The sequence below is a fragment of the Merops nubicus genome, unplaced genomic scaffold (genome assembly GCF_000691845.1).
Source record: "Merops nubicus isolate BGI_N331 unplaced genomic scaffold, ASM69184v1 scaffold46435, whole genome shotgun sequence".
Taxonomy (NCBI): domain Eukaryota; kingdom Metazoa; phylum Chordata; class Aves; order Coraciiformes; family Meropidae; genus Merops; species Merops nubicus.
The window spans coordinates 1-69,874 of NW_008612644.1; the positions used below are offsets into that span (position 1 = coordinate 1).

Here is a 69,874-nt window from a genome sequence, read left to right on the forward strand (position 1 = left end):
CAACCCCTATGATTCTATGTTTCTATGTTAGAGTAATAGTAATGCATCCCAATAAAAAGTGGAGTTTATACCCAGCAGGTTTAGAGCCGAGGACTTGTGACAGGAACTGTTGCTATGTGTAGACATAGATATAAGGGCAGACAAGTGTGTCCACTCACACAGTGTGCAGATGAGCTTCATTGCCCGCCATTTTGCTTAGTTTACTGCATCCACAATGCTATAGGAAAGATGAGGGGTTAAGCTTGTGATGAATTAGTCCTTCACCATATTTTGTATGCAGCTAGAGAAGCTGAAAAGGAAGACAGGAATGAGGCAGGGCAGGTATCAGAAAAAAGAAATGGAATTTTTGATGTCTCTCAGTGCTTGCTGCATGTGTTTCTATACAGCTTAAATATATGTACAGCAACTCTTTTTGCCTCTCTGCAGGTGCTGTACAAGTGCTACAAACTGAATTGAGAATAAATGGCTTTCTCTCATCTTTCTTTAGAATTATGGTTTTGATGTAGTCACTTCTGGTATAAGAAACCTTCATGTTTGACTCTATGGATGAAAAAAATGACAAGGCCTAAAAATGTCATGATTTATATACATAGTTTCATATGTAGAGAGGTATCTTTGTTGCTAACTTTCTAACAGTCTCTCTTCATTTTCTAGATATTCAAAATCAAGCAGTCTCCTATAAACTCCTGACTGTGTGCAGGCAGCTAGCAGTAGCCAGCTTCTGTCGTCTTTGATGAGGGTTAGCCACTGGTCATTTCGGTGCAGTAAGCTAGTGCTATACTACCATTAATCAGCAGTTTCCTTTCAATTAAGGATTATAGGATGGTTCAAGTTGGAAGGAACCTGAGAATGTGAAGGTTTGGAATCTTTCCAGAGAGGACTTCACCACCTCTCTGGGCAGCCTGTTCCAGAGCTCTGTCATCGTCACAGGAAAGAAGTTTTTCCATATTACATCTCATTTTAGAAAACTGTTCCATGTCTATATCTGGTGACTACAAATCTGTCAGTATTGATGACTTGGCAGGAGAGATTTTCTGTCTTCATGGACACAAATCCACACTGAAGCACTTCAGGAATGTTAGTACGCCCTGCTATTGTGTTCTGCTAAGTGCTTTGTAACTGCAGCTATTTGGTTTCTGAGTCAGAGGGTTACTCTGTGGCCTGCATTAAGTGCAGGAAGCTTGGCTGTGTGTGGAATTGCTCACGTAAATGAGCAGTAAGCTGTGGGAAATGCCTTTTTATGCTGCTCTTTGAATAGGTCTCCTGTCATTACTTGTTCTTTTAACTGCTGGTTTACTAGTGAGTTTGTTATTTAGTCATTGCATAAGATTTGTCTTGTAGCTTTGAACAAGGGTTATAGAAAAACAGATAAATGGCTTTTTATTCATGTTACCAAGAGTAGAGACGCTTTCTCAGGCAAGAAATTATGCTGCCCCCTAGACGTGATTAAAAACCCCTGGCTTTATATGGCTTGTAGCTGTTACTTGAAATAAGAAAAATCTGCATGGACAGCTTCTGTTGCTTCATCTACAAAACACAGGAAAAATCTTTTTACAGATGTAAAATCTACTTCCTCTTCCTCTCTTTCTTTCTTACCCTCTTGTCTTCCTGTCCTAGCACCTGTGTTCTGGGGTGATTCTGAGCCCCTGGCTTGTTTTAAATCACGTTGGATACAGTTTCAGCACACCTTGCATTCCACTTGTTTCACGGGGAGTATGCTGTATATTCTGGTCAAGTGTTCTAGATCATATTTTAAAGGAAAAAAAAAAGCTACTTCAATTTTTGTTCTCTGGAATTAAAAAGTTCTCTAGTGTTTTTTTATTTTTTTTTTCAGAAACTGTGATATGTGGTATTGAAAGAAAATAGTATATAAATGGTGATATAAATATTTTTCCAAAGAGTTGAGACACACATGAAGTTTAAGCAATAAGAAACCAGCTGAGTGGAAATGACTAAGAACCTTAGTGCACTGCCTGTGACTAGAGTGCTTCTGTTGTTTTATACAAATTTTATTCAGAAACAGAACCTTTGGAGCTACTTTTAGCTCCATTTCCTTCCCAGGTTATTTGCATAAACATAACAAATCTTTGAAGCATGTGCTCAGTATTATTCATGCTGCTGTGCTGTACTCTCGTCAATTATATAGCACTGTACAAACAAGTTGCCACTTCAATCACTCATAATGTATTAATTAGGAAAAAAAACCTTCTGTATCTTTTATTTCTAGATAGACAGCGCCTTCATGGAAATTAATTCAAATTTGTGCATCTTTCCAACATTTCCTATGAGCACTTCTATCTTAGAGAGTCCATGTACACATGAGATTGAGATGTAACTTGCTATTTGTATTAACTTTCTTAGGCTTAAATAAGGGTGAAAGCACACATAGCTCTCACTCTCAGGAGCTTGTTAGGAGTTTCATTAGTCTTTCCCGTGTCTGTGTTCTTTTATGTGTTCTTAGAAGGTATGTTTCAAAATTATGCGCATAGAACAATTGCTCCTTGTGTCTTATTTTCAGAAAGAATAGTTATAGTTATAGTGTTTTTATCACATAAAAATTCTGCCACTAAATAAAGCTTATTTCTGGATGCCTTGCGTGTTTAGTGGCTAATATGTCCTTAGGTGTTTTAGACAAGTCTAACTATCTTCAGAATTTAACCAAAACAAATAATTTACAAGAAGCAGGTTTTGTTTTGGTTTTTTTTTTTTTTTCATATATGAGAAATGCTGTTGACTTAAAAAAATATCACACAAGTTTGAGTATCCCTGAGGTATGATTAAGTTGGTTAGAAAATCAACAATTCCCTGTTGGAAGGGACGGCGAGTGTTAAAGCATATTGTGCTCACTGTTTGGAGGAGAGTTTATTTGTGAGTAATATTTGATTAATATCTCTTCTTAAGATAGTTTACTTTCTTTCAGAGTGCAGAGACATTCTGCTTCCTGTGATTACAAAAGAGTTGAAGGTATTACTGGAACAGAAGGATGATCAGCAGCTGCAAGTTCAAGAGAAGTATTACTGTGTTGAATTACTCAACAGCATCCTGGAGGTTCTGAGCTGTCAAGACCCTGTAAGTATTGATGATGATGTAGATGGTCCACGTTTGTTGTAAGCCTGAGCTGATTAGGTAGTAAATTATTGATAGTGATGAATTTAATATAAATTTTTAATACAAGTCAGTGGCAAATTGAACCTTTCTCCTATTTTTCATAAATTTAAGTGAAAGGGCTGTTGGGGTGTTAAAGGTGAAGGACTGAAATCGATGCCATTGTTATTTTTTTTCTCCGCAATTTTGTATTCTTTAAATAGGTGCTTTACATAATACTGTGATGATGTAGAGCAGTGAGGCTGGTGTGTTGTGTCCTAGCAGAGGTTTAGGCACTTTTAGTTATGAGTGGTAAAGTTCCATGGAATACATACAGAAAAGAATTAGAACATTATTGATACACCTGAAGGACAAGATGCTGTTCAGAGGGACCTGGACAAGAAGTGGTCCTATGTGAATCTAATGAGGTTCAGCAAGGCTGAGGGCAAGGCCCTGTACCTGGGTCAGAGCAACCCCCAGTACCAACAAACGCTGAGGATGAAGGGATTGAGAGCACTCCTGAGAAGGACTTGAGTGTACTGGTGGATGAAAAGATGGACAGCAGCTGACAATGTGTGCTCACAGCTCAGAAGCCAGTGGCATCCTGAGCTGCATCTGAAGCAGCATGGCCAGCAGGTTGAGCGATTCTGCCCCTCTGCTTCCTTCTGGTGAGACCTCACGTGGCTTACTGCATCTGGATCTGGAATCCTCAGCACAGGAAAGACATGGACCTGTTGGAGCAGGTCCAGAGTAGGCCACAAAAATGATTGGAGGGCTGGAACCCCTTTGGCTGGGAGGCCAGGCTGAGAGAGTTGGGCTTGTTCAGCCTGGAGAGGAGAAGGCTCCAGGGAGACATTCTTGTGGCCTTGCAGTGTCTGAAGGGGCCCTGTCAGAAAGATGTGAATGGTCTTTTTAGCAGGGTCTGTTATGACAGGACAAGAGGTGATGGTTTTAAAGAGGGCAGATTTATATTAGATAGAAGGAAGAAATTTATTAACAATGAGGGTTGTGAGATGCTGGCCCAGGTTGCCCAGAGAGGTGGTCGATGGCTATCCCTGAAAACATTCCAGGTCAGGTTGGACAGGGCTCTGAGCAACCTGCTCTTGTTGCATATATCCCTCCTCAAAGCAGGAAGGCTGGCCTAGATGATCTTTAAAGGTCCTTTCCAACTCAAGCCATCTGATGCTTCTATGATTATTGTAAGTATTCAGAAAAATTTAAAATTAAAAAAAATTAACAAGTGTTTATTTGAGGAAATTCCATATTTGAGAGGTTCGTAACTTTCAGGTTTGAACAGTTCTATGAATATGTTAGTGTACATATGCCTCAAGGATTAAAAAAAAAAAAAAAATTCAACAAATACTATAGATTTCAACTGGGACCATTTCTTTGGAAAACTACTTGGTTAGTGTGATGCTGCTGAGAACTCTTGAACAGGTCAGAAATTTTCCTTCTTGTGATGTTCTCCCATGATGCTGGACAAATGCCTAGCTGTATTGAAAATCCAATGCATTTTATCCCTGAGGAGAACCTTATCTGTAATATTGGGATTTGTTGTTGTTGCTGTTTTAGCCCAACCAGCAAGATGTGTTTAAACACAGCTGGAGACCAGAGGCGTAACAGGTGATTGTACTGATGGATTTCCAACATAGGAGAAAAGTCCCTTGGAGTCGGTTTGAATCCAGTGGTGGTATCAGCATGTAACAACCCCTCTGGAAGCAATTTATTCATGAGTATAAAAAACTTTTTAGAATAGCTGGGGCATATCAATCAAATTAGTTGCTTCTGTTGAGAAAAACACATACCCTGGCATGGCACGTGTTCTGGTAATAAAATTCATCAGAGACCACATGGGTGTTAAAATATATTAGAGTATGTGACATTAAATATGACTGCTTTTTAAACTACAGCAGCAAATGTGTGACTACCAGTAGTTTTTTCTTTCCTTGACAGAGAATCCATGGGTCATGGTTTCATTTTTTTAGTTATGTTAAACACTGATTCTGCATTAGTACTAAAAACATGCTTTTGAGATGACTCTATCCTTCAGACAAAAAGGAGGAATTATACCTGAAGGTTTGGAACACCTTCAGTACAGCAGTATCTAAGGCATCAGACAGTAGTTTGTCTTTAAGAGATGGTGCAGATTTCTCTTGAGTGCAACACACATTTATTTTTCAGCTGAAGTGAAAAATCTTGTCTCAAGGATATACAATTTTGCCTTGCAGTAGGAAATACTTCATGTTCCATACTTGTACAGGCAAATGGCAAAGGTGTTCGTTCTTATGATAGTAGTGTTTAACTGGACTCCTTCAGAACACCTTTATTCAGTGTTTTCTAGATATTGACACTTGGTTTGGTAATCAATCATGTTAGTTCATATGGGATTGCACCTGAACCTTAAGATTGCAATTTTCTTTCCTATACAATTACAATTTTATTTCCTATATCTCTTAGTGTCTTTCTTAGAAAGAATTTACCTGCTGGATGAAGAAACTTCAGGTGTTAGTGGCAAACTCACTTCACAATATTAATTATAAGCTTAATTCTGTCTTGAAATCACCAACACCTTGTCCATATCTCTTCTGTTTTTCCATTTCAATAGAGAAATCTGGTGTTGGGCTAGTATTTAAAACTTTCTGTAAACTTAACTTTAATATTCTTGCATTACATTTTTTCTGTCAAAATGACCAGAATATAAACAAAGGACAGAAAAGCAGCATCAGTAGTTGTTCCAATTTTGTGTGGTCAAAATCTATACTGTGAGGTGATCTTTGAAGTTATTAGAGAATTTTTGAAGAGTGTATTTGTCAAAGATATTGTGATAAAGATATTGTGTGTAAAATTTTGCTCTACTGTTTTGCCCTACGTTGTTTGGTGAGTGGGAACGTGAATCACGAGATCCTTGTGTTCAAACAATGTTCTCCTAAGCTTCTGTCAAGATGCTGGTTTCTGCAGGCAGCAAGTAAATTAAGAGCACTAGTTTCTGTTGAGGACATTGTTTTTATTAATAGACGTTTGTTATTAGGCTTTGGGGTGAGATGCTGACCTTTGGTTTTGAATTGCCTCTACAGCAAACAAATTTTGGCTGTAGATGACATTGTTTTGACTGAATCATGTCTATAATTAGCTACACAGCTTGAGACTGTGTCCTTTCAGCACCTGTGAAATAAAGTTAAAGCTCAGAACTGCAAATGAGTTGTTGATGAAGGTCATGGTGAAATCTCTGACTTTTTGTATCAGTTTTAATGAAGAATACTTCCCTTTTCTTCCTTTACTACTTTGTACCAATTAAACCAAGTAATTGGAAGCAGCTGTATTTTAAGCTGTTGATTATATTAACAAACAAGTCTAGAAGCACTTTGAAATTGTACAGTAGTTTGCAAAGCATATGCCTAACTTATGACACATCTCAAGACTTGAAGAACAGAGCATTTCAAAGGAATTTAGTCAGGGAAACTGCATGTTTTTAAAGCAAATTACTTTAAGTTCTGAAGACAATTTTCAGTCAGAGCAATTCACTGTTACAAACTGTATGCTTTAAAAATCATCTTAATCTTTTTTATGCTTTTTCTTTTTTTTTTTTTTTTTTAAATGTGTGTTAGAGGGAGAATGGTCTATTATGCAAGGTTCTAGAACTGAATGTTTAAGAGAGCAATCATACCAGATCTGCTTGGTATAGGGTTCATTTCCTTCAGGGTAGCCCGTGTGATGCTGTGTCATAGATTTGACCAAAACAGTGGCGATAACACACCAATGAAAATTTTAGTTGTTGCTGAGCAGTGCTTGCACAGTGCCAAGTCCTCCTTTGTTTCTCACTCTGCCCCATGCCAGGCAGTGGGCTCACATTGGGCAAAAGTTTGGGAGGGGAGGCAGCTGAGACAGCAGAAACAAATGAAGTGAAGAGCTATCTCCAAGTGGCTATCTCAAGTACAGGATGTGTAATATAGTTCTGAAGCAGCCATTCACTTAGTCAATGTTTGCCACTATCCAGGTGAGTACTTTATCAATATTCTGAAGTGCATGTTTGACTCCAAGAGAACAGAATTACTCTAATTTTTGTTCCAACCCTGTAGAATTTTAAATAGAACCTGAAAACTAACTAAAAGACTAACTGCTATTACCTGGCACAGATCTTTTTAAACAGAGTGAAATTTTGTTAGGTTTGGATCTTCTATTAACTCTGAGCAGACCATCTTCAATTGGTGATGTTCACTGATGTGTGCCATCCATCAATGAATCTGAAGGCATTTGAGTTCTGTGAGAGAACTCCTTAGTCCTGACCTCTATAGCACACGTGAGCTCAGATAGTTTCATGACTTGGTCACTTAGCAAATACTTTCAAACAGTGAGGACAAACATACGCTTCTGATGACCATATTCCATGAAACAGAATAGTACAATCTATGTTTTCCAGGGGAGCATTTTTCTATGGTACAAGTTGTTAATTTAGGTTTTGAAAAGTCTTTTGTTTAATCAAATGGACTGCAGCCAAACTGTAAGTTACCAGGTTGCACTAAAAAACATCATCCTTGTGAAGTGAAATATGATCTAAGAAAATGCACATTACAGGGGGTTGCTATACTGAGTTTTGAACCTTGAAATTGTTAGTTAAAATAAAAATTGAAATCTTATCTATAGGCAATGTGTGAAAAGACTTTGTTAAATTAGCCAGGTCAGTTTTTAATACTGGTTTCTTAGATAATCAGGAGGAAAGGTAGTCTCAGTTTCATAAAGAAACCATTTTAATTCATTTGCAAAGATCTCTTTGAAAATTCAAAGGCTTAGCAGACAATAACCTCTGCATACTTGAGCATGTTATATTTTTTCCCAGGAAAGGCGTGTTATGTGCTACTTGTGAATTCCAAATAGAGCTCATCTTTAATAATGGAGTCATGGCTGAGTATTAAAACCATTATACAAATGTTCTGAACTGTTACTAATAATGGTATAGCACATACTGAAATGTGGAAGGAAATGAAGTTAAATTATCAGAACCCTCATCTTTGAATTAAAAAAAAAGGGCAAATTAACGAACAAATGACTTCCCTGTGCGCAAGTGTGTAAAGTGCTACTACATAGTCTATAATTTTGGGCTGTTGATTTTTTTAAATATTAATTACAGTGGTAATAAATATTAAAAGAACAGCTATGGTTAATGAATATGTCTTGAGTTGTAACAGAGGCCAAATCATAGAATTCATAGCATATTTCTTGCAGCACTGCAGATAATTCCAGCTGAGATGCCAGTTTTTATCTCTACATCCAGTATGGTAGCTGCATGGACTGAGTTCTAGCCACAAAGCTTTTAAAGTGTTGCAGCTTTTACAGTTAGACATAGTGTCTTCCTTGGATTAAAAGAAAATACTCTGTAAACTACATGTTGTAAGTTGTAGTGCTTTTAGAGAGTATTGTCTAAAAGTGGCTATGCCAGGTAGCTTTCTGTATCTTCAAATGAATATTAAGTCTCAGGAAAAAAAAACAAATGAAAAAAAACCACCACAACAAAACACCAACACCCTCCTCCAAAAAAAAAAAACGCCAAACCTCTATACCATGTTTATTTAACTTGTTTATTTGTGGCTTCTTCTTTAATGATGTCTTTTCTGCCTTGGCAGTGTAGGATGTTTTGGTGTTGTCTGATGATTACACAACACAAGTGTACCACTACCTTCCTGTGGTTGGCTGTGGGCCACATTTATGCCCCCATGAATCTGTTGCTCGTGGCTTGGGTAGTTGACACTGGTCTGATACCACTGGTCAGCCAACTCCATTATGCAGGTGGCTCAGCTCTTCAAAGGCACACAGTTTTAGAAGCATGCTGCGGGACCTTATATTGGTGTGACCCCCAACAATGATGAACTTCATGTCTATCACTTTCAAGGAGTTTCTAGTTTATTTCTATAAGGAATTAATCTAGTTTATTTGCAACAAAACTAGTCAGAAGCAGTACAAGAGGAATGGAAATGATCAAGGGATTTCCCTGTAAGTTGGTCTGAACCAAATTGCTGTTATCAGCATAGCTGCATATATTTTTAAGGGGGTTGATTTATGCCTAAGGTATACATAATTGCTGTATTTTATTGTTGTGATTATGGGCAGGAAGTTATATAAAAAATGCAGTTTCTCAATTTGTGTGTTTTCCTAGTGACATAAGTAATGAAAAAGTCAGGGCCAGGGCTTATAATTGTATGTGTGTTGTAGTCTAGGTGGCTTCACTTCTTAACTGCTGTGTTAACTGATAGCTTGAGAAAATGATGTGTTATATGGCAAGTGGCTTGTCATGTGTCTTCTGCTGATGCTTTCTTTCAATAGTTGAGAATGTTCATTTGAAAGAAAACACTAAATTTTGACTGGCATCCCAATGCCCAAGGGTAATGTGTCCTACACTTTAAGGCAGAACTTGAAATTATTTAATAAATGCGAACTGCTTTTGGACAGATGTGCACAATCATAAAAATATATCTCTATAGTCAAATTTCAAGTAGAACATACAAAAAAGGCTTGAAAACAAAACAGAGAAGCTGTCTAGATCTCTGTTAGAAAACCAACATTCATCAAGAGTATACTCTGAAGATGTATCAAAAACTTATCGGGAGTATAGTTTATCTAAAACTAATTATTTCCTGAAAGCTACATTGCAGTAATGCAAGTCAATATGAAAAGAATTTGAGGAACAAATAGGATCCCTTTCAGAGAAACATGAAATCCTGCTGGAGAAAGCAAACATCTGTAGTAGGCAGATGGTTTTCACTGTGAAGCCACCAAACAATTCCATGTCTGTGTACTCGGTATTGCTGTGTCCACCCCTCTCTACAGTGCAAGCTGTGTTTGTTAAGTAGAGAATGTCTGAATTCTTGTCTTTGTCAGACTTGAATGTAAGATTTTTTTCAGGAGTTTTCATTAGTGTTTACAGTGGAAGAGTCAAATTTGAAAATGTGATGCCTTTTAGCTCCTGAGGACAGTGGATAAGGGATAGCTCTTTTAGGTGTTTTCTAGTCCAAGAAATTATGCTATTTCAAGCACACTGGTGGCATTTTTCTTTCCTATGGTTGGCTCAGCTTTTTTACAATCCTTTGTGCCTTCTTCACACTGTCAACATCTTTTTGCTTATTTTCCTTTCTCCAGCTTTTTGTGACATGCCATCCCTTGCTCTATTATACTCTGCCCCTTTTTCTCAGTTGCAAGCAGGGTGAGATAATTTTTGTAGTGTATGGTGAAACAGTACTGAAGACTCTGTCATGCAGTTAAATGCGTCTGTAAATGCGTGAGTACAGTCTTGGAAAGAGAAATACACAGGACACAGTCAAAGTGGCTTTTGTAGCCTCTTAGTCCACAAAAGAATTATCCTGTTCCACAAAGAATGTTTCAAGGAATGTCTTGCTTTCTAGCTGTAAAATAAAACACCTCGGAAGTGGAAAGCTTGTGAAGTTACTCTGGTGCCAAGGGCTGCCACTGTACCACAATCCAGTGGCAAGGCCATATTCTCCTTTCTCTACTGTGACGTCAGCTGTGCCAATATGTGCATTAGGAGGACTAAGGTAAACTACTTCTGCAACATAGAGGCCAAAAAATTCTGATTGGTCCTATTGGAGTCAAGTATCTTTCTGATTACAACTTTGCATAACCCTGAAGGGTTTGATTTACTGTGTGACAAAGCACAGTTATGTTACTGGAAGCAAGTGCAGTTTTATGTCAGAGGTTTTGCAGGTGACTTAAAAGAAGAATAAAGACAAAATTATAAGGTTAATTACCAAAGGTGTTATGGGGAGTGATGACTGTAGGTTTTTATTTTTAATTTCACTTTTACTTCCACTGCTTTTAAAATAAAAAGAGACACTGTACTGTATGGTTTTCATATTATTTGATTGCCATAAACCTTAAAGTTCACAGTATGCATATCAGGATGTGGAGGAGATGGAAGAGAAAATGGCTCTGTGAAATCACTCCAACAAAGGTGTCTTCTGTGCAGCAACAGTGAGGTGAAGTCTTTTTGTAAGCACAGAACTGCACCAGAGAGATTTAAATTAAAGAAAGAAACCACAAGCAAATTATTCTAATGAATACATTGTTCATTTATATAGCGTAGTAATTTCTGGAATGCTGCAACAGACGAAATCACTGAAGTTTGCATGTGTCAGTCGAATGACTCCATAGGAATAAATGGTAATAATAAATATATGGCTACAGATACAAGGAAGTTCTTTACTGCAAAGGCTGCTGGCCTTAACCAGGTTAATCAAAACAGGAGAAAGAAAGGAGATGATGTTGCATGTCTCAGAGGAAAAAGAGTCAGAAGAGGTTTCTCCTGGCATAGTATTGGAGCTCAGCCACCTAAAATACTGTTAGATCACCATGCCTTCTGTGACTGTAGTGTTCTTTCCATACTAGACGTGAATTTAAAGGGTTGTCCTGGCTGGTGTAAGCTTTTTTGTTGTTCATTTTTATTAGAAATTTCTTTAGACTTTCATGCTAGTTAGCAAAGTTGTCTGGTGATCAGAGTAAGGTTACTGGAATTGGTGAATATGAATTTATACCTCTCTGCTTAGTGTTTCAGAATAAGCAGTCAAATGTCCTTTTGCAGGCAACATGCTAGAGGTACTTATTTGATATGAGCTGGTGAATATTTGCCCTTGAGCTACCAAGATCAGTCAAAACTTGGTGCTGACAGGTGGTGGGTCTCTGGTGTAGTCTCAGTCAGCCAGATTGACTGGCACCTCAGCAGTGGGGACAAAGAGCAGACCATCTTCAGTTGGTGATTTCACAGAGCTGCAAAGTGAAATGGAGACCACTTTCTCCTGTAGTCATTAGATGCTTTGTGACTGCAAGCTGTGAATATTACCGAGCTCCCGAGCACCCCGAGGGCCATCAGCAGATGTGGGGAACTATGATAAAATTTGCTTCGGTTATCCATTACCACGGTGTTGCTTTTAAATTATAGTCCACTCATCTACTGGGTAAGCATGAGCCCCTGGAGTGAGGGATGGGAAGTGACTATTTGAAACAAATATCAGTTATTTGTAGTTAAGGCTAAAATTGGAATGCACCACTTGCAATTAGTATTCCACTGAAGTTGCTGGAACTAAGGAGCAGGGTGAGCAAGAAGCATTACTGGTGTTCTTTCAGTAGGGTGGTTATATTGTATTATGCAACTAGAACTGTCAAAATAGAAATAGTTGGTTTATTCCTTCTGTTAGAAGAGATATGGATTTAGTACCAAACCTGTTGTTTTTATTTACAGGCATCAACTTATCACCACATTCAAGAAATAATGATGCAGTTATTGCGCACAGTGAACAGAATTGTTATTACAATGGCACGAGATGATAACTTAATAGTAAGTACTATTTTAATTCATTTTTAATGCTTGGAGATTAGTTTTATCATAATCTTAAAAAAATGCAAATGAATTATTTGTGGAGTTGTTTGTGGACTTTTTTAGGTTTAAAATTAAAGGTCTAAAGCTTTACTCTCTTTTAATTCAACTATGCCACTGTCTTTTGAAGTGCAGTTGAGTACTGTGAGATTGGTGCATTCTTTAAAAAATCAAGCATTCAATCTAAATCGGTGTTTGCAAAAAGAATGTTTTACAAACCTGACAGAAGGGCACACTTTAAGACATTGAAAAGAGTGTTTCTACTAATCTAAAGTGGAAGTGTCTGAGTAAAACTAAAACGGAAAACCCCCTATTCTGAAGGGTTTATTTTCAGCTGGTAGATGCTCTGTTTCGCCCAGCTTTTCCACATGCTTTATTGTTTGGTGAGTTGGAGTTGCTATGGAACAGCTGCTGTTCCTCGTTCTCTTCTGGAGGCAGAAGATGCTGTGCTGTGCACACAGGGAAAATAACGGGGGACAGAGAGCACTTAACTGAGATTTTTGTAGTGATTCCACGCCTTGAGAGTTATATTCAAGGACAGAATCTGCAATTTACTCAAATTTAACTATATATCCCATGAGTACTCCTCTTAATGTAGAGTATTAGTGAGAGTGCAAGCCAGTTGTGCTCCCTGGGAGTAATGGAACCCACCCGTCAGACTGCACACTTAAGTGAAGGTGTATAACAATAGTTAGTCTTTAGAGATTTACATGATTCTGCAAAATTATAAGCAGCCTTTACTTGATTGTAAAGTAATCAAGAGGTACATTGTGTGTGCATTTTAACATGCACTTGTCTTTGTTGTTAATTTCTGTTCGAAAACCAAAATAATAGTTTCAGACCATTGCTAGTGAGAATGTATGTTTCTCCTAATGATTAGTCCCCTAATAATTGACTTCTTCAAAAAAGATATTTGCAGGTAGTTGCTTCTAACTCACTCTTGGTAGATCTGCAAGTTTCAGAAATCTTATCTTTAATCATTTATCAGAACTCCAAGCTGTTATTCTTCTGTGACTAATCCTCTGCCATGTATGCGTGGTTGTAACAGGGAGAGGTTTGGAATGAGCACCCAGTGAACCTTTCAGTCCTCTGCAGTGTTTGAAAATGTTTTCTGTACTTGCAAAGGAAGCATCATATGAGTGTCACAGACGATGTAATCAGCCTATTAGATACCATAAATAGTAAATGGAGAAGAACAATGAAACTGTAGTAATCCTGAAAAAAGATGCTTATCATTAGGAAACGTTAGGAAATCATTAGGAAACAAGCTGGTTACAGTCAATTGAAATAGCTTGGAAAAAACTATTGGTGGTTTGTTTTTTGTTTGTTTGGTTTGGGTTTTTTTGCTCTCTCTCTCTCCCACTGTAATTTGTTTGTCTGTTTTTACCTAAAACCATCAAATCCAATGAGAATTTAGAAATCCAGATATCTGAATGTTCATAGTACTTGTAAGTACCTCTGTATATGTTGATACATAGGGCATTTGAGAAGTTTTTCAACACAGAATTCCAGTAAGTTATGAAGTTTTCTAGAACTGAGGTAAGATCTCTCAACAGAGTAGTGTTTTACATGTGACGTGAAGAAATTGTTTGTAATGAACAAAATACTTTTCTGCATCTGGGAAGAACTGGCAAAACAAGTTCATTTCATGAAACTCTGTGTACTACCTTCAGCCCACTCCATTAGGTTGCAGGTTTGCTTTGAAACTTGAGAGGCTTGAACTTGTTGAAAGCCTGAATGTCTAATCTTGTAAAAATGAAGCAGAAAGTCAGGAATCAGAGCCTTCTGCAGAGTGCTTCCAGGAGCCATACATGCTACAGCCACGGATAGGGAAGTCTGCAAGTACAGGTGGGACCTGTGGAATAGCTGCCGACAGACTATGTAGCTGATGTTATATAGACAGGAGAGACATTTCACATGGCACCACATCTCTTATTTACTTGCAGGAGTACAGAAGGTTAGTCTTTACATTGTTACATCTCTTGCTGTGTTTCTGAATATTGTAAGTACTTTGATTATGTTCTGCTGTGTAAATTTCTAGAATTTTAAAATGGTGTGAAAACCAATGCAAATATGGCATTATATTAAAAAAAAAAAAAAAAAAAAAAGTAAAAATTTGCAAGACCTATAATTCCTTGCAAGTTTAAGCATCTTGCAGCTGATAGAGTTATTTACTTAAGTTTTTTTTTCTTTCTGGCAAGGATAAGCAGCTTAATTTTCACATTCAGGTATCTTTTTCACAATCTTTTAGCTTGTTGGGAAAGAAGGTGTTAAGATGATTTGGGGTTAGTTTTATTTATCTTTCCTTGCTATAACACCAGTGAAATCTAAGGGAAGGTGCTTGTGCTCAGCTGCTAACAGCATGCTGTGAGCTTTGTCATGTAATTACTGGAAAGAGTCAAACTAAGAGGGACATAATCCCGTCAGGAGAAGGTATTGGTGATGGAAAAGTAATTTGGCTCTCTGTAGCTACTGCAGGGAAGACTTACTTAAATGTCACTCTTGCCTTCATTGTGTTGTTGAGGCAATTGAAGGCTTCAACAGCTGCTTGGTTATTTTCACTATTAAAAAAAAAAAAAAGACTCGACTGTAGGAGTTCTGAAGTTGTAATAGAGGGACAAGTTTTTCTCGCATTGGCTCTTCAAGCTTTATCTTGAATACTTCATCAAGTTTAGACTTTTAGTTAAAGGGCAGTGCAATGCAGTCAATTCCTAAGACAGTAGTTATGGAAGTACAACCTGTAGAAAGGTCTGCAATACACAAGTACTTGGTTTTGAGGTTGGCTTGGTTGGGTAAACAAAAATACAAAAATCCAGCATATACAATTTAAAGCTTTTCTTTTTTACTCCCAAACTTCATTTTGGTCACAATATCAGTTTAGCATGATGACAAGAGTGTAGTTACACTACACAGAAGAGTTTTAGACAACATTTATAGAAGTTAATGTACAAATAAAGACTTAGCTGAAAATAGGTTGCTCTATTAACCAAAGCTGCTCTATCAACCAAAGCTACTCTAGATAGCATACTTCTGTCAAAACCAATATTCTTTGGGGAAATGATGACCAGAGAAACAGTCTTGTAGAGCTGCCATAGTTGAAGAACATGCTATATTCCAATATACATATAGTCTAGCTATAGGTTACAACTTTTGAATGTAGCATTCTAATGGAAATCCTTAATAGAAAAGCTGCAGAATGATTCCATGAAAGTTCTATTTATTTCTTTCCCATTCATTTTCCTTTTCCAAATAAAACTGTTCATTCCCATTGTAATCTAAATTTTGTTATTAATTGACTCCTGAAATCTAAGAAAAATATCTCTTTTTATTGCAAAAGTTAATATCACATTTAAAGAACCTAGAAATTTACAAAACATACATTAGATAATACATTTCATTAGGAAGGTGTTTTGTATCTAAGCTAGCAAAATTACTAAGTATTGTGGTTTTTTCGAAAGAGCTGTAGTGCACAAACTATCAAAAGCCCTACAGGAACTGCTGTTACACAACAGAGAGAAATCAGTGTTTTATTCACAGAGTCAGATTTTTTAAAGAAAGATAGGTTGACCCCATAGAACAGGAATTTAAAATACAGCAGTTTTGGAGTATGCCATGTTCTGTGCGATGTTTTATAAATACCATGTGATAGTTTTTATTTAAGTATATCCATCTGAGAAGTCTACAATACTTTGTATGCAAGTGTTGTCAGGTGTGTGTGGTTTAGAGGATTTTTTTGTTGTTTGTTTGTGGGTTTTAAAAAATTTTATTTAAGAGCATGTTTGTATGTATCTCTGTTTCCTACTCTGGGAGCTGGTTTTGGGCATTCTCAGTAATTTTCTAAATTTGAGACATTTTTATAGCCAGTACTAGTGTCTTCTAACAATCTCCCAATTTCTATTGCTTCTCCTGTCGTGACATCATAAATTGCATATTATGTATATGGTAATTTTTTTATTTCCTATATGAATTAATAATAAATTACTAAAATATTAAACAGCAGAAGGAAAAGCGATGCTTGCCTATTACCTTTTCACATAGCTTAGATTCTCCAGCCGTGTTACAAAGCTATTAAATGTTAGGTATTTTGGGTTGCTAGGATATACAAATTTCTGTGTTAAATCTAAACAAAACATTTAGCAACTAAGCAGTCCTGCCTTCCTCCTGGGGCTGATGCACACTGAGTGACACTTTCCCACTGTTGTATTTAATGTAACTAATAGCCTTTTGATCCAAGGTTGTCTTCAAAATTTTATGTCCAAAACCTCTTATGTGTGGTGTACTGTGGAGGACACTGGGTGAAATAACTTCTTGTATTTAGTAGGTGTGGTTTTATTGTGGAACTAAGATGATTATTCCTTTGTAGAAATAATTTACTTCTGGCATACTTTTACTTTGTTTTCAGTTAAACTACTGCATGGTTTTTTGTTCATGATAATCAGAGCCTCTGTAAGAAGAATGAGGGAATTCTGTCTGTTTCAGATAAGCATTTTGCTTTGACCTTAAATATATATGTATGAATTTGGCTTGCTGTTTGTACTACTGCTGACTCCAAAAAAAAAAAACAAACAAAGAACAACTCTGTTGTCCTGAATTATAGAACTCTAGGAGCAACCTTTCTGAAGGACAGTGCTTTAGCAGTACTGTAATTTCATCTTTTCGTTTCATTTGCTCTTGGAGGGGTTGAGTTTGCAAACACTGAGCAGAGGGTAGGCTGGAAGACAAGTGGAGGTTCTTAGATTGCAGCACTGGGAGCTGAGGGTCGGCTGGCCTAGATACTTTGTTTCCCTACTGCTGTGTCTGCACATGTGAAAAAAAGGCATTTCCTATCCATACATGGATAATCCATACTTCACTGAGAGGGAATTGAAAAATAAATGACAGGAATATAGAAAACAAAGGATCATTTTGTCTAGGAGATGGAGGATTAAAAATTGTCTACAGTTCACAGTTCCATCAAGATCCGACATTAAAGTATAACGGCTGTAACTGTTTACATCAGTATAATTCAGTTTTTCAGAAATATTGATGTTTGTTCAGCTCCTAAGAAGGACGTCAAGCCTTATTAAGAACTATCTTTGGCTGGGCTTTCTTTAAGTAAATAGGGTATGTCTGGTTTTGCATAGTTTTATTGACCCCGGGAATCGATCGGTGCTATGTGGTGAACCAAAATACTGTGGTTTGTTTAAAATGAATAATTTGAATCTTCTGAAAATGCACTGAAGGCATAATAATCATTATGTATGCAAAACCAAAATCAGACAGCTTAACATGATCTTTTGTTTGCTCTTATTAGTAAGAAAGACAAAAAGATTGTTATTTGATAATAAATTACCAAAAATGAGTTCACTACAGAAAAAAAATTAGTAGTTTTGCTAGTGTTATAATTGCTGGTACTGCTCATAGTTACACCTTTACCACAGAGAATCTTACTCTTACAACGTTATTTTAATACACCAGAAACATGTGCACACTAATATTATATCAATTATAGAGACTAATGCAATTTAGGAAAGAGGTTGGAATACCAGTGTAAGCAGTATATGTATTTGAGTGTAATATCATGACATGTTCTGGTGTAATAATTTAATTTTTACCTTTGTTATACACACAAATTATGACTGAAGATATTACTTCTCACTAATGGCATTTTTTTTTTGCTATTAAAAATTCATATAACACTTTCCAGAAGAAAAACATCTAAAATAATTCTGTGCCTGTCATTTCCATGTTGACTGAATTTAAAATGGAAGTGTTTTCTAAAACTCAGTCCTTTAGAATTTTGATAAATTAAGCCTTAGCGTACTCGCTTCTAAATGAAGACTAGTTTTATCAAAAAATGTATTCTTCCAGACAAAATTCTTCTGTGTAAAATTGTTTTTAATAAGTTTTCAGTTGTGTACTTATTTCTAAGAATTCAAGGAACACAGAAGTGTACAAAAAAAATGTACAGACATTTTTAACTAACATTGCACAATTAATTCTATCTGACTTAGAAAAATAGGAACCAGGGCTTAATCTATTGAATACCCTGGCACCATTTGAACGAATTAACCAGAGTCACTTCTAAGAAAAGATCTGCAGTACATTCCACTAAACATAAAATCCATTATTGGGGCTTTACAGCATGCCCTTTAAATTTGCTTTGGAAAACCTTTTCCCCTCTGCCCCCCATATGAAAGGTTACCACATTTTCATCAGCAGCCAAGTAGTAGCATCAACTCTAAATTAAGTTACATTGGCATACCCTGTGCTAGCTGGTTATATTACTATTTTTGAAGGAAAGAAATAGCTGTATTGACATCTGACAACCTTTTCAGCATATATAATTTTTTGGTATAATATAGATAAGTTCATGAAATATTTGTTTTATACGGTCAATTTTGGGTCTTCTATCAGCTTTTTTGTATCTTAAGGCTAAAAAAAGTTTCTTGGGACATTTTGATGTAGTGGTCCAGGTCTTAAATTGACAAATTGGGCAAAAGGTTTATCAAGACAATAGCCAAAGTGGTTATTCTCCTGTATTTGGTGATGACATCTGAGGCATTGTGTCCAGCTTTAGGCATCCAGGTAGATAAAAGACATCAACTTACTGGAGAGAGACTGTCAAGATGGCTGTGGGCTGCAGCATGTAACATGTAAAGAGAGGCAGGGAAAAATATATTTGTACAGTCTTAAAGAAGTGAAGGCTTAGGAAAGGGGTCTTACTGTCTGTTGAATTCTTCTTGAAGGTGTATTTGGACAGGACAAGATGTAGTGGACACAAGTTAGAACACAGGAAATTAAGATGAGATATTAGGAAAGTCATTCAGAACAGCTTGCTCCAAAGGGTTATGGATTCTTGTCTTTAGACGTACTCAAAACTCAAATTCACTTGATTGGACTTTGCTTGAGTAGGAGTTTAAGATTAGAATTACCAAGTTACTCTCTTGTTCTATGATTATGCAGTTCTTCTCATAGAAGTTTGTTAAATGGCTGAAAGATCTAATTGATTGCTTTTCAAATTGAACCATTAAAAGGACAGTAAAATTTAACCTGAAATTTTGTTCCGGTGGTTGTTAAATATCAGATGACAACAACAAAAATATTTAAATGGGGTTGTAAAATAATTTTAATTGAATTCTTTATGAAGAGATATGTTTGAACAAAGTAGACTATTCTGAATTTCTTCTTGATTATGTGGTTTGTTTAAAGATTAATGAAGTTCTTTCCATTTAGCCCGTGTCTTATAATTAGGAAATTAAGACTGTATGACACCCTTAGTTTTGTCTACCGTTGTTTTTTTAAAACAGAGATTCAAATCTCATAATTTTGAAAATTTGGGAAAAATAAGTCTTTACAAAGCATATGAAAGCGTCCTTGGAAAAAATGAAAAAGCTTCCTTTTGAAAGAAACAATTTCTCCTTGAAAATAGTATCTTCATGCATGCACCTTTATTCAGTGAGATGATTTAAATAAATTCAATTGTTATGATTTTTTAGGTACTGCAATTAAACATTCTTTATCTTTGTGACTTCACAATAGCACATTTTCAGGTGTGTGCTCTCAAACCTCGTTCTGTTATAGTGTCTTTTGAAATGTAAAAGGACCCATAAGGAAGTCAAATCCACCAGAAGCATTTTCTTTTCACCTTTTTTGTCTTTCTTCGTAACTCCTTTTTCTCGGGGGCTGGATGATCAGATGGTAGCTTCTGAGGTGAGGCTGAAGCTGGAATTTGCTCTGCATGATCCAGCATTTTCAGAATCTCATGAAATCTTCCTTCCTGTTGTCTGAAGTCGTGTTCTACACTATGGAAAAATGAAGAGATTTAAGTTACTAAGTGAGAAATTCTGTCTTTAAAAAACACGTGGCGAGGATGCTTACAACATTAGAATAGTTTGGCATTATGCAATAGTAGAGCATGGTCAAAACACAAGGGTGTATAAATTACTTCTAGGAACATAAATTAATCTCTTAAACCTTTCGGGGGGGGAACCTTTTTCTTTCTGAGAGTTAAGAACTCCAGTGTTATGTCCAAAACAGTGGGACAAAAATTAAGCGACAAAAAAGGAAAATATACTAGGATGCTCTTTCATTGTGTTCTATTTAGATTTTGATACTGTGATCTAACTCAGTCACATGCTTGGCATGTATTCAAACTGTCACCTGCTTAATTTAGTTAAAAGAGTGTCTCCCACTAAGACACCTGCTGGGACCCAAAATATATGAAATTAAGGAAATATTTAAGTCTTTGAGATAACTGATATTAATTAACAGTAAAGTAAAATGTGGCTGATTTTCTCCATTGAAACCCATAATTATTGATAGTGTCACATGAGAGTGAAGATGTTAATTAAGTAAGTGCAAATAAGAGCAGCTCTATGCACAAGAAATGTAAGGTTCCAAAGAATGGATGTTGGCTACTTCAGCTGTCTTTTATGGGCAGGAGAGTGCAAGTTTTATCAGCTATGCCAGCTTTAGAGGTTTTAGCATGTGGAGGAGAGAGTAGAAAGGAGCTGCTTCTATTTCCCATAATGCAAGCTCTTTGGGAGGAGAAAGGCATCAGAGGGATGCTGAGATGTTGCATTAAGGCCCTGAACCTGATTTGGGCACTGAGTAGAAGAAATCTGTAATATTAGTAAATATCCCTATCTATAAATGCTATTAATGGTGTGCATTTGTATGTATGCGGAAATCCATGAGCGTTGTTGGATAATATCTTAAAATTAACTAGAAGCTTGTTTCTCTTCCAATTGATTTTGATTTTTTTGTGAAATAAAAAAGCTGGCAAAAAGAAAGCAATAGTATTATTCTGATTTAGAAGACTTGGAGAGGGATTGCTGGACAAGGAGCAATACTTAATAATGGTAAAAGAACTAGGAGAAAGTGATATACATGACAGATTTAATCAGGGTCTGTTCAATTTTATCAGCTTATTGCTAAAACAGCAACTTAATACATTTCAGTAGTCACAGATTACAAGTACTGGAGAATGAAATGTTTGTTTTATAGCATACGTAAGGATAACATCTGTTCATGTCTTTTTTTTCTTCCCTTCTTCAATGTTTCTAACTTTGAAATCGTGTCTAGAGGCAAGAGATCAATTCAATCTTCAATTAATACTGTCCCTTGTATGCTCAGATTGTTCTCAGTTGCTACTTGCATTTGTTTGTTACACTACAAACACTTGTTTTACAGGATTTAGATTGAAAATCTGAAGTCATCTCACGTAACCCTGCTGGGTAGTTAATAAAGCTAAACTTAAAACCATTATATACTTGATCCGTGGTAGACTGACAAACTCTTTTTACCTTTACCAGTGCAATCCACCCTTGGATTGATTTGAGATGAGTATATGGTTTGATTCTGGGACTTATTAAAATGTGCATGATAAAGATGGTTCAGTGACAGTAACCCAACATTCTGCTTGAACAGCCTTTGAATCACTGGTGAGTCACTCACTTTAAGAGCAGAAAAACAGGGAGCAAGGTGGAACACTTGAGTCTATAAGTATCAACTGTGATACTAGGTTAGTGGGAAAAATACTTGCACGGATCTTTTAGGCTACATAAACCACATGAATTGCTTGGATTTGTCTGGAACAAAAAGTGATAACAATTTTTGCAGAATGTTGTTTAATAAGTTATAATCCTCAGATATTAGTTACACAGAATGCTTTTTTCATAGCTGTTTCTTGTGGAACATCTCTGTAAAGTGAAAACTATTATGTTTCCTTGCCCTCTTCTGTTTTGCCTCTTAAAAATAGAAACTCTTTAGAGGAACTGTTTTTTTTGGCATGTATACTACTAATCATTGCACTGTAAGCCTCCAGGCACCGTTATCATTATAAACTACCTAGTTAGCTGAAAAGACCCACAAATGGTTTTTATACTTCCTCAGTTCTTTCCTTTAGATACTTGTGCTTGTTGCTTAGGATCTTACCTGTATTGAGACTCTGTAAACTGAAAATGCAAGTTAAGCATCACAGTTTGTTCTTCTGATGAGAGAAGGCATCCTATGGTGTTGGCTAGTTTGTACATAAATTCTGGAGAGTGATCTCTGTTTACTTACAGTCCAAAAAGAAAGCACAGAGAGTGTTTGTTCAGAGACAATGACCAAGTAAAGGAAAGGAGTTTTGTCCTGGATTGTCCTTGTTATACAGATTCATTCTATGCTCTCAGATAAGCCATATAACATCCAGCAGTACTGGGCACACTGTGGAGATGACTAACAGCTTTGTCTCACTGGAGCTGTTGTGTTTAATTTGTGACTTGTCAGTTGCTTTAAGATCATTAGCAGAGGTTTATGACATTACTGCTCTTGGTTCCAATGCTGTCCAGCCCTGACTTTAACAAGCTTATTAAGCTCTTTTAATATACTTGGCTCATGTAAAAAATGCCATGTGAAAACTGTTTCCATGTGGACATAGCCTATTAATTATTTCCATAAAAATATTTCAAGTCATAGTGTTTATGAAGTGGCAAAGCTAATGGCCTACCATATTCTTTGAAATAAAGGAGAAGGTTTCAACCTAAAAGAGAAATTACCTTTCCCATTAATTTTTTAAAAGTAAAAATGTTAAAACATCTAAAGCTTCTGTAATATAACAGGAATATCTCTGAAGGGATAAAAAAATTTCTACCAAGTGTTTCAAATGAACTTAATTTTGCAGCACAGTGTCTAAGTTCAATACCTGATCTTCACAATATATGACTGGCAACTTGTTTACTATTGAGCTTTTTTAAAAATATAAGCTTAGTACAGCACATCAGAAGTGTGATATGTGTAGCAAGAAAACCAAGCATGTTTTAAGTAATTAGTTCATCAGCTGTGGAGTCCTTGAAGTATATGTCCATCACAAAACATGAACTCAAAAAGACAGGATTAAACTAGCAGTACTATAATTTCTCTGCTACCTTTGGTTTGAATACATATCCTCTACCTGTCCAAATGAGGCCTAATATATTATATGCACTTTTAACCATGCATTCATCTGGTTCATTCTCTCCAGTCTGCAGTGTGTGGCAGTACTGGAAAGGATCTCAAATGACAAAGTATGTGAGCTCCAGATCTGATGGTGCTGCATTTGTGCAATATGTTACTAAATACTCTGTAAGCAGCCTAAAGAATCTCTAAGATTCAAATAACTGAAGATGAGTGTTTTCTGCCTCATAACTGAGGTTGGAGAGATGAGATAGTATGTTGATGCTCTGGTAAAAGCCTGATGATATTCCTTGCTGAGTGAAAAAGCTCCATGTGCAGCATAACCAAAACTTTGTACCATTTTGGTTACTGTCTGGCAAGCTGCAGACTCTCACTGTGTTTGTGTAGAAATAACATTTGAAACGTGCACCTTTCCTAATGCAGTGTCACAAAGTGGTTTAGTCACAAGAGTTTAACATAAACTACAGTCTAAATTTGGGCTAACTTATACACAAAGTGCACTTACGCCAAATAATAACAAGTAAACATTTACAGAAGTGAGAAGAATGGGGGTTTTGGTTTTGTTTTGCACATAAACATGCATGGTAGCTATAAACTACTGTCACTTGGAGAATTGAATGTTTATCTTCACAGAGATGTAAATTTATTACAAAAATCCGAACTTTAAAATGAAACACACAAAGGGAGTTTCACCCTCAGAAATGGCATCAAAGGTTTTCAAAGCATGCTAGTAATAATAATAGAGTGGAATCTTAGTGGGAGATTGCTATTTGAATTTTCATAAGTACAGTGGCTCTTTCAGATGAAACTAATATTAACTGTTTTCTACTTACGAAAATAAATCACCTCACAGCTACCTCTCAGTCTTTTGTTAAAATCTGTGTTGATAATAATTGAGGCGTTTTATAACTGTGAGCAAAACACTGTATTGGACTTCTGTGAGAGATAGACAGACAATACAAAATTGTGTGAGGGAGTGAAGTACCTGTAAATGATACATGCGGTGTTCTGGCAGGTGCTGCAGTTGTTGAGGTCTTGACCAGTGTGATAGAAGTTACGCCTGTAATAAACAGTAGTTCATGTAGTGTGTGTTTACAGATACATAAACAGATCTCTGAATCATTCTTGAATAAAAGTAATTCTGCTTAACACTTCTCTTATCCATGCTAAAAAATTCTAGTGTCAAATTCTAAATTAGAAGATTTTAAAAAAATTAAACCCTGTGCCGACTCATTGTTTTGTCTTGCATCCTTCCCACCTCATGCTGTTAAGCTTCTGGTTGTTGGGTCTTGCATGAATACTTGGCATGGAAACACTTAAGAGATGTGACTGCTTCTTATAAACACACTTTCAAGTATTTGAATATCCATGCTTCTGGTGAATCAGTTTGATCCCTATCATTATGCTTTCCCCTTTTTCCTTTTCCTCACTTGAGTCAGACTTTTACTGCTGATGGTCTACAAATTTGAAGAGTTGCGAAAACAAGAGAAGTGATGGTCATTCTTAAGGCCAGCTAGAGCTGAATTATTTTTATGTTGGGGAGATTTGCACTAGAAATGATTTGAGTTTGATGGCATGACTTCTGAAGGATACACAGCACCTACATTTAACAAGTTTTATTTGAATTAGGGGAGTTCAGCTGCTACTGAAATAGTTTTCTGATTGTTTGATGAGGTTCATTAATTTGATGAAATTCAAATGGAGATTCCTTACATGTCTTGTTGTACTATTGCAAGTACTTGGAATGTTCACTTGTACTGCTAGGTGATTCTAGCAAGATCAATTGAAGCTTATCATTGAATTTTGGTGTGAAACTTAAATGTTTTTGTTCTCAACCATGGGTTAACTGATATAGCAGGGAGGTTGGAACTAGATGAACTCTAAGGTCCCTTCCAACCAAAATCATTCTGTGATTCTTTTAACCTTGTCCTCTGAAGGGGTCCAATCTTTAGACATTAGTTGTGTTTATAGTATTATTACTATTATTTATAATGCATAAAAAAGTTGCATTAATAATGCTTGCAGCCTTGGCTAGTAGACACTATGGGAGCATGCTGAAACTAAATATAGGTCATGCATTCTTATGGTAGTGCAGAAAGCAGTCACTCTGTAATCTGAGATGCTGAAGTTAGTTCTTGCTAACAGTTTTGAAATGCTGTCTGTTCATAGTTTCGATCCCTTTTAACCCATGAAATCTTCCCAACATATTGAAACTCTTGAAGTTTACCTGGCGTTATGCCTTTTCCTACTTTTAAGCCATTCCCATTAAGTAGCTGTGTTCTTTGTGATATCATGAAATGTAACTAGCAGTGTGGTCCCCAGATGTCAGCAGATGCTACGCCCTAACCACTAATCCTTTTGCTTGCTTCTGAAGGCAGTAAGAATTTCTTGAGCAGAGGCAAGATTTTGCTGATAGAAAGTGTTCCAGCAGTAGGGCTGCTCTGGCACTAAATGCATATCTGTCCTTGCTAGTAAGAGGTAGTTGCCTTGCCATAAATTTCTACCGTACTACATTAGCACATGAGGCGGCTGGGGTTCGGTGTTCTACTGCAACTAGGTGGAGACTGCCAGTCCACAGGTGCCAGCAGCTTTGTGTCTGGCACCAGACATCAAAATACAAACCAGAGTTAATAAACTGTGTCTCACTGGGATTAGTAAAGGCAGTGTTAGCTAAAACCAAACTAGAAAGAGACTTGTCTCTGCTGAGACCCAAGTACCAGAAAAACGGTGTAAGGCACTGTTTTTGCAAACCCATCTTTAAAATATTGCAGGAAAGACTATTTTTTCAGTTGCAAAGGATAAAAAAAATGCTAAAATGTCCTTAACACTTCTGATTAATTACTAGTATTAAAATGCAACATACCCTTCGCTGAGGGCTCTGGATTTTTCCAGGTCTTGGATTACATTCAAAAGGACTTTAATCTTCTCCTGGTTCGACTGCAAGGATTCCTCTACAGACTGCAGCCTGCCTTGTAGGGCACAAAGTTCACCATCTGCCAAATGAATTTGATTTATTTCATTAATCTCTTTGTTGGTTTGTGGTTTTATTTCATTCCTTTGCAGATAAGACTTTATGTGACAGCCTTCTAAACAGCTGTAACACTGGGAAACATCTGACTGGGTAGGATTTTTCTCCATTTCAGTATTACACGGCAGAATAGACTTGGATACATTACCGCTGCTCAATGGCATTATTGTGCGAACATTATTTGTTAGTGTTACATAGCTGGAATCTGTTTTGTGCTCTCCTGCCTGTTGATAGTCTCTGAGGAAACAAGGAGATGAACTGTGGTTTGATGGAGGTGATAATGGAGTAGTATCTTTACTGCTTGCATCTTTGTTGGCTACAAGAGATTCAGAATCGCTTTTATCTGCTTCAGGAGAATCAGACTGAGGATTACATTCACTGCAGTTAGTATAATTGCTTAGGCAATGGTAGACCTGTTCACAATTAGATGACAGCATGCTGGTTTCATTCTTTTCATTGGTATTTGTGACTGTAGAATGCAGAGAATTACTTAAATTCATGCTTGTGTCTGGTGCATCCATGGAAACATTGGTGTCTTGTGGGCAACTCACATGTATGTATTCAGGGACCTGTGTAGAAGCAGCTGTCTTCTCTGACTCCGAGAAATCGTTTGAGTGGCTAGGTCCATTGCTTTGTGCTTTTGACGATCTGTCACATAATTGACCATACACTTCACTATTCCTAAATCCATTTTCCGAATGATTAGTTATTCTTAAGTAACAGAGATCTGAAGACATAATGTTGTCTTCAGAAATATTGCCATTTACTTCGATAGAATTTGCAGGCTCGGTTGGCATTTCTGTTAATGATTTGCTTACTGTCAGCTTTTTCTTTTTAAAAACTGGGAAATGTTTCCTGAGGCTAGGAGATGTTTGTATGGCAATGTTCCGAAGCCCTTTCTGAACCCTTGGAAAGCATGGAGATTCATGTAGCAAAAAATGGTGATCCCTAAATATTTCTGTTTTTCCAGTTGTGAATGCTGTATCTTGGGTAGGATTAATATCCATTTCTGTCTTTGTGTTCACACCATCATCCTTGAATCGAACCTGTTGAGATTTGGTCCTGCGGTGATGTGGCTTTCTCACAAAATCAGCTGAATCCAGACTGTTCCTTTTCAGTAGCACTGGGCGCATTTTCATGTTCTGCTGGGCCACCGAATCACAATTTAAAGTCTGCAAGTAACGTGTTTCTTTGCGACCCATTTCAGTTGTCATTTGAGCTGTATATTAAGATCGTTCCTAAGATGCAAAGGAATACTTTACTCCTAGAGAAGCTTTTCATTCTTCTTGTTGTTACCATGTATGCTTTTAACTGACATGCTTGGTCTAGGGGTGCTCATTCAAATTTACTTGCTAGTTAAACCAATCAGTAAGATGAAGAAATGAAATATCAAATTTAAGGGAAGATTTCTTGTGGCTAAGGAACACAGAAATCCTTGTGCTCTAGAGATAACATGATCTTCATATTACAGAACTGCAGCAGGCCATTATGCTTACAGTTAACTAATTTAAAGGTAAGGTTGAGTCTATGGCTTTCCTGATGGCTCTTATTTGACAGTCAGCTCTCCATTAGTGATCCAGCTTTTTTTATGATGGACCAGTCACATATGTTTTATTTGCATGTAGTCTAAACAACAAACATAATTCTTGGGGAATTTTCATTTTTAAGGCATAGTTTTACTGATGGAATATATCCATTAATACCAAATTGATTTTCTTTCTTCAGTGAGAGTTTTTCTTCTTCAGCCATTTTTTAGTGTTGCAAATGAAACTCATCTTCCCAAACAGTTAAGCAAAATATAACCACTTCTGGCCAGGCAAAAATGCATTATCCAGTGGGTTTCAGTGAGAGACGTTACTGATGTGTAGTTGTTCCTTCAGTTCATGTGAATCTGAGGCCTATGGTATCCAAGGGACTGTTTCCTTTGCAGAAGTTCTTGAAGTACTTGGGCATCACAAGAGTGGTCCAGACTGAATAACCAGCAAATGAAGAATGACAGGAAATGTTTCCTGAAAATAAAAAGATAACAGTTGTGGATGAACAAACTGCCAAACACTGCATTTTCTTCTGTTGTCTCCTAACAACTTTTTGTCTCCAGTGGTTTTCTAACTTTGGCAGTCAGATACTTAGAGAAACTGAAAAATCTTTTATGGTTTTGAAGTGCCTAAATTTTTCTTCATATGAAATACAAAACACTGGAAATGGATATAAAATACTTAGAGTAGTAGTTTGGTCTGTGTGGTCAGTACTCACATGCAGGCCTGAATCTGGTCCCAAATAAACATCTTAAAACTTCTTCATTCTTGAAAATGGCTATTAAATCTTGTTATGAATGAGGTTTTTCATCAAAAAACTGAACAGTATAAACGAGAGCTACAGATTTGGTGGTCTGAGGTTCAAACAACTCCATTTATTTTTTAGAGTTGCTTGCTTTTAAGTGTTCAGATTTGAGTACAACTCTTTGTCAAGGAAAATTACATTTTCTAATGGAACCTTTTTATGGAGGTGAAACATTTCCCTTGCAGTATCAGTTAGTTAGGAATCAAGGTTAAATTTGGCTGTAGATAGGTATATAGTGTTATGCTCAGTTTGCATGCTGGAGACTGGTCTGTAAAGCTGTGGTTTCTCACATTTGCTGAGAGCTCATAATGAAAAAAAACCCAGATATTAATTATTTTAAGTGACTGATAAAATTTACTTTCTTGAAAAACTGTTAGGCCAATAATGTAGTCATCACACCTGTGTGTTACTTCGGAAGAGTGAAGGAAAATGAAATAACTTAGTTTATTATGGAGCCAGCTGTTACCAAAGTTTTAATTGTGAGGATTTTAGTCTTTAAATGTAACATAACCACTAATCTTTTTTATACCCACCCCTCACCCCCCTCCCAAAAAAAAAAGCTTCTACCCATTTGTTGCAGCTGGCACTTGAATTATGTGAGTGTTTTCCGCAGAAACATTTCATTCACAGGTGAAGCTGTAATGAGCATTGACCACTTTCAGCTTCTCCGTATTCATTCTACAAAACCAATACTATTAGTGAAATTTGAAGTGCTAACGGTTTGCCACTCCACATGCAGGTCGCGGGTGCATCCCTTGCACTGAGTACCAGTGTGGGGGTTTGTCCGTTTTGTGCTCAAGCACACGTGGATGATTCTATTGAGCTAGGCAGTCACACCCTGGCTGTTTCATGGTCTGCTTAGTGGATTGAAGGGTTGAGCAGTGTATTGTTCCCTCTCTCCTGGAACATAAACCTTGTGCTGTGATGTCTTGACCAGAGGCACACAGGGTATGGGAAAGATGTGTAACAGTGCATTGCTAATGAATCTGTGACGTGCTTGTTGCAGTGAAAGTGAAAACAAAGAGTTTTACTTCACCCCCGTGCATAGACAGCTTTACATGTGACTAGGAATCACATAGGCCGTGGCTAACTTTGTGACTTAAATGTTGTGTCAAAATGTAACTGTGATAGAATTGTTGGCTACCTTTCTGTTACAAATGTAGATTGATCATGGCTTACTGTGATAGGAATAGGAGTGTATGCAAATATAGTTTGCTCAAACTATGTACATTTAACTTCTATGTAATTTAGCCTGGAGTTCTCACTCCAGGTTTCTAGAATGTGAATTTTTGCTGTTTTTTACCCAAATAATCTGTGATAGGCCTCATCACAAATGCAATTTCTCGTACCCAAATAATTCCAAAATAGTTTGAGCCAAAATCTAGTATATGTAATGAATAGTGCTGGACTAGTAGCAGATTTTAAATGCTGAATTTGAAAACTCATGACAAGTACCTGTAGGTAAAATATCTTTCTTGGCTGGTGGTGTTTTGTTTGTTTGTTTGTTTGTTTGTTTTTAAATAAGTTAGGCTAGATCTGAAACCAGCTGCTGGAATAGAATAATATGATATTATTATGTTATTAAATTTTAGGAGAAAATGAGTTTTGGATGATTTCACTGCAAAGAGAAATGTGGCGTAAGATGCTGAGGCAACAAATATGTATATTAATAGCAAATTTTACTTTCATGATATTCTAGCATTAAATTGCTTAAGTCACTCTACTGCTTGTTCACTGGAAACAAATATACACAATGAACAAGTCAAACAGTTTCTGCAAATAAACTTCCAGTGCCAAATTCTGAATTCTCATATCGTCCACTAATTACTGGAGGCTTCTCACAGTTTTGTGTGAGAAGGTATCCAAATATTGCAGTAGAATCCCTCACTTCCCATCACAGCTGCTGTGCTCCAGGCAGATGGACTACTTAAAAGTTGTACTTGCCCAATTAAATTCAGAAAGAGGCTTTAGAAATCTAATCCTGTGTGTTCTAAATAAAAGTAAAAAGCTCTTAAGGGTTTTAGGAGAGCTGTCTACTTTGGCTATAGAGGCATGTAAACTAGATTCTTGCAGTCTTCATTTGCAAATTGCAATTTTAACTCTCTGTGATTTTTAGCTACCTTGCCACCTACTTGTCTTAGTTTCGTATGAACCAAAGTAATCAAATTTTTGCTGCCATTGTTTAAATTAAGGTGAAATTAAAAAAGGGTATAGATAAGAATGCTCAATTATCTGCACTGAAAACACAAACTAGTGAATTTCAGTGAGTTACAGGTGTCTGTGTTTAGATTAACATATTGGTGTAACATAGCCAATTACTAAGTTTAAAATAACATTTTCTCTTGCCCAGGATATAATTCCTCATTCTTTTCTGGCACAGCAATTTACAGGTCTTGTTTTGCTTGTTACTTTGCATTGAATTAAGTATGAAAAATTCAAAGTATCTATTTTATAGAAATGTTTTCAGTGTATAATTTATGTCACTCATAACAACAGCTATCTGTCAGTTTTGAACGTCTCCTGTCATAATAATAACAGTTTTGGTAGGAGAAATTTGCTGGGATTTCCTGTCTGCCAGGGTTCCATGACCTCACACCCAGCTCTGCAGTCTGTTCCCCCCACCCCTTCCCTGGGCAGCCGCTCATCAGTCTGGAGGAAATGCCTTCTGCCTTGCTTGCTTTGCTTCATTAGCACTGTGGATTTGTTCCAGTCTCTTCCTTCACTGGTCATTGAAGCAAGTGGCCTATTAGGTGCATGATAGTTAACGTTACTTTTTAAATGGTGCATATTTCATGCTCCTCTTTTCCGTGCTTGGGGTATGTGAATATGACTAGTAGATATCATTCCTTTTTTTCATGTTACACTTACTTTTATGCCATTAAAGCAGATCTTGATTTTTTTTTTTCAGGTCTCTCCCTGCTTTGCATGCACACTCCTTAATGGTGATAGTTAGTCTCCAGTGTAAATTTATTCTAGCTCTAGTATAATTATATTTGAGGGTGTAATAAGTGAATTGTCCAGAAAAGATGAAGGTGCCAAGCCTGCCACCTCGAACACCAATGGAGCTGGTTTTCCAACCTTAAGACCATGATTGAGTTCTCACAAGTGCACACACAGTTTACTTAGTCAGCCAAGCAGACAAAATTGGACCACAAAAGGTAGTTGTATTTTATCGTAATTATTCTTCCATCTTCCCTACTTCTTCCTTTCTCATTTCTTGAAAAGAGTCAAACACATTTTTTGGTTCATGTTTCAGTTCAGTGACTGAAGCTGTAGGTAGAGGACTGCAACTGTTAGGGATAAGTAGAGATTAGGGGAAACTGTGTGAAGTGAAAAAGCATGTAGCAAAGGGCAGTGGGGATTTTGCAAGTGTGCAGATGTGTGAATGTGGTGGTTCTGGGAGTTTTCTGCACTGTGGAAAAAGTTAGAAGGTTTGAGGTGGTTTTCAAACTCCTTCAGCTGCAATTCAACACCTTGATTTTCCATTTTACTAGTTTGCTCAAAAAAAAAAAAAAAAAAAAAAAGGTAGTGTTGTTTTCCTTTAGTGGAAGTGTAACACATAGTATTTTGTTTCTCTTTTATGTATGTGTTAAAGTCAGTATTTCTTGAAAAAGAAATTTGAACAGACCTTATTCAATAAATACGTCAAGTCATTAGGCATAAAGCATTTTGTGAGGGCTTTCAACAGGAAGATGATTAGTGTAATTTACCTTGTACTTTTGAGCATCAGCACTTTAAACTTCCTGATTCACTCTAAATTCTTGCCACTTAAAGATTATCTACCTACTAGAGTTTAAATAGCAGATGAATCAAAGCATTACAGATATAATGACAGCTGACAGAGCTGTAATAACTGTAAGATAATATACTCAGACTAAGCAGTTTTATGTCATGTCTGATTTGTGTTTTATTCTGTATAATATAGATTTTCTATGATGTGCAGATGGATTGGCATGTTCATTTTAAAGAGCCATCTTGCTTTATTTAATAATGGTTTGTGTTTGATAATAAGCTGTTTCCTAGGTGAGAGAATCATGATCCTCAGTTTCCAAGAATTTTGTGTGACTTTGTCTTTCCCTTCATGTTGCAAATCTTTCTGATATTCCCAGTCTGTTGGTGGGACAAGAGGCTGCATGGGCTGCAGCCGTTGTGAGCTGCATGCTTGTTAGTGGCTGGGTGACAGGCTGAGCACTGCAGAGGACTCATCCTGTATGCAGGTTCATCCTTGCCTTTCAGAAGGAAGTGTGTCTGAAACGAAACTGTTTTGATTAACAAGTATTGAATTCATTATTTAAGGGCAATGGTTTTAGTGTCAGTTGTCTTGGTCTTTTTCTGCCTCTGTCAGGAACTTTAACAATACATATTGGCCAAGCTGTTTAATTTAGCCCTGTCTTTACTTTCTTGTGTTGAACAACACAACTTGTGTTGGCTTTTTTCCTCAAAATAATGACAGATGTTGAAGATAAGTTTAGATATGCTTCTGAAGTCCCTGCAGACTGAAGTGAAACATAAATGAGCAGATAACACAAAATACTAGAGATGGATTTAAAACCATTGGGACTGCATGATGCTCGAAATTTTTAACTTTCTCCTTTTTTCTGCCATTGTATCACAATAATACAACCTTAGCTGAACTGCACTGGGGTCCCACCTCAGCAAGCCTGAATGTGAGCAACAGTTTGAAGTAGACTGTCTTTGTCCTCCTTCCATCTGCAAGCCTGAGTCAAGTTCAGGTGCTTCGCCTTCTTTTTTCTTTCGGTGCAGTGTAAGCTTTAAAACGTGTCTTGGCAAAAAATATGAGACAGATTGTTACCTATTTTCTTTTGAGGTATAAAACGTAGAGCTGGGGTGAGAAATACTCCATCTAATGTAGAAGAGAAATTTTTTTACATTTACAAGTATAAAGCCATTTAATAATTTAGTGCTTTTGTAGCTGTCAAAATTCTTAATGTTTTTATCTAGGTTTTTCTGTGTTCAGTATTCTCTCAAAGGTAACATTTAAAGCAAACAACACAGTAAGCCGTTCTAGGATGGATTATAATTAACATTTCACATACTTATAACCTAAGGAACCTCTCTGGAGCTTACAATTCTGTTTACTGCAGACTTCTGAGTTCAATAAGGCCAGAAAGGAATTCATCACGGTGTGGTGGACTGCAGAATTGTTTTTATTAGTGTCATCTTTAATCTAAGGTAACCTTCATGTTTATAGCAGGTTCTTGTATAGTAGCATCAGGTTCCGGAGGGATTTTGAGAGTCTGGAGGAGAATAATAGAATATCCTTGTATAAGCAACTTGCAGAATTCTCATGATGTGACGTCCTTTAGAGATGAATAAATAAGTCTTGCCTTTCATTGAAAACTTCCTACCCTTTTGCATCATGAGAACATTCCTGTATTCTTCTTATCCTAAAATGTCTATTGGGTAATTTTGAGAAATTATTCATTTTCACTATTGAATTAATCAGTGATAGATTGTTTTTTAAAATGCTTTTTTTAACCATACCAGTACCTACTGCTAGTGTTGGTTGCCATTAGTGTTTTGGGGAAAATAAGAGTTGGAAGTTTTCGTTTTATAAGGAAAGAAAGATCAAATAGGTTCTGAATAGTTTTTTTTTCCTCTGCATATTTTCCTGCTTGGTCCAAGATTCCTGGGTGTTTTCTGTTCTTATTGTGGACTTATTTTTTGTTGGAGCTTGATTGGTGTATTTTTCAGATTGAGTTAGAATAGCATCTCAGCTCCTATTGCTATCTGAACCATTCCACAACTAGTTACATGTTTTTGCAGCATCTGCGGCACGGTTCTGCTCCACTTACTTCATGAGTATCCTGACAGGTCACTAGGTTTCCCCAGTCAGAACTAGTGATGGAACATTTCCAGACTATGGAGCTGGTAAATAGCTGCTGTTGGTTTCACCACAGATCTGTAGTTAGTGCCATGTCTGCATTTGAAAAAAGTGGTATTTAATTCTGATGTTCAGTGAACAGTTGCAGTTGTAGTACTGACACTGCGGTTAGGGGCTGGCTTTCATCCAGCACTTTCACCAGTTAGTTTCACACTATAACAGTTTCCAGTAAGTGAAATGGTCATGGTTTGTGGGAGTCCGCTTCAGTTCTACAAGTACGCTCAAGAGTGCTGAGCTGCACATGGGAAATGGAGCTGTGAACTAGGATCACAGTCCTAGGTAATGACTGGATATTTGGGCCCAACAGAGAAGAGAATATCTTTTCAGATGGATGTCATTAGCCACGGAGGTACAGAGCGTGCTGTTCAGGTCACTGTGACTATTCTGTTGGAAAGTTTTACTCCAGAATTTGCTAGCATGGTACTATTATTTTCTGGCACACCTGAGAACATTTTCACTTGTTGTCAAGGCAGTTTGTGACAAAGTATAGACAAAAACTTATCCTGCTTTGCAGTTACCTGACGTACCGGTCATATTCTTTAGGACGCAGATATGATTACTGGTTGAATTGTTTTTATAGTCCTTAACAGTAACAAACTGAACCTGGACCCCAAATTTTTCTCAGTCTACAAAAAACTGTCTTGAAAATACCATAGATGTCTCATTTCTTATCTCTTTCAAGATTTATTATTTCATATATTATGGTGTTACTGAAGTATAGCTGTGGTTTTTTTCATGGATTTACAACTGATTACAACTATTACAACTAATTTGCATAGGACTTCCCCACTGATAACATTGCTGTAAGAATCGCTTGTGAGAATTCTTAAAAGAATTGTTTTAGTTTGTTTTATTTCACTCTTTGCATCTGTGCTGTCAAATACCCTCTACAGTACTGGCCCACATTTTGGCACAATCTTTAGTCCCCTGTGTTTTTCTGTGTTGTTGGTTTTATTGCTAGTACCTGCACAAAGAGGTGGCTGAGGGTGACCTCCCACTGGATCATTGAGGGTCCAGTCAAGCACTGCGGATGCAGACACAGATTTCTGCTGACTCAGATTTCTTTCTCCCTGGTCAGGACAGACCAACTGGTGAAAAAACTTCTCTTGTCAGGATGTGACTCTTAAACCCAAGTAGAAAATGGTTGGGTTCCTTGGAGCTTTTGAAAAACAATGGAAGTGTGAAAAAGGAATAAAAGGTGAAGTCAGAACTCTTTTAGCTTCTTTTTGTTTTGCTCTACATGAAAGCCTCATTTCTAAAAAAATCTTACATAAAAGGTCAGTACATGAAAAATAGTGCATGCTCCCAAACCCTGCAAAAGCCATCCAAGTACAGCTGTCTTTTCCATCATGTGGCCTCTTTACACCTAGGATGAAGTTTTATGTTCCTGTAATGATTTTATTCACAAGGCCTCAGCTAATTTAATCTTTAAAAAGGTGAGTATATTTATTCATTTAGAGCTTTAGGCTTAATTTCCAAGTGGCACAATTCTGAAATGACAAGGTTTTAATGTTCAAGAGACTTACATAGTAGCTTTCTGACAGCTTAGTTAGACACTCTGAACTATATGGCTTTTTCCTTGCCTTTTGAACATACAATACAAGTATCTACTGAACAGAGACCACCACCAGCTTTACTTGATGATGTTAACATGGAAGACTGTACTCCAATTATTTTCTAATTGTGACTTTTCTTCAACTTGCAAATGTCCAAAACTTGAGCATGTCAGAGACTCAAATGCATTTACGTTCTTCCTTTTATGAAGCTAACTTTTGGAGGCAGCACACAGTGATCACAGATATTTGTTGCTAGCAAAAACATAGAGCAAGGGCAGTCTGTCCATGCAGCGAGTGGCTTGGTATGCAAGTCTTGATCATTTCACAGAATTTTCTTCCAGAACCTCATGGACACTGAAATAAAAAGGTTTTCTCTTTGGAGGGAACCTGTAAGACTAGAAAGAAGTTTAATCCAATGGATTTTAGGTAGTGTTTCTTGAAGAAGAGAATTAATATAGATGTACTGAAAATTACAGCTGAACTGCAAGGAGGCTTCTGAAGGAACTATTTTGAGATGAAGATGGGTGAAAGATACAGAGCCTATTAAGTAAAAAGAGTCCCTCAAAAGTACAAATTTGCAGCTCATGGTGATACACAGGAAAAAGCTGGCAGAGAAAGCATAAGATACAGCTGCTGAGAGAGATTTTTAAATGGCTTCTGCGTACATGGCCAGTCATTGATTACAAGAAGGAGTCTTATTGCTTTGGGTCCCACAGGATAAAGGGAAAAGCTTTATGAAGGTATATGTGCTTATCCAAAAAGATGACATAATTTCTGTAGCATAGTTAGGTGTGTCTGGACTCTCCTCCAGTGCAGAGGTTGTTCTGTGTAGTTTTCGTCTATTACTTATTCTCCTTGGCCAGTACACAGAATATCCTGTTAGGATTGTGGGCGCTGCCACAGAAGTGGCACAGTACGTGCTCAGATGTTTCCTCCTGCAGTGCTTTTGGTAATGCTGAATGAACCTTGCTTGAGCACTTAAGAAGCAAGGACCTGAAAAGGTGGCATGAACTTTTTTTTTTTTTTTTTTTTTTTACAAATCCTGCTAGCAGGTTTTGTGAAGCACATCAAGGTGGGATCAAGGTGAATTGAGATGAGGATCTGACATAGCCGAATAATGCAGGCTAAGATGTAAGGTTCTAACTTCAGAAAGGGAATATTTCAGTGATGGGAAAGATTGTAAGGTTTTATCTCTGAGTAGTATTACGACAAGATTTGAAAATTACTTCAGGTTGGTGAGACAGGGTACAGAAGATGCTGTGATCTTTATTGCAGCAGAAAAAAAGGACTTAGCTAAGCAAGTTTTAGGAATGAAAATTGTGATTTGGCTGGTTTTTGACTGAGATGATGCAATACCCTTCCACATGAAGTACTAAAGATTCTCTGAAAGATAAAATAATGATGATCTTATTTCAGAATACAATTTTCAGAACAATAATACTTGAAATTCCTTTATTGTAGTCTAATAAAAATAAAAGTTCAGCCATCTCCTTTCTAGAGATGATACATTCCGTTGGCTGTGTAAGGGAAAAAAGGCTTCATGGATTAGAAAACATTTCCATCTCAGTATTTCTTTTGGAGTATATATTGGAAATTGTTAATGCAAAGTTTACTGTCAGGAGAGAACAGATAATATTTTCTCTTAAGTGAATAAATTCAGTCACATATCTATTGAATATACACTGGATTTTTTTTTTCCTGTGTTAATTTTCAAAGACAAGTGTACTTAAAACTGAGAAATTTCTCTTGAAGAAATTCTTGAGTACTTGAAGTTATCCAGTGTGACAGGCTGGTGAGCTGGAAAGTGTCCAAATAACTGGTTCATAACATAAAATCTTAGTGTTCTTTCTTGTATAAATCTGATATACAATTTTCTTGGTAGTTGAAAAAATACTGGGAAGTACTTGATGTTTGTTGCAAAACCATGAAGAATCATTAAGGTTGGAAAAGACCTCTAAGACCATCAAGTCCAACCACCACCCAACACTACCATGACCACTAAACCATGTCCTCTGGTACCACATGCACATTCCACCACCTCCATGCTTCACCATTCTTTCAGGAAATAAATACTTATTAACTCAGTTTATCATTTTTTTCCAGAGTAACAAACTTAAAAGCTACATTTACATGACTCGTGCAGTGGCAGTTTGCCACTCCCCTCCACCTTTCTTCTGGGTCTTTTCTGAGAAGACTTTTATAGGAAATATATGCCGTGTATTTAATAGGTGGTGTTTGACACCTCTGTTCTTCTATGCCCTACCCTACCCAACACTTCTGAGTTCTGGCTATTCTTTAGATGACAGCTGCTCATATATTAACAGAAGATTCTTCTCCATGTCACAGGGGTAAGGGTGAGAAGGAGGAGTCGTTTTCCTTGTATGTTTGGTTTTTTTTAACCCCTCCCTACCAGACCCTGATCCTCCTTGATATTTCAGTCCTATTTCACAGCATATGTTGTTTTGTTTTTTTTTTCCAGTAAATTATCAACAATAACTAAAAGTAGCAATATCAGATGATTTCATGTGGTTGTTGCTTGATTTACTCAAAACCTTAGTGGAGGAAAAAGATCGGAAGTGTGGTTCTACTTTTTTTTATTTCTAGAAGATGAACCTTCCTTCATAATATACATGCTGAATTCCTTCTTTCTTTACAGTGTTTACCACTCCTGTTGATATCTGAACATAGGCAGTCTGCATCTTCTCTAGATGGAAGGTGAAGAGACCAAAACTATCTAAAGTGTTTCATATTTTTTCTATCATGTAATCCCTTCCCATTGTCCTGGGGGCTCTTGTTTGCTATCCTCAGAATAACAAAAAAATGGACTTTGTTCTTGTGGCACACAAGTAATTTCTCTACACAATTCATTTTTTTCAGTGCTTGGCTTACACTAATACTTTTCAGGAATTCTTTAAATAGAGGCATCTTGTGTTATGCACAGATCTGCAGTATTCTTTACATTCCTTTGTTGGCTGTAACGTGCAGTGATGACTTCAATCTTTTTTAGTGCATCACAGTGTAGTTAAATAGCCAACAAAAGCCACCAAGAAGAGCCCAGATTGTGATTGTGAAACATTTTTGTTTGTTTTAACTTTTGCAATGTATGATTCAAATTTTAATTCCATTTGACTGCATGCAGAGAAAAGATGTCTTTATTTTCAACCATACTGATTCAGACAAATGGAAAACTTTTTTTTTTCCTTACTAGAATTATTTTATCTTCCTAGAAGTAAAGCTACTTTTAGGAAAAAGAAATATAATCTCTTCCTAGACATCCACGCACTTGAGAGTGATTCTTCTGTCTTAACTTGTGAGCTTCAGAGCTCTTGAAGTTGACTGTATATCCTTCTCCCAAACTGCAATACAAACAATAGCACGATGATACTGATTGCTTTCTTAAGTTTTAGTTAATAATGAAAGGTTATGAGGATGTCTTTGTGCCCTTGATGAAGATATCCTTGCATTGTTCAGGGAGACTGTAGGTATGGAACAGGAAAAATGTTGCCATCTTCTGTAATGGGGTTCTCAAGTTTTACAAAACACTACTGTTTTCATTACTGTGCCTTTGGATTTTAAAAACATAATCATAAAATTCGTATATTTTACTAGAGTAACTGTATATATTTGGAATGCCTATTAAGAGGACATCCTCCCCTCCACTTATGAAAGTTTTCTTTGTGTGCATTTATGAATAATTGTTGGTCAATGTAACATCACTTCTTTATGGAAGACAATGTTTCTTCTAAACAGACTTTGGTACAGCAGTGTGCTCTAGATGGGAATGTAGGAAGCTTGGATGAAGTCCTAACACCAGACACTGTGGTTCCATTTAAGGTATGTGGGTCGCTGCATTAACAGTGCAGTTTAAGGCTGAGCGGCAGAGCATTATTTCTTTCTGCAGAGCTCCCAGCTGACCTGCAAGTATGATTTATAGGTAAGAATTGGCTCTCTAATGAACCTGTTGAGGATATGACTAGAATGACTGTGATTTGTCTTCTTGTATCCAGTTAGGAGGCCCAGAGGATACTAGGGGCAAAAAGATGAGTCCAGCAATAGACCTCTATGGGCAATGGGGGAAAATAAATGTCTTTTTTCCATGATTCTTCTATTATTCTTCTGTGTTAAAATGGATGTGCAAACTGTAAGTGGTGTGAACATTATTACTCCAAGAACAGTATTACGTCTTCTGTGTATTAACTTATATACTTTAATTTTCCGGGCAGATGTGTTCTGAATTCCTCAAGAAGTGACTGTATTTAGGTATTTTGAAACTGTAGATTTATTTAGTTCTTATTTATACATGTCTCAGTATTTGATGGAGTGTTTTTTCTGTTCCTGTCCACTTGGAGGGTTCATCCTATGTTCTTCAGAGAGTTGTTGGGTGAATGTGAAAGGAAGGCAAAGGGGGTAATATTGCTTGTGTAAATTAAGAGCTGTTTTCCTTTTGAACTATAAATACATGGGAAATAGCAATGAGATTTGAATTCCAGGAAAAACTGAACTATTTAAAACCAGAATAAAGCACTTGCTGAAGACTAACTTCTACACTTGAATTGTTTTCATCATTACAGTGTTTATTTACTTTTGAAAACCAAGTAGACTATACACTATACTTACTGCAGTCGCTTTGTTTTCAGTTGGCTTCTATATTCTGTTTTTTTAATTAAGTTATTGCTTCAGGCCATGAAGAGTGCCATGGCAGAGCCACATCCAAAATATTTACCAGTCTGTTGTGCTGCAGCAGTACAGAATGCCTTGTGTTTTCAGCTGGGATTCTTCAGGGTCTCCAGAACTTAATTTTTTTTATTTTTTTTTATTTTTTTTTTTTGCGACTTCAGTACTTGGAAGTATTCAGTAAATGTAAGGAGTTTTCTGTTGCTTATACTTGAATCAAAAACTTTGGGAAACAGAAGAGACCATGCCAGATTCTTGCTGAAATACATTAGTCCATGGCTTCTGGGTTTTCTATGGAAATATTGAAACCTGTGTGGAAAGATTGTGCTGCATCTCATCATGGTAACAGGGCTCGAATTTAAAATCTGTATCTTGAGGCTTTTTTACTTGTATTCCTTCAGGCCATTGAATGGCATCACAAATGCAGGTGGCAGTGTGTTTCGCCCTCATGAGATGTATTTTGTGTACTTAGCTGAATATACTTTGCTGTATCTCTTTCCAACTGCTGGTTTTGAAAAACACTTTCAGTGTGAAGGAATTGAATTATGGCAATTTAGAGACTGGGTTACAAGAAATTGGCTGACAGTAACTGCTGGAGAGACTGAAATTATGCTTATTGGCTTTGGCAGGATATGTGCAGAGAATGACATTTCCCATAAGCTCCCTGCTTGTGGTGCGAAAAGCTGCGGGTGGAGAAAGAATGTAGGTTGAGATCTAATGAGCTGGGGACTCCTCTGAGAAAACCTGTTATCAGTTGTGATCATGGCTACTTTGCAGTATCAGAGGAGTCTTTGCTCAGGTTTTATCCTTCTGCAGTGTAGCCTGCCAAAACAGTCTAATGTATTGGCTTGTCTTTTCTTTGACTGTTTGCAAAATGAGGCAGTGATACAGTTGTCAATAAAGTTAGTAGCTGGGATTCTTGCATGAATTCTGTTTCATTAATTCCCTTAACCTGCCATGAACCAGAATGATCCATTCTTGAGGGGAACTGGTGACAAGTGTAGAGCAAGAGAGAAGCCTTCTCTGTTCGTTAAGTCATTTTACTTCTAAATATGCCAACTTGATTATGTTGGAGAGTTCCATGACAAGTATTTTGGGGACTTACACTTAAATCCATGAGAATTACATAATAGAAAAGTCTTTGGCCATGCTTGTTCTCTTCTTTTGTCTTCACATTTGCAAGTTTTAGGTCTATTTCCTATTGTCTGTAGCACAGGCATTAGAGAAACTCACAGTTCAGGTTTATAAAACTTAGAAGAATTTGTGCAAAACACAATATTTAGTATCCTGACCAGCTGTTTAACAGCCCAACAGCTTGGTGTTGCTAATAAATGATGAGAAGTGACAACACAGGTACTTTTTATTTTTATTGCTTTGCATCTGCTCTTTTGTGCAGTACTTCTCTCCCAATCCATGAGAAGGGTTGCAGGTTTAGCTTTTTCATGAGCATTCTGAAAGCAATTTTTTTCAGTCATGTTTTCAATCGAGTACATCAATTTATCCATAATTTTCTATGACTTTATTCTGTCATTTTTATAGACCACTTCCGTCCTGTATGTTTTAAGGCTTTGCATTTCAGTGTTGTTTGTAAGGTGCTCAGATTATTATGCAGGGCAGTTGCTTTTAAAATTGAATTGAAACATGTTTATTGCCTGACTACCTTTTCTAAAAGTAGAGACAAGTTGTTTTCCTAAAGCCTTGCTGTTTGTGAGGAGAGGATCTGAGAAAAGCCCACCTCTGTTAATTAATTGCAGCCTGAAAAATACTGTAACCTTACATTTGCTCTCTAAGCGTTGCACCACTCCTGGTGATAGGAGCCCCAGGCATTGGATGTAAGCTGCTCTGCAGCAGATCCTTGGAGAGAGTTACCAGTTCTAAGTCACAGCATTATTGCCATGGGTAGTATTATTGTAATATATTTATCGCTAAGTTTTGTCCTTTCTTCAAAGCAATAGAATGACAAATCTGTCAAATCTGGTCCCACTGGAGTAAGATAACAACTGAATGATTTGTTCTTCACACTTTATTCAAAAGCTGTTCTTTTATCTTTTTTATTATCATTTCAGACTTAGGACAGGTTATAAGAGTTTAAAATTTTCTCAGGTACTGAGGAATGTAGGAATATGGAGCGTTCAAAAAAAAAAAAGCCCAAAGTCAAACAACTCCAAACCTAAATGACTTTGTCCCTTGCTATTTAGAAAGCAAACATGCTCGTCTTCTTTATCCAAATCTTGTTTATTTGTTGTCTGGGAAAGTTCAGAGTTGCGTAAGGACTGGACTGTCAACTGGACCCCAAATGCCCTTGACAAGAAGTGCTCGGGGTGACATGGTAGAAAACGAAAAAACTAGGAGGATACATTTGCAGTTTTTCTGTCAGCCTTGTACTTGTGTTTGTGAGCTAATTGCTTTTGTATATTCAGCTCTGAATCTCAATAATATTCACTATCTCATCATATTAGTTGTAAAATGCCTATAAAAAGTAAATGAGCCTCTGCTTTAAAGGTTATTGCTGAGATGTTACAACGTTCTAAAGTTAAGGGCTAAGATTCAATAACAGTGGGTCTTTTGCCACACTGCACAACTATGCATGTAGGAATAGGGGATGAAGCAAAACCCTTGCAGTTGTGTAATCTTGGAAGGACACCATACACTAAGTTCATGAAGTGGCTTTAGTGCATGTAGAGAGATAATAAAATCCACATAGTATTTAAAAGAAAGCCAGTGCAATGGCAGAAAAAATGTGAGGTGGTGCTTCAGTATGTGTTGAGTTGTGGGGGAGAGAAATATACCTCACAACATACTAAAGTATCATATGTAATATGATATAACAACATATATATATATATGTATTCTGATGGAGGCACTTAGAATCAACCAGACCTTGTGCTTAGTCTCTCCTGGACTGCTTCCAATGAGCAAAGCTGCAGTGATCTGGTAAAAAAAAAAACCAGACAACCAAACAAAAAAACCCAACTGAAATCACAGAAGTGTAGGTAAGCATGTCAGTGTCCTCTCTTTGGATAAGGCAATGCTTAACCTTGTTGAGTTTCTAACATGGGAGAACACAAGGGACTGTAGGTCATTGAAGAATGACCTACTGATGTGGTCACTAAAGGAAAGATGAAGATATGTGAGCACACTAAGGGCTCTGAACCTTGCTGAAGAAATTGTAACAATGTCACTTTTGGGGCAAGATAAGCAAATGTCCCAGTGATGTCAAGGGCAAATCAAAAGCCTGTTTCTTTGCCATTTCTCTTGTCAGATAATTCTTAATATCTGTGTCTTGTAACTGATTTTATGACTTCTATAAATTAAAATTTTATTTTTAACTGGCAAATTTATTATTAGATAGAGTTGTTAATCATTGGTTAACCTTTAATAAATCTGTGCTGTCCTGAGCTTCACGGTACCTGCTTGTCATTAAGTGTTGGGTTTTTTATTATTCTGTTGTAAACTCAGGCTGGCATTTCTAACAAGTTCAGAAGTTGTATGTGAGAATTGAAATAAGCATAACTTAGTTCCAGCGCATGGAAATAAGGAATCCTCAAAAAAAATCTTATCTTTTGAAATTAATTTTCCCCAAGCAATGGCAGTAAACTTGAAAGGAGATGGGAAGAATGAATATATGTAGCAAGCACTACAAATTAATATAAAGTCCTGTTCCTCATCTGTTGTTAAATATGTAAAATCATTCAAGTAGTAAGTAAATCACATAAGTAAACAGATTTTGCCTTAAAATCACTTTCCCTGTGCTTTCTGGTGCTCTTTTAAGCATAATAATGCAGAGTGGCCTATGTAATTGATTATTTGACATGACTGTGGCATCTCTAGTGAGCTGGAGAAGAGAACAGCAGCCTCTGCTCTTAGGTGGCTACACAATATGTCACATGGCGTGCCCTGCTTCAGTGTCTCTGGAATAAAGAACAGTTTTCTTTTTGGGCTCCCTCAGATGTTCTCCTGGGGTCTGTTATGACGATGTCAGAACATTTACAGAAGTTTCTTCCTTTCTTCATTGTGCCACACAAGCAGCATGTTGCTTTAGCAGCTCTGCACTGAGGTTATTGTCACAAAATCGTTCTGGTTTATACTTTAAACAATAATTTAATTTTTAAATATCTCCTTGGGCATGGCTTCAGGCTTAACTTGGGTAAGTAGCAGTCTGATACAACGGACATTTTGAAATGTACTCCTGCATTATGAGCAAGACTGATAGAGCAGGAAGTATACAGGTGTGGTTGGTTTGTCTGATTTCAGGCATGGATAGGCATGCAGTTTTTCCAGTGTTTTCCAAACAAGAAACTAAAACAAACCTTGCCACAAAGTTGAGCAAGGCAGGCAACCCAGAATCTGTTAGCAAAGCCTGGGTTACATAGTGTTAGCAAAAATAATTGGATGTGCATTTTGGTCTCTTTTGTTTCTGTCTTGCCAAGTTAAAAAAAAAAAAACAACAAAAAACAAAAAACAAAACCACAACGCTAAGAATAAAAAAGAAAAAATCCACACAAATGTTGCTGTGTGTAGTCTGTCAATATTGCTGTGTTATTCTCCTGACTGTACGCCCAGAAAAAGCTGTGTGAGGCAGGAATAGAAGGCTGGCTAACTGGCAGCCTAAAGGAATGTATATCCTTGTGTAACAAGAATGACCTAGTTCTAGTAGCTTCCAGAAAACCGTAAGATTCACATAGTTATGCCTGGTGCAGTAATTAAGGTTTCTGTTAGCAGACTGTAATGTCTTATTTTCATACACTTTGCATGTCCCTGTGTCACAACATAGACTGGTAGATTAGGTTGCTTTACCTGGTCTGAAATGTTCCTGTGTCCCAAATCTGTGGGGGAACACCAGTGATGAAGGAGGATGAGCCAGCAACAGAGAAATGCATTTGAACAAAGGCTAGGGTTTTTAGCTGCTGACAGTGGCCAGTCTAAACTACTCTGCTAGCTAGCCCACTGTCCATATCCTACACATTTTCTTCAGTTTGTTTGCCACCAAAGAACGTCTTCCCTACACTGTGCTGTGAAATCCTGAACAGTATGTTCTTGAATTCAACAGAGTCCAAGTTCTTTTTCTGTCACCTCCAAAGTCCTGGTGACTATCCTACTGGTTTCCTGTTTTCATGCTCGATTGCTCTGTTCTTCCAGAGCATCTGTGACTTGAGCTGTACAACCTGCTAAGTCCGACCTAATGTTCTGGAACTCTCTAACAGCAGCACTGTCATTTACATTTTTATGATAATCTGGAAGAGGTAAGGGAACTCCACTACTGTTCCTCTATCTCAAATTTACTCCTTCTCTGTTGCCGTATTCATTTGGCAGCAATATATACATGATATTCTTCCTCATCTTCCTTGTAAATTCCTTTTTATCTTTACATTCTTTATAAATTGCTTGTAATTAATTGCTGAAATCATTTAAATCCTTAAATGTTTGTTGTGTTTCGCAATGTCAGATGTTGGGACATCATTGAAACAAGGAGAGATTAAACAAAAGTCACTTTTACCTTACATTCTGTCCTTCAGTTCTACAAAGGTGGCTATATATATATTCATTAGTGTATTAAAATGAAAAAAAAAAGTAAAATTTACTTGATAAACAGGTTCTTTTATATTATTTCAGTGCTGTGGTATAGAAAGGATGATTCTACATACCATGAATTAATAAACTTTTATAAGAGTTTTCAGCAGTATAGTTCTGAAACTGCTATTAAATCTAACAGGATTAATATAGAAATGTAATTAGGGGAGGTGTAGGTTGCAATAGTTCTAATCACAATCTGTTTTTCTGTATGTGTCAGTAGATATATACTGATGCTCCCACACATTCTGTAGTGCAGCAACTAGTCATAAAGAGAGGAAACTTATAAGGCTGTTTAGGAGATATATACATTAGCTGTCAGAGACATAACAAATGGTAATTTTTGTGTATGCCATTTCCCTGGTACTCTGACTCATTGATCAAGTCTGCTTATATATGAGTGTTATTCTGATTTTGTTTTCTGCTAGGAATGCAATTCCCTGCCGTGTACCTCTACTCATTATTTCTGTTTGCTAGGTTGAGGAGAAGATGTCAGTGCCCTGGTTTGTTAACAAGACAATCTATTTAGAGGAAATCCCAGTTTAGTGATGAGGAAAAATAAATCGCTGCAGAAAGCCCTGAATATTTTGTCAGTAAAACAACACAAAGAAGAGGCCTTTTGGTGTATAGTTATCCTCTGAAGGAGTTCATATGGTCAAATCACATGGCATCACAAAGTATTTTTATATTTTTGTGTTTGCTGAAATGCTGGAAAAAGTTTGAAAATCAGTTTATGCTTAGGAAGACCTGTTGTAGTGCAATGCTGTTATATCTATGCTCACCATTTATTCTGAGGAGGATTTATGTTTATTTTGGTTTCTTTGTGTGAGATGAATTTCAGAGTGAGGTTATAATTTCTTGTCAGAAGGATGTAGTTGCAAGGTACCAGAGAGCGTTGTCTTTGAGCATGCTGATATGTGTTACAAACAAAACGGGGAACAGAAGTTGAGTCTCGTCCTATTGCAGTATTGAGCTAGTAAGGGACAGTCACACCATTGATAGAGCCTAACCTGGGGCTTTCTGGAATTCCATGTTCACTTCTCCTCATTGGCAAGGTTGCTGTCCCAGCTGCAGAAAGCCACTTCAGCAGTCAAATCTACAAGCTTCCAAACTAGATAGCTTTAGAACTATTTAGAGCACATAGGAACTAAGATAGTTCCCAAAATGCTGCAGTAAAAAGAAGTAACTTATCTTGACGTAAATTCCACCCGTGTGTTAAATGTAGCATTCGTATTAAGAAAAATTGTGTCCTCTTGAAATTCTCAGCAGTTTTCTTTATCAGCTTGTAGCTGCGAAACACAGTGAATGTTACAGATTGTCTCTCCTGTGTTTCTATGAGGGTTTTCTCTCTATCTGTATGGTTATGCATTTGCCTATAACTGTATCATTAATTCTGTGATTGGTCATCTCCTGTACTAATGGCCTTGCCTTTTACAGGCTTTTTACTGGTTTCTCTTTTCCTTGTCTAAGAAAATGGAAGAAACACCAACACCTAAAACATTCCCTGATTTAGTTCTTAAAAGAAATTTCTACTCCCACCTTCATTCTAGTTTTCTAGTAAGTACACAACAGATTCAGTTCTCATTGGGCTGGTGCAAGAGTTATTAAAGGAGTATTCCTACTCCACCAGAGCCCAGGTATAATGTGTTAATATGACAAAATTTCCCCAAGAGAGATAAACATGTGTAGAAATTACTGGTGCAAACAATGCTGCCTTGGTAAATTTAATCTTTATACCTGTGTTACCATGGGGTTTTCTTTCACTGAGTATTCCCTGTGCTTTCTATTAACCAGATTACCCAAGATGCAGTGTGAAAACCTTGCAGGCTGCCAAAAAAAAATTTTTTTTTTAGCCAGTTACTCTCTTAAACACACTCCAAGATTATTTTTTTTTATGTTTAAAAGTGGAGCATGCTATTACATAAAAATTAAAAATCAAATACAAAGCCTTATTGGATATAATATAAATATTTTTTTCATTTTGCAGGTATAAAATAAAAGTGTTCCAACAGTTGTTGTTTACTCCTTTGTTTTACTTCAGAATGAAAATATGATTTGTTAATTTTCTCCCTCTTTTATCTGTGGCAGAGAGCAGCAACTTGACAGAACAATGTCCATGTATCACCTTTCCACAGCCTAGCTGGCTTCAAAAGCCCTAGAATATTTCATCCTATGTTAGAGTTACCTAGTTAGAAAATTATATGAAAAGTTTGTATGCATGCTGCATTACACTGACCAAGATTTAAATTGGTGCATCTTCCTTCCTTGATGGCCAAGTCCCTCATTTATGCAGGCTTGATGCACTTTTACATCATTGTCTGCTAATGTAATATGAATTATTTTTACATTCTCTGGGTAAATTTGAGCTCCTGTGTATGGCCTGTTTCAATCTTTCTCAGTACTTCTGTTTTCCCCTACTATAGAGGAACAGTATTCTAGTGAGAGTCCCTGTACCAGGGTGGTGTTGGTAAACCACAGAGTTAGCGAAGCAGCTCTAAGGCAATTACCTCTGCATCTCTACTTATTTCAGCTGTTACCAAGCAGAGGATCCTTGTGAAAGTTTCAGGATGTTTTGGGATTTTTTTTTTTTTTGTGAACCTTCATGTGTTCATCATCTAGGTCCTAGAAAAAAACATTTATAAATATTTGTGTAATGTTATGGTGAATAAAGAGACAGGTAAACATCTTTTTTTAAGGCAGGCTGAGTGTGAAAGATTCCATTTAAGGAAAGCATTAAAAGTTCTTCTGACTTTAGGCAATGTATGTTTTTAGGGTCTGCTGCCTATCCCTTTTGTTTACCCTTCACCACCTCCAAAGACCAGAATAGATCATGGTTAGGTGGCTTTCAACCCACAAGAGTAGTAGTCAAAACAATTTTAAAATATAGAGGTCAAGAGAAATTGTTATTCTTTAAAAGACACTATCAATTCAACAGTAGCTTATTAACTGCTATCATTTCCAGCCTGGTTTTATTATTTGTGTTATAAAATTAAAGAAGTTACCAGAGTACCAATAAAACGCTTTTAATGTGGAAGGAGACAAATGGTAATTGGAGCTGCCACATAAGAAGCAGTCTGACATGAGTGTACCTTGAAAATATCAAGACAAGTACCTGGCTTCTCAAGTAAAAGTTTATCTGGTTATTACAGCTGCTCAAAAAGGAACAGTCATTATAAGTAAATTTAATTTTCATTTGTCAGCAACTTGGATCTTAGAGCTTACTTAGCTATGCCTAAGCAAGAAGGCAGACTTTGACCTAGTGAAAGAGTTATCTATCAGATAAGACATTAGAGATTTTCATCTCAACCTAAGAGATGACTGCCTATTGGCTTTTACAGATGCTTCAATACTGGATTGCACATATATTGGCAAAACCAATATTTAGTCTTCAACAGCATCTGGTACTAAACAGGGTTAAAGGTTTTTACATTAATATCTTCAGGTTTTGGTGAGACTTTAATGGCCTGGTGACCAAAAACATTGTGGTTTTGGAAGCTCAAGTGCAGCTGTGCAGATCAGAATGAAGCAATAAGACATTATCTTATATAATTTACAACAAAATGTATTGGTTAATTCCTTAGAGATTGCTACTTATCAACACTAGACATACAAAGTTGGTAGATTATTTTTTTTAGTGTAATGGATGTGAGTTGATGGGAAATTATTTTTATTTGGCCCTGTTTTCTTTATGAGATCAACTTAAAAGCAAGAGTGAAGTTTCTGCAGCCATGTGACTTTCGGTAGTTTTAAGCAGAACCATTATGATAAAGTTTTGTTTTAACCATTCACAAATACATTGTATTAGTCTCATCTCTGGTCATGTAGTTGAGATGTAATTTTATTTTCCTGTCTTCAATGAGTGCAGCTGAAAAAGAACAAAATCAATTAAGGAGTGTCTTAGTTCTGGGAATACGGGAGGTGGTTCTGTTTAGTTTTAGAGGAGTGAATCAGCATCCAAGACATTCATCTTCACAATACATGTGAATTTAAAGTATGTGGCTTAGAAAGAAGAGACGTTACTGGACTTGAATGAACCTGAATTGCTCACTTGGACCATTTTCTCTTCGACCCAGTTGTTATGTCCCTTCCAGCTGGTGTGTTTTGCATTGTGGTCCCAGGTAGTTTGCAGTCTTGTCTGGGTTTCTTCTGCTGCTGTTATATCTCTGGCAGGGGACTAGCTCCAGCTCATCCCAGCCATGGTAGCACTTCGCTCCAGTTCCCTATTTGGTTTGCAGTCCTTTTAAATGCAAGAGACTGGCAAAGCTTTACTGCAGTAAATAAACTGGGATAATATTTTTTTATCTTATTCATGGCTTCTATTTTGTGTGTGTGCTTTGGTTGTCTCCTTGGAATACTGACTGCTTCATGTTTAACATTGGAATGAACGCTCTGCGACACTTGGCAGGACAAGCCACGCTTTGCCAACTTGACTGACCATCTGCTGTAGTGGCAACAGGGAAAGGCAATAGCACTTGGAATAAGAAATTAGTGGGAAAAACAGCCTGACAACACCAGGGATACTTGAGATTCTCAGTGGCTATCTTATGTAAAAGGGCAGGAAGTTTCTTCTGGCCTGTGAGACCAGTCTGGAAACTAGCTGAAGTAGCTGTGCTGAAGCAATTAACGGATTGCTGAGGAGGAGGGAAGAGAAGTGGCATGAAGCTGCATAGATCCCTGAAGACCAGGATGGAAGATTTCATGTGACACACAGCTGAGATTGGAAGCATGGACAGCAGTGGTTAAATGTGGAGGTGAATGAGCTGATTTTTCTGCTAACTGTGCTCTGGACAAACTAGTTCAGTTTTCAAACGGGGATTAGTCATTCCAATCGTGTGCCTTCTTGCCACATACTATGTCATGTTATCCATAATTTATTTGTACATACATCTTGAAGTTTAACACAATGTTAATATTCTGAGAAAAGTAATAAATTCCGGAACTCTTTGAGCACAGATGTAAGCACAAGTTAAACCAATTACAGTGACCTGTTAATCCCAGCCAGAGACTGTAGCAGAAGATCTGGAGTGGATTTATGCCACAAAACCAAGAAACCCAGCACCAGCAGCGAAAAAACTGCAAAGAATGGAAAATCTTTTGGGGATGTTGCTGGAAAATCAACACAAAATTAAAAATAAATAAATACAAATAGGTGGCAAAAGATATAATCTAAAAAGTCATGCTACTTCAGTCATACCGTAAACCATTGTCTTACTACTTTTATCTATGTCTGAAAAAGTCTTAAATACTTTTGGAATTGCCTTGATTGTGTAACTTGTAACACCTTTACATCTTATAGAACATATGCTAGTGCTATTTCATTGTGTCATGGAATTGTCCCATATTTTTCAATCTGATAGTCTGCTGGTTTTATAGTTGTATATCCTTTTAGCTAAACCATATGAATATAAAGAAAACAACAGAACAAGCTCAAACAACCCAGCACCTTTTCCATCAGAAATCAAAAGCTGTCAGTAAGATGTAGAAACAGGATGCCTAACTTTCTGTTCAGCCAGCTGGAACAGCCAAGAAGACAAAACCAAGGAACTGTATAAATGTACAGGTGGACAATTAAAAACTCAGACCTAATAAGAGTACATGAATCTATTACTGTAAATTAATTAGTAGTAAGGTCCACTCACTTGTTTGCAAGCTGCAACAAGTGTGTGTGGATTAGGAGCTGTTTCCACGTCAGATGTACTCTACACATCTGATGAATACTCCTGGTTGTTACATAGCAGCCTATTCTAGTGTTTACATTTTGTGCTTTTACAGCTACAAAACAGTACATTGTAGGACAGCATGTGCATTGGCAGTGACAATCGTTTCTGGAGGAGAAACACAACTACTACATTAGCCATTGACTTCAAATTCCGACTTTTTTCATTTCAGAGTGCTGTTGTTTAGAGTTTCCGTAATATGGTAGAGACCTTTGTGTGGTTTTCTGAAGAACTGACTTCAAACCACTGTGGTTATTCATAGCGTCACTGAGTGTCTTCCACATTTTTCTGGTAATTGTGTTGCTGTTTAGCTCCTGACACTAAACAGAAGTGATGGCTGAATAATTCTGTGAATACAGAATTTGGGAGGCCTTCTCAGTTGTGTGCTTGTGCCACAAAATAAATACTGATAATTTTTAACTTTAGGCTGGAGCAGTTGATTGGTTAGCTTTAATTACATTAAAGATAACATATTATTCAGATTTTTTTCAGAAAGATTTTTCTACTCATTTCTGAACTAAAAAAAAAAAACAACAACAACAACAAAAAAAAAAAACACCAAACAAACAAACAAAAAAAACCAAAAGCCTTCTTGGTCTGTAGAACTTCTTGGACACTCTTTTTAAGTCACACCAATTTTACAATAACTGTCACTGACATACAGTGAGTTTTGAAACTTCTGGCTTAACCTGAAAGGTAGTTCAGAATTTAATCTATCTAGTATGACCACTTCACACACCAAAAATTGTTGGATCTTCTGGATAAGACTCATTGCCCAATACAGAAAAATGTGCATTCATTAAATGGAAACCAACATTAGTGAATATAGGGTTACAGATTGTGGGGATGGTGCCATGTAAGGAGTCCTCTCACCTTAAATAGGTTATGAGGGTGAGTAAAATGAGAATTTTAAACATCCAGTGTTATGCTAAAAAAATGAATATAGAAATAACTACATAATCCTTGGCCTTCAGAAGTCTTTGAATTACTAGGAATTATTTGTGTTTCTTCTATGTCTGCTTTTTCATGATGTACCTGTGGTTATATATGGTTATATTTACTCAGGCTCTGTGTTGTTAAAGTGCTTTATTAATGAGGAGAAACTTTACCTAAGTGACTAAATGAAATAAATATCCTCCTTAATTCCTCCAGAAGTACGCCTGTGTGAACAGTGTCCATCCTGCCCCCACTTAGGGACATCTACTAAATTAGAATCAAAGTGCAGCTTCATTCTACTGTATTTCTGTTCATGTTTGTTTTTCCAGGGCACTTGCTTTATTTATTCTTGTGGTGCTAGTATTATTTGAAGTTTCTACGGCAACCTGTCGCCATCTGCTCTTATAAAGTGTGCTGGGATTTAGTTGCTAGGTGTTGAAGTTTCTCATCTTACTCATATGACTCTGATGTTTCTCAGATGTTTATTTTCCTTTACATGTTGCATCCACAGCTAACATGCACTTCAATGACAGTGGAAAAGCTTCCACATTCCTTCTGCTTGACTTAGGAAGGCTGAGAAAGCCCTTTTTGTTTTGCCAAATACTTCAATGATCTCTTTTGATATACTTTGTATATACTCAATCAAACCAACATTTCTTTTACCTTAGCCACTATTCCTGAGACATTTTCTCCTCTCCCTTATTTTCATTTGACTGTTTATTTACTCATGCTCCTGCTCCTGCTAGCAGTGTAATGTTCATACCATTGATTTCCTTATTTCTTTACATATTTTTTCGAAAGGCTGTCAGCCAATTGGTTAATTAAAAGTATAGAATTCAGTGGTGTTTTTATTGTGGGTTCTTTTATGTGTAAATGGAAATGAATGCTTTTAAGTTGGAAAACATATTTTATTAGATCTTTCCATAGTAATGCAGTGTATTCAGAGTTATTTCCATTGATTTTTCTGTTAATGTTGTCTTGTCAAGTGTTTCCTCTGACACAGTTTTTTTTTTTATCTATTGCATCTAGTTTCTAGTCAGCCTTTTCTGCTTAATTCACAGGACAAATCCTAACAAGCCGAAGCACAGCTGAAATGACTTGTTAGGTTTCTACATGAAGAACTTCACCTTCTCTATCACAGCCTTTTTTTTTGTACTATTCAATCCCTACTGAATTAAATACATTTTTGAATCATAAGCATTAGACTATTGTGTTTGTAAACGGTGCTTGATTCTGAATTTCTGCTGTCCATCTGCTGAGCATGCAGTCTGCATTCTGAGTGTTACAGACCATTCCTGGGCAGAACTTACTGTCCTTTCAAGCAGTTCATGCTCTTTGCACATTCTAGTAAGAGCTAGTTAAACAGCATAGGATAACATGAGTGAATACATGGAGATCCTTGCAGAATTGATGACAGCAGATGACTTGATAGTTCTGTATTTCCCTAAAGTTCTTGCAGTGAGAACAGTAATGCTGAGAGTCAGTACTTCAGAGATCCGAGGCTGCATCTGAAAAGCGAATCTTTATTGCTGACATTTGGGGATGAGCAGGGAGGGGCAAGTTTTCACCCATAAAGAATCTAGCTGTTAATCTCTACTCCTTGAGATCACTGGCTATAAATTATTATAGACCAAAGAGCATTTGTGTATTTTCCTGCTTTACAATTTATGGAAATGACAGAAGAAGTTTTTCAGAAACCAGCTTTACTGTCACCTTCTTTTTTATGTATCATTCAGTCCCACTGATGTGAATTGACAGGTTTGGTGCGAGGTACTGTCTAGCAATATATGATCTATGCTAATGGCTTTTTTTTCAGTAATCAAGGCATGTCATTTGTTAATTTTTAAATCACCATACATGGCTACTAAGAATAGGTATTCATGCTGAACCATAATCACAGATGGAGCTAGACACATTTTAGAAGTTGGTTTCGACAAAAGAAATAACCTCTTAAAGTCTTTATTTCTTTAAGCAAAGTAATACATCTATTCAATGCTTGTGAAGAAATGCTGCTTATTTCAAGAAGTGATTATTTCACATGAGTATAGAAAGGCATTCTGCGGTGAATGTTTAACTACGAAAAAACACAAGCTGTTTTTCATGTACAATGCTCTAACTTCTGTCAGTAATCTTTTTTCAAAATCCAGACATCAAAGAAAAACCAACCCACACAATTTCATTACTGAATCTTTTGCAATTCATTATCAATATCAGCTATGCATTTGGCATTACAGAATAGATTTATTTGATCCAGATCTGTGAAAGTGAACTACTACAGCAGGAAAACCAGCATTTCTTTTTAGAAGAGCATCAGTACCCGAGAACACACGATTCCTTACCTGAAAGCTCTTGGTTTACCTGCAGAAAATGTGTCTTCTTAGCCTTAAAAAGTAGGCAAGCCTTTCACTAGCACTAATGTTACTCCAAAACAAGGTGTAATATGTCCTTTATATTGTAATTTTCACTGTTTGTATGCAAGAAATGTGCTGGGTCCGCTCACGTAGGAATAAATAAATATATATATATATATTTAAAAAAAAAAAAAAAAAAAAAGGCTGTACAAACTGAACAGCGGCGAACATGTGAGAGTGAAAGACCTCTAGCGGCCACAACCTGAAGTTTAAGGAGGCTTCCCTCTCTAAGGGGTAGACAAAATGGTTGGGAACGGCAAACTGCAGCTGATACTTCAGTAACGTGTGCCTTTGTCGCCTTCCTGATGTAACATAAGTATAAAGGGAATCGGGGTTCCACAGCCAATCTGAGCAGTACCGGGTGGAAGTGAAATCCTGGTCAGAGGGGCTGATGAGTGTCTTGTATCAATTCAAAACCAGTATGATGAAGAAATCCAAGCAAAACTAGAAAATTAATTTGCATGCTCACTTGATAGTCTGTCACTTTAATAAAATGAAAACATTTAAATCAAGTTCACTTATAAAACAATTAAAGCTTCAGCAAATTAAAAGACATCAATAAGGAAGATTCTTCACTGCCTTAAAGGAAAACTGTGAATCCTTAAGCTCACTTATTGCTTGAGACAGAAATGTCTTTGAGACTTTCAGTAGAGTGAAAGATTACGATTATAAATAACTTCATATCTTGCAGCATTTATACTTCAGTAATGAGAAGAAGAAAATATTTCCTTTTGAGGAAGTTTGAAAGAAGTTTTGCGAGATCCAAGTAATACTATTCTATACAAGTTTTATAGAATTCTGCAATAGCTACCTAAACACCTGCAGAATGTAAAAGAATACCCTTCCTTGCACTATTTCTTTCTATGAATAGCTTGTGTTTCTAGAATGATTAGAAAATTTTGATGCTTTAGGTGGTTTTTCCTATGAATTCCTAATAAAACAATCCTAGGCAACAGTACATGCCTTTTAGGCATGTACAGACTCACACAGAGCCTGTAGGCAATATTGACTTGTACTTTATATATAGAGTGGGGTTTTTTGCCCCACTATGTGTTTATATGTGGTGTTTCATACATGATGGAGCTCTCATCAGACCCTACTCCTTGCCAGGATAGCTTCTGAATTATCCTTTTCAATTTCTTAACATGTTTCTTTTATCTGGCCTTGTCAAAGCTTAGGTGTCTTTTTTTTTTTTTTTTTTTTTTTTTTTTTTTACATACATAAAAGGATTTATCTGGCATTTATAGCAGATCAACTTTAGAAAGAATACAACTGAATATCTAAGTAATCTACATGTGTTGATTTCTGTCTGTTTTTCTTTCAGAGTCATTTTGTGGCATGCATGACAGCGATCTTAAACCAGATGAGCAACCAGCATTATGCAGTCTACATTGAAACTTTTCAAACCAGTTCAGAACTAGTGGTGAGTACAAAATAGCCATGGAGGTGATAAATGATTATGTGTATTTTATATCCTGTGAAAAAGTAGTAATATTGTTTTGGAGTATCTTGTCCAAATCTTCCTAGAATGAAGTCTGTTGCTTTGTGTTTTCTGTCTCTGTGTCCATGTGTGGCCTCCCTCTTTTAATAGTGACCTTGGACAATATTGTAACTGGAAATTTGGAAAGATATAAATGTCACTGTTGTTGATCCTAGCATTGAGGCTGTAATATAATACATGAAGGATAAGTAATTGCATATAAATAATGGGAAATAAGAATTTGTGTTATACTGTTCTGAGGAGAAAAACAAAACACAGCAGAACAGCAACAAAAACAACCCTCAAATAATTGAACCCTCCTTCCCCACTTCCACACAAGGTGATCCGTGTCCACTTCTAATTTCCAATCAGAAATGGAAATTTCCACTAATTTAGGCGGGAGCCTAAATTTGGACTAGACTGGGGAAAAAAAAATATTCAAATCTGTTAATTCTCTATTCATAGTGAGACTGTGTCATGAATTAATAAAACAAATCAGTGCTTAAGTCCAAAGAATTTTAACTTGTTCTTTCTATTCATTTGTGGCTTAGCTTTTCTTAAGAGACCAGTGTAGTGACTTGTGGCATTCATTTGCAATCAGGGACTGCTCTTTTTTCAGAACTTCAGTTCCAGCCTTTGGCTTACTGATATCACCAGGAATTTTTCCCTTCACTTCCCTGTGAGCGAAATAAACCCCTCCATTTTAGTTCTTTAATCATAGCAGGAACACTTAAACTTCATGTTACAGAGTTACTGTATTTTGTTATTATTCTAGGACTTCTTGATGGAAACATTCATAATGTTCAAAGATCTCATTGGAAAGAATGTTTATCCTTCAGACTGGATGGCAATGAGCATGGTGCAGAACAGGTAAAAAGCGACTTTTAAAAGTGAAAAACTAAAAGTTTTTCAAAGTTACTTTTAGCAGAATTACTGTTGGTGAGGTGGATTTTCATCACCTGTACTTTCATTGTTCAAGTTTTGTAGAAATGACAGGACTCCTGTCCAAAAATTGGACAAAAGTCCAACTCACAAAGAGAGAGGAGAGCAAGTTTATCACACTCCTTGCAGGATCAGTGCTAGCGAGGGAATGCCCAAAACTACCCCCAGTGACAAGACAATAGTTACACACTTGAGAGTGACAAGTTCAGTGCATCTTCTGCCTTGATCAGCAACAATGTGTCTGCTGTCCTCCATCAGCAACAGTCTACCGCTTGTCCTTTTATTAGCAGCAATGTATGTTCTCGCCTTAATTAACACTGGTGTGCCTTGTGCCCTGCATCAGCAACGGTGTATCTACTGGCCTTGAGGAGCAACACTATCTCCTCTGCCCTTCAGAAGCACAGTGTGTCCACAGCCCTGTATAAGTAGAAATGTATCATCTGTCCTGCCTCAGCAACAGTGTGTATTCTGGCCTTGATCCTGGATTGCTCCATTCACCCGCTGGCTGGCTGACTGACTCGGTTCTGCTGACTTCGTGTCCCCTTAAGCAATGTGTTCCCTGGGAGTATTCCTCCTTTTCTTCTTCCTGTGGTGGCCTGGTACTGGTGCCGACACAGAGGGTGCTGTTCCTGTGACATCCCGTGGGTAGCTGGTACCTGCCTGGGTAGCGATGGGTCCTGCAGTGGAGCCAGTCTGTCAGTCCAGCAACTGTCGCCCTAGAGCACAGCCACTCCCAGAGCCATCTAACAGTAGCCTTGAGATGAATAGAAATCACAGAGAGACCAGTTGAACAATTAAGTCTCAAAGATGCTTATATTCCCGTTAACTTACAACCTGCAGATGCTGTTTGTTTGAAATATCACAGGTAGATGATTTTACTTCTCCAGTTTTATGACCTTCAAAAGGAGAGAACAGAGGACACTTAATAAAGCTGATAATCTTCTGGGAGTGCCTGGTCTTGAGGAAAATGTACAGCATGGTGGCATTAAGTTTTAGTATTGGATACATTTTCATCATTTCATTTGAAATGGAATGGTGCTGAATGAAGAGGTTTTCTTTTTTTGTTCTGTGATTCAAAGTGTGGATTATGGCTCTAGTGGGTACTGGCAATATCAGTGAGGCCCCAGGTGCCTAAGCCTCACTTTCTGCCAGTTGTGGAGTCTAATGTTTATGCAGAGAGATCACTAACCCCTCTTCTGGGATGGGCAGATACATATATGGTGATGGATGTGTTCATTCTAGGTAAGATTTTGTAAACAGTAGTAATTTCATCCCACTTGTTTTGCAGTCTGTGCCAGTCTTTGGCCTGTAAACATGAAATCTAATTCAGTCCACATTCTTCTCTTGCTGCTGCTGCGATTTACAATTATTTTTCATGTAGGACAGATTACTCTTAAAAAGTATCAGCTTAGTGCTAAAGTAACTGGGCAGTCTGCAGTTGTATGTAGGCATATCAAACCTTTCATATGTAAAACTGTTTCTTTTATCTCAAAAATGCTGTTAACATCTGCATAGTTCACAAGTATAGGATTTTCTTATTCTGTGAGGGTGGAGGAATCAATTCTTGTTCAAAAGACTTGCCTTTGGGGCCTGGGGGCTCACCCGGTTCGCTCCATATTACCTCGGCTACTGACAACAGAAATTCATTTGTGGTGCTCTACACTTGTTGATAATGCCTCCTAATGAGTCTGTGGGACAATTTGGTACAGGCAGGCTTTCTTGCTCTAAACCTTATGCTGCATTAGACTAATAAAATAAAAACACTTAAAGAAAAAAGTGAGCATTGAAAATTTTTAAAAGTTATTTAACAGTAAATACATTGCCTACCCAAATTGGCTCACCACTGTTTATACTCCATGATTATATTTCTGTTCCCAAGATTACCTAAGGAAAAGAGTTATTGATCTTACTTTCACGTCTTAATTTTATGTTATATCAACAGCATGGAGAGGGGATTTTTGCTATAAGTCTTTGTAGAAATTTGGTTTTTTGCTTGGGATTTTTTTTTGAGGGAGTGGGTGTTCTATGAAATAAATTGAAGACTAATTTAGATTTATATATTTGTCTTATTAAAACATGCTTTGCATCACACCAGTGAAGTAGCAGTAGTAAAAGTCATGTGGGATCAGACTGGTTTCTATTAGGATAATGATGAAAGAATAAAGTTAATAAAGCCTCAAAAAGTGCTAGTGCAGCTAAGATTTTGCATTCTTAATTCCCCTGTTCTGTGCAGGAGGTTACATGCTGGCCTTTTCATGCCCTGAAGGAGATATTCTACCTTGAGAGTCTCCCCTCTCTGGATTAGCAAAACGACTAGTTGCAGGCTGTGAGGCATGTCTGTTGTGTAACCTCGTCACGGGCACTTCTTCCCTACAGGCATTCCACAAAGCCTGACAGTCTCCCCGGGATGATCTTGGCTGTTTTGTACCTACCAAGGAAAGTGGGCACTGGAGGAGTTTTGCTGTAGGATATGCCACAGTACAGAAACAAAATCAGAGTGCCTTTACTTAGAGAGAGAGAGGAAAGGAAAGAGCAGAACTACTACTGCAAGCTTGTTCCTGTTCATGTTCATGGGTAAAAGGTGTTCCTAATGAGCAGGCCACTCTACTCGTGCACATAAATAAAGAACAGGCAGTGCATCTATCGTATCAGGGATATTTCTACTAGGTGTTAGATGTTTGACATAGATAAGGTGAAAAGAATGAGAGAATGACTTCTTATAAGGTCCAAAGGAAGGCAGAATGGACACATTCAAGTCTAGGATGAACTGTGGTAGGTGAGTCGAAAGAATAGGAGTAGCAGCCTGGTTGACTAAACTTACTTAGCCAAACTGCCTGTATCAGGCTGGAATGATCTAACTCAAATTATTTTAAATAACACACTGCTTGCTCTCAAAGCATGTTCTGATTCCCAAAGCCTGTTTGAAGGAGGCAGAGACTGTGGGTATGAGTCCCACTGGACTGGGAGTATTCTATTAGCAACTGAGCATCAAAAAGGGGAATGTACTTCTTTTTTTACTTGTTCTCTTCTCTCATTAGTAGCAAGATGGGAAGGACATATTCTTGTGGCACACTAGCTGGGGCAGAAAACTTCTTTGGGAAATGGTAATCTCATCGAAGTCATAAGGATATAATATCTGAGTTATTGTAATGGTCCTCCATGGTAGATTTAATTAACATTTGTTCTAATGAAGGTTGCTTACTGCACACTTCTTACTAGTTGCTATTGCTTCTATGTGCATTTTATTCCACTTATGGTACTTAAACTATTGCCTATTAGCTTATTAAAAGCAGTAATTTCTAGGTACATGGCATTTGTGTAGAAATGCTTTGCTGTTTTAGGTAACATCATATAGTCTGCTCTGCTCTCTCTTAGCTGTTCATAGTTTTCATTTAGAGGAACAGAATTCCTCCCAGGAACTTCCCCTACCTTTCTGTCAACCTGAAGTGCATAAACAGTTGCATTTGCCAAATTAAAGAAATGGTTAGGGGAGTTAGCAACTAAAGAGAAAGTCTTTCCACACCTTTCTTCTGTTCCTCTGGGGTTTAAAATGGTAATTGCTTGAATGGAGTTTGAAAGTACTTGATCTTATCATAATTAGTACCTGGAATCAGTTTTGGTTGGTCTCCAGTCCTAAGTGGCTTAGTAAGCACTTCCATTGTTCCCATGTCCATTTGAGATTTTTTTGAACCTTGTTGACATTACATTTAGGTATTTAAAAATTAAAGGAAACAGTTTTTTACCAGCTTATTTCAAGATCAGATTGTATTTGCTGAAAAACTCATGTAAGGTAACACTGCCAGGGTGTTTTCTAAAACCAGTAGTTAGGTTTTTTCCAGAATGTTTTCATTACCTGTATATCTGAGTGTTTTCAGACATCTGTCAGAGTCAAGTGTTCCCCAGCTCTTTTTAAGTCTAACTTGGAATGTTTAGCACTGCAGGTATTTGGCAAAAGATGTGAAAATGTTGCCAATTTTCTTTTCTTTTTACATACTAAAAATAGTTGCTTGTTTGCTGATGAACTGCTTTGTAATACCCTCAAGAACCTGGTTCTCATGTAGTCAACATACTGGAGCAGCATTATTAATTCAGCAAAATCTCATTATGGCTTCAAATCAGTGCCACTTGTACCCCCAAGGACCTCACCATTTCCCAGACTGCCAGGAACTGTAAATTGTCTTGGTATCATTAGGCCCTGGCCAACCAGCACAATAAGTAAGTTCCCGTTGGTCACCTAGCAAGGGACTGCAGGGCTTCCAGACTCGGGATTTTTCATAGAACCTCTGTGTAAGGCTCCATTAAACATGACTTCTGAAAAATGTTCTCCACACTATACATGTGCATGTTTCTGAACAACTCCACCTTTGAACAGATGAAGTCTTCTCAGAAGGAGCTGCCTTTAGTAGTCTTGTGAAACTTGAATAAGTGTTGCTTTGTGCACTATAAGGAGATGGCATTTTTCAATTTGCAGACCCAGTGTTTAAGTAAATAGGCACACCTGACTAATTCTGTGGCTGCTGGACTGTTTTTTTGTTGTTTTTTTTTTAATTTTCTGAAGAGAAAACCTGAACAGCTGATGATCATAATTTAAGCGTATTGTTCAAGAGTGGTATTTAGATCAATGTTTGGGAGAGAAGGAAAACTGAACGGAGTTGGGAGGAAGTAGGGAAATGTGCCTTTTTTAAGCAAGAAGCTTAAATATTTATGGAAGAGATGCTACAAACTATATTTCTACTACCAACTCACTAGACTTCACAGACTCATAGAATGTCTCGGGTTGAAAGGGGGGAAAAAACAACTCAAATGAATTAAAGTCTTAGAACTGTTTCTCAGTCTTCCATCTATCTATTTATGGAAATGAAAGCTTGTCATATTTACATGTTTTAGAGATATTTGATGCTATGATATGTTTGATGTCAGTGGATATTGTGACTATTTACAGACTAATGGATCTGACTACACAAGGTACACAAACTCAAGTAATAAGAGTACATGTTATACTTTACTCCAGCTGGTGGTGTAATATAGTGTTCAATTTATAACAATCGTGATGACGCTTTAAAATCTTGTCAGTTATGGAAAAAAAATCTTCCTTAGTTTTAGTTCTTTTATAATTAATATTAAGTTGTTCTGCTCTCATAAGAAATGTAGGAGAAAATTCAGATTTATGCTATTCCGCTATGCTTTAACAGTTTGCTTAAAACATTTTCTGATTCACTATTTATCTTGCAAAGAATAAAAAAAAAGCACTTAGTTATTCATTCCTAAGAAAACAAACAAACAAACCATCCAAAAAAAAAAAAAAAAACCAACCACAAACCATCAACAAAAAAATCCCAAGTATTTTAGATTAGTTTTGCTGTTGTTTTTCAAAGACATCTTGGGAGTTAAGATTGGTTTATGTAACTAAGGTTGGATGATGATGTTGTGGTTTATTTTGCGCAAGTAAGGCAGAATTTAGAAGGCTGATCTGTTGTATACAAGTAACTCCTTTCTTTGATCTCATTTTCCTGGCAGCTTTTGACTGCTCTAAGCATACTTGACAGAAATGTAGTTGTTTTTCTTCAGGGCTTGGATTTCCAGGGGGTCAGAACTTATTTACACCAGGCTCACAGCTTATTTCAGAACTTTGTACTTAAAATATATGCAACAAGTAGAAATGTCTAATGAAAATATTCCCTTGTGCACATGGGCACAAAAGGGTAAATGAAGGACTATAAAGAGTTCAAACAGTTTGTGCTGTTCGGTCATTGCTTTAATCATGTGTTGTAATAAGATGTGTCCTTGGACAGTTATTTTTTGCTGAGACTAGAGAAGTCCTTGCTGAGATGCAATTTCCCTGTTAACATTCGGTCCCTTTCAGAGGTGAAGGCCTTATTTATCTATTTGTTTTTCATCCTGGTGTGTTTGGTATACAGTGTCTCCCTGTGCTCAGATTTGTATCTCCTTTCCATTAAATCTAGGTAACTGTTTCCTAGCTGTCTTTCCCAGTCCTTACAAAAGTCTGAAACTGTACAAGTGCAAGTGGCATAAGGTTTGTCCTGGGATGATGGAGCAGGGCAGACATGGAGGAGAGGCAGTTGTTTCACTGTGGGTTGTAAACATACTTCCATGGAGCTTTACACTTCCAGCTGCGTCTGCTGTGTCTGACTGAGTCATTCAGTGCTTTGCTGCCAGTTTTGAGCCTAGCAGAGAACATCTCTTCCATCTGTAGGTGTTGGAGTCTGGTTGTGCCTGGTATAACTCTACTTTTCAATCGCTTGCATCTTCCTAGCACCAAATGCTACAAGATGCTTATTCTGCACTAACTCTGCATGTTGCTCAACGTTACCCATGTTGTGGAATTATCTGCTTACCAAGAACCTAAACACTTAATTCTGTGGTGACTGCCGCTGATCATCAGCTCAGCAAGATAAGCTCTTGTGTTTTGTGGTCATGATAGACAGTCAATGCCTATTATGATCTGAATGCAGTCATTTAGTCTATTATCTAAAAGGCAGAGAGAAAACATGCTGTGGGATAGCCCTTTCCCATTGTGTGATCCTCCTGCTTCTAGAGTATGAGGTCTCCTGAACTAAAAGTCAAGTCTTCTGTGCAGAGAACACCTCAAGACAAAAAACATCTTGTTAGTTCAATGTTTTGAGAAAGTCAGTAATATAAACTGTTAATTTTCCAACTTTAACTTCCATATAGAAATGCAAAAATAGAAGAATGTTTCCTTTCTGATGAGGAAATGGGGCCAGCACTTCATATATTATACAAGTTTTTTAGGAAATTAAATATATACAATTCTCAAAATAATGCTACATACAAGAAAAGTTATTTTCCTGTTTTCAAACAACAGTGTCACAAAATAACCCTTCCAGTGTCCTATGCATTTGCTGCATAATGATCTTTTCTAAAAGTCAAAATCTGGTGATTCAATAAAACTTCTTTTGTATTGTTATGTTTTTGGCTGTAAAATAGTAAGCTCAAGTAAACAGCAATTAGAGGCAGATGCATAGGTGTCTGTACCTGTAATAACAGACCATATTCGTAGCTTCAAAAAAGCCAAGTTTGCCTCAGAGTCAAAGAATTATGTATCCTAGACAAACGATATTCACTTGTTCAATATTTTCACCAAAAGTATCTGAAAAATCAAAATATGTATTATTTTAAAATATAAAGCAGGTATAGAGAAGGTGTTTCAAACACAGAAAGCTTCTGTAAAGGGGGAAAGAAAAAGCCAAGCACAAATACCACATTTTACCTTTAAAGTTTCATGGTGAGGTAATAAATAAAATAGAGCTAACTCAAAAAAAAAAAAAAAACCACACAAAAAAAATAAAACAAACAAACAAACAAAACCAAACTCAAAGGAAGCCCAAAAAGCTTAGTGTTATCCATCTGTTTAATGTAATTTTCCAATTTTAATCCTTTGATGTAAGAAATAATGAAGGCATTACTGAAGTATCACCTCTGCATCATTCTTAAGTAGAAATTAAAGCTAAGGTTATGTACAAATATTACAGTAAGAGTAAATTAGTATCCACCTATGGAGAAGTAATTTCATAATATCAATTTAAACTTTCTTCAGAAGTGAAGGCCATGAGTGGTTTTCACCATATGATTCTTTAAAAATTCAGAATATTTGTACTCTGTAAACAGGAATGAACAAAAAAAGGAGAGCTGACTGAAGGGAGAAGATACAATATAGGGAAAATTACTGAAAATACTTTTCAAACTAAGTTAATTATATCATAGTCCTTTATGACAGCTTTTTGTAGGCTTAGTTTTCAAGCTACAAAGTTTCTTGAAGCATGTTTAACATGACATTTTCAAAAGAGTTTGGCATAAATATGTACCCTGATCTGCAGTTTTAAATAAGTATTTCAATTTTTAAATGGGAGATAAGCAGTGTTTAAAACATACTTTAAGTATTTGTTGTAAAAAGCTACATACAAAGAGATGATTTGGGAAAGTCAGGAGATCTCAGCTGGAAACTTCACTTGTACAGCATCAAAGCAATTGCTTCTTCTTGTGCTTCGCTAGGTGTTGCTTTTGTGCTGCTGACAGGTTAACTCAGATATGTTATAGCATGCCTTCTTAGACTTTTTTATTATTTTTTGTATGCTTGGCATATAAAACCTAAATTTTCAAATAATATTCATAAAGAAAATTGAATTGTATGTAACGAACAATTTATAACTGATGGAAGCTGGAGAGCAGTTATTTTCTGACTGTGCTATTTGTATAGACTCTGGCCATACACTGAAAGAGAATTTAGGAAAATGATAATTCCTTTATTGTTAGAATTCAGTGTGAATGGTACAAAAGAAAAATTCTTCAGTCTGTAGTGATTCTGAATGTCAATAAGGGAGAAATATGATTAAATTATACTACTTTCCTTGTACCACTGGCCATATATTTCTAGTTACCATGGAACTGGATTGCTTCCTAAGTATTGCCATTATTGTGCTCTTAATAACTAGGTTTCACATAGCTACAAGGTTTTTAAATAGTGTTTCCGTCTTGTATTGTCCTTCATTTCTAAATCAATGATAGCTTGCTGCATTATTAGGAATTAATTTCTGGTGTTGCTTTGTAAAGAGTTTTGTTATCTCTTCACCTGCTTTATCAGTGTTTCTCCTGCTGCTCTGTTTTGCTCACTGAAATAGTGCATGTGTAGTTTTAATCTCTCCTGTTACACTGATCGCTTATCTGATCTCTCTTCTGTGTGTTTTATATCTTCCGGGTTTATCTGATAACCACTGATTCAGTCAGAGATGGTGACTGGCATTTCAGATTGGGTCTGGCCCACTTAGTTGATCTCTTTATTTAAATGTGTTGCCTTCTGGCTTTACACACAAGAAGGAAAAGGAAAGATGACAGAGGCCTACAAGAGAATTAGTTGATTTCAGCTGCTTTTCCTTTGCACTTGCTTCATTTTAAAGTACCTATCAGGTGTCTTCTGCAAAGCATATTTATATGAGGATGCCATTATCAAGTCAACACAAATTACGTGGGAGTATTATTTTGGCTCTGTGATTCCCTACTTGAGATTTCACATAACTCACACACTGGCAAGACCATGTCTATCAGAACTCCAAAAAGTTCTTCAAGATAATAGTCAGTGCATCTTGTAGGCCTTCAAAAAACTCCCCTCATGTTCCTCAACTGCTCAAGTAGAGGATTCATTGATGGAAGTGCTGAATGATCAGCCTTTGGGGGTTACAAATAATGCCTGCTAGACTGAAATTAGGGAGTAACTCCTTATGACCAGAATTTGTGAACCAAATCCTCTGAAGGAAAAGCATTTAGGGTTTGTGAGGACTCCTGAGGCTTTAAAAAGCCATCCATTTCTTCATTGGTTTGCAGATGTGATGATAAAAAACAACATATATCCCAGCATTTTAGGGGGTTCTTTCAGTAAGAGCTTTCACAATGATGCAGGAAACAATACTCTTTTAAACCTTATCTGTGTTTTTCTGTGTCTGACTATTCAGTAGAAGTTTGTACTTGATGAATTTTTTCCACCTGTCATTACGTCAGTGTAATCACAGCTTTAGAAGACATGGAAAACATGAGTTTGAGTTCATTTTCATAAATACGTAAGTGAATTAATTCAGCCTTCACCTCAGTATCTGGATTACTCATTTTAAGGCTGAGGCAGTGAACTCCCAAACTGCAGAGTCCTGTGAACTTGGGAAGACATTCAAGAGTATCTCACTGCTGTTGGACCACTGCTTTAAAACAATTCATGTGTAAGAGTCCGAGGAAAGCCCAATATATGATTTTGGGAAAGTTTATAATTCTGTAGCTTATTTAGGCACTTTTCCCAAAATAATTTCATGGATTCAGAAGTGTTCTATGTCTGAAACAAGGTGCAGAAAAAGTCTGGCTTTTGTAAATCCACCTAAGAAAAGACAATGCTGAGTTAAGGTTTGCTGGATTTATTTTCTTGGTGTGGTGTTTTGGTTTGCTTTGTTGTGGCTTTTTTTTTTTTTTTTTTTTTTTTTTTTTTTACTGTAATTATCTCTGGTTTACCCTGCAAGGAGCTGATGCACTAATTCTAACTTGATTGCTAAAAATAACTTGGAGTTCCAGATATGTATTTTAGGTTTATCGCCTATTTGCACTTCAAAAACAAGGACAATGTGCAGACCTATTTTACTTTTAAATAGAGAATAATCATCTTCTAGGGAATAGCCTTGAAACCAATGTTGTTTATGAAACCAGAATTGTTTCTTTGCTCCATCTCAGCCCCTCTGGTTTATTTTGTTTGAGAGAGAATCAGTCTGAAATGAAGTTTTTATCTTAGCATGGCTTATAAACTTTCTGCTTTTTCTATCTTAAATTATTTTTATATGTTACCTACAGCACTGTTATAACCCTGTTTAGAACATACAACTAAGTATTCAAAACTAAGTAAAATCGCACAGGATTCTATTTGTTGGGCTTTATTTCAAGTCCAAATTTGAAAGAAATTTCTCTGACAATACAATAAAGCAGTGCAGAAGCAGCAGGAAATTTAGAAACTTAAATGTGATTGCAGCAGTTGAGCCATGGCAATTCTGTTTCTGTCCTAAGCCAAAACCTTCCCTTTTTAATATTCAGATTAAGCCCAGAGGCTTTGGCATTTGAAAATGGTGCATAAATCTTCAGGTCCAAGAGACTGGTGTGAACTCTAACTCGGATGTATCAGTCTCCATCAACTCAGGAAATATCATGGAAGTTATTGTGGGTAGAGGAATTTCAACAATTTTAGGTCACAATTATTTAAACTGATGAGAAATCAATTCCATATTAATTAACTATAGAAAAGTTATCTTAAATACCTGAAAGTACATATTTGTAGCTTTGTGAGATGATTCAAATTAAGTGGAAATGTGGCAAGAGGAGAATATTAAACAGGAAAAAAGAAACTTAATGACATTATCTGCATGAGAAATCAAGATTCTGTCCTTTGGTCAGTCTAGATCCGTCTAAACTTGGAAAACAAAACAGAGCAGCAATCCTCCAGTTCAGGGAGGAGTTAAGCTCCAGCGGTCTGTTACAGAAGCAAGGGACATTAGGCTGTATTACAGTGTGACAAGAAAATCCCTTTCAGTAATTTTTTTTAAATAGCTTCTTCTGAAGTCAGCCAGTACATGTATTGTGTTTTTCTGAGCTGTTTTGGAGCACACTTTTTTACTGTCTCTTTTCCAGCTGTATTGTCTCCGTTATGTCAGTTACAATTGATGACTGATGTTGTGAATAATGATATAAGGAATGATGACTTCTCAAATCATCTGACTTGAACTCTCTCCTCTTGGACCAATGTTTAGTTCTTAAAATAAGAATATGTTGTCAGTAATAATTAAAATTACTTTTTCTCTTGTTTTCATAAGAGCCTCCAAATGTTTTATAAATAACGATGTAGCTTCATACTTATGGCTAGTTAATTAATACCCCTTTCTAGAGAAAGGGGAGACTGAGGCATGTGGAAATGAAATCACTGAGGTAGGGCAGTATGGCATTGACAGGAGCCAGGAATAGAATTCAAACCTACTGCCGAAGTGATTTGCGGTGACAGAAATAGATACATCCTTTAGGCAAAATACAAATGCATGAAAATATTTGGAACTTGACAGCCTGGAAGCATTGCATGGTTCCTGCAAATATGTCATTCCAGTACATCAGATAAAAATATCTGCAAGAATAAAAGGGGTATTCACAAAAGATAGCTTACATATAATGATATTGTACAGAATGCTGTCATTTTTTTTAATATTGTCACTAATTTTTAATGGCCATTAAGTACCTTGGAATTTCATGGGTGTCCTTGGGGCTTTTTATGTATGGCCAACATTAAACCACAAGCTCTTCACAAAATTTTTAGACTAGGACACACAAGAAATATATTCGTATTCTGAGATAAATTTCACAAGCATCAGATGAAGGAATAATTAGGAG

The 69,874-nt window shown here is 36.8% G+C and overlaps 1 protein-coding gene across 1 annotated transcript; it reads right to left on the bottom strand.

The window, feature by feature from the left end:
* Positions 1 to 20,057: 20,057 nt before the first annotated feature.
* Positions 20,058 to 27,610, bottom strand: FAM196B (family with sequence similarity 196, member B). Its single transcript, XM_008941582.1, has 3 exons — positions 26,244 to 27,610; positions 24,366 to 24,440; positions 20,058 to 20,244 (listed from the first exon to the last, which is right to left on the bottom strand). Exons 1-3 carry the CDS (start codon positions 27,608 to 27,610, stop codon positions 20,058 to 20,060), a joined length of 1,629 nt encoding a protein of 542 aa, XP_008939830.1.
* Positions 27,611 to 69,874: the final 42,264 nt, after the last annotated feature.

Coding starts and splice junctions, on each gene's coding strand:
- FAM196B (XM_008941582.1), bottom strand. CDS start 27,610: ATGGGTCGCAAAGAAACACGTTACTTGCAGACTTTAAATTGTGATTCG. Junction 24,441..26,243: donor TCCAGAGCCCTCAGCGAAGG/GTATGTTGCATT, acceptor TGTTTATTACAG/GCGTAACTTCTATCACACTG. Junction 20,245..24,365: donor ACCGCATGTATCATTTACAG/GTACTTCACTCC, acceptor ATTTTTCCATAG/TGTAGAACACGACTTCAGAC.